This window comes from Pseudopodoces humilis, chromosome 20 (genome assembly GCF_049639895.1).
Source record: "Pseudopodoces humilis isolate 2021_Gansu_Grassland_sample_001 chromosome 20, ASM4963989v1, whole genome shotgun sequence".
NCBI classification, from domain to species: Eukaryota; Metazoa; Chordata; class Aves; order Passeriformes; family Paridae; genus Pseudopodoces; species Pseudopodoces humilis.
In genome coordinates, this window is record NC_142219.1 from 9,530,055 (window position 1) to 9,598,994 (window position 68,940).

Genomic DNA, 68,940 nt, shown 5'->3' on the forward strand with positions numbered 1-68,940 from the left:
TAAAAGCTTCCCTTTTTAACATGCCAGAGGAGCCTCGGCCAAGCCTCAATAGCCACGGCGAGGAGGAAGGTGTGTCCAGGCAGGGCGAGGGGCTGCGGGAAGCATCAGGCACGTGGGGTGGGATTATTCCTGCTGGGAATGGAGGGTGTTCCTGAGGTTGGGAAGAGCTGGAGTGAAACCCATGCCGCTGGAAGAGCCGAATGGTGCAGTGGAGAGGGGCTGGGTGTAGCTCGGGGGAGGCTGGGCTTGACAAACGCCTTGCCGGGGTCCACCTGCTCCTCCAGCCAGGCTCCCCACCGGGATTATCAGGAAAGGCCGCCGGGAGATAAGAGCGGCCGCGGGGGAAGGTGACACGGGACATCCTTGGCACCGGGGCCCAGCCACACATCGGGGCCGTCCTGCACCGCCACCCACACACCTGGGCTGTGTCCCCGCTGTCCCCAAAGCCCGGCTGCCTGTCAGGAGGGGCCGATCTGTCTTCCCTTTTCCTCCCAGCTGTTTTTAGAGCAAATGACCTTTCCATCCATCTTTTTGGAGGTGATAAAAGTCTCAGGGCATCGCTGCCCCTCTTTTCCTTCAGCTCCCTCTCCAGGGAGGAGCTACAGGGTTTGGAGGGTGCCGGGATGATGGAGAAGCGAGGCAGAGGTGGGAATCCCGTCTGTTGTTGCAGAGAGGATAACGCCCTGCTCAGGACAGAGCCCTGGGGCAGATGGAGCAGCCCCGCTCCCCTCACCCCGCCGGGACACGGATCCATCCCTCTGATGGGCTGAGGGCTCTCTCTGTGTGGGTCCCTGAGCGACCCCCCAGCTCCCCAGCAAGGATTAGCCGCGATGGGCTTTTGCCAAGTCCCGGCTGTCACTGTGTTCCCACCTTTGATCAGGAGTCGGCATTCCTGAAGTGCTCCATCTCCCACATGTTACCCTGATCAAAGGCAGCTGTTGCCTGGACCCTCCCCTGAGCCCATTTGCACACACACACACACCCAAAAATACAGAAATAAAGGAAACTCAAGGCGGTGGAAGAGGTGATGGATGAAGGAGAGACCCAGCAAGGGCAGCAGCAGGAAAATCCCTCTCCTCATGGAGGCTCCCATCCACACCCACCAGGAAGGCTGGTGGGGAGTCTGTCAAGGTCTGAGGGGAAATGCTGCTCGGGACAGCTTGGAAAATGAGTTGGACCTTATCTGTCACCTGGAGGAAACAGTGTGCTGGGTGGGTGACAGCAGCAGCCTGGGCCAGCTGCAGCAGAACACAGCCAACATCTCCCCCAGCTTTAGGTGGGGTCAAGAGAGAGCCTGGATCGAGCTTTCCTTTAATCCCACCCCAGTCTTGGCAGTGTGTGTGTGTGCTCAGTGCCAAAGCCCAGCCCAGCCCCTCTGGAGAACCATGAAAGGCTCTGCTGGGAGACCTGTGGGCCATGATGGGCAGAGTGATGCCAGGAGGGATTTGATCTCATGGATCATCTCCTTCAGCTCTGCCAGCCACCACCATCCACTGCTCCAGAGGGAGAGGAGGAAGGTCTGAGACCTGCTCTGGTGGTGGCTCCTCTCCTGGGCAGGTGTGTTCCCATCAACCGTTCTGGCAGATGATTTAATTATTAATTATTACAGATGGGGTTTAACCTCTCTTCCCCAGCTGCTGTAATGCAAAACACTTGGATTATCTGGATTTCCAAGTCCTTTGTGAATCCTCCTCCATAGCAAGTCAAGCTGGCATCAGCAGCTTGTTTGTGCCCGATGTGAGGGGGAAATCCCTCCTGCCCTTCCTCATCCTCTCCTTCATCTGCTGATCCTCAGCATTGCAGTTCAGCTGGAAGGCTTTGAAAAGACACAATCTCCACCAAAAAGCCTGCAGGCGAAAAGAGGGCAGAGAGCAGGAGCATGGACACACTTCCAGCGTGTCCCCTTAGCTGCAGGTTCAGGTGAGGGTAGGTGTGCTCGGAAGCCAAATTGTGCTGCCCACAGTGACACTGCAGCAGTCACACCCCCAGGCAAGGACAGGATCCTTGCAGCATCCTGTCCCTCTAGCAGAGGATCTGGCAGGCCAGGCTGGGCAGAATCCCAGGGATGAAGCCCTTCACAAGGGCAATTTCTCCTCCTCCTTGTCCTTTCTTGGCTCCATCCCGTTGTGCAGCACACAGTAGGGACAAGTGTTCTGGGCACTGCCTTTCCAAGCACCTGCTGTATCATTAAAAGGAGCCTTTTATCTCCTTCAGGACCATCAGGACAATTTGCTCATACAAGAAGGCTCTGGCCATCTCCCCTCCCAAAATTTAATGTCTCCAGCAGCAACACCGAGGAGGTTCAGGCAGCATTTCCCATGGTGCTGTTATTAAAATAATGTTACCCACTGAAGCAGGGTCAGCACACCAAAAGCAGGCTGTGAGTGTTGATGGGTCCCATTCATCCCTGTCCTTGCTGCTATCTGTGGGTTAATTTAGCCACCAGAAGGTCCCCAGCCAGGTGACAGCCCTCTGCAGAAACACCCTGAGGCTGAATTCCGCTTATTTCCCATATCTAAAAGAAAAGGACTCAAGGTCTGGGTGCCAAGGAAACCGAACACCTTGGTTTCTGCCATGGAGGGGGGTGTGGGTACACTCAGAACCCCTCACAGCCCCCAGAGGTGCTCACCAGCACCAGAGAGGCTGCCTGGCATCTGTCACAGCCAAGGTGACCTGGGCTCAGAGGGATCTTTTACCTTCCCTGTTCACCTCCAGGAGCGTCCGGCGGTGGCCGAGGCACTCCCGATCCGACAGGCATGAAGGGCACCCCGGGGCTGTGCTCGTCCTTCTCGGCAGGGCTGGCAGTGCCAGGGCTGTCCAGGACAGGACACCACAGCACAGCAGCTGCTCTGGCTCAGGGTCACTGCTCTGCCTGCCTGGCATGGCATGGGTGGCACCTGGAGAAGTTGGGGTGAACCTCCGTTGCCCCTTTGGACACTGCGGGTGGCACAGAGCAAGAGAAGCATCTCTCCAAACACCACAGCAGCCTTTGCATCTAACCTCTGCCTTCTCATACCCAGGGGCAGACAGGCTCTGCAGCAGCTTCTTTCTTTTCTTTCTCTCCTCAGTAGCACTTTCCCCTCCCCCCTGCCCTCACACCCCAGAGCCCTTTGTCCCTCTGCCCACACCTGCCTCCCATCCCCACAGATCGATGGCCCTGATGCTGTGGTCCCCCGCTTTCCAAAGCTGCAGGCAGCCCATAATACCAGCTTACAGCCAGGTGACCCCTGCTCTTTGGCACTGAGGGGCTTTGCAAACCCTCCAACAGCTTCCCTGGCTGCAATTCACTGGGACCTCGTCCTGCCCTTCCTCCGTGGCTGATGGAGCCGTGGGTGCTCCTCTGTGCCCAGCACGGATCTGGAGAGTGGGGGAGAAGGGACAGCTGTCACCTGGACCCTGCCACCAGTCTTTGGGCACCCCAACATGGAGTGGGGAGATAGCAGACAAATGTGGGGCTCTCTCTGGACAGCACATGGCTGGGGGGATGTGTCACCTTTGCTGGGTCTGTCACCTCCCAGTCACCCTCTGCCTCTTGCTGCTCTAAGCCAGTTCAGGAAACAAAGCCTGGGCACAGCCCCTTCCCTTTCCCTGCCCCACCCAGATGCCACCTGGCCACCTGCATCCACCCCAGCGCTGCTGTGGGGACAGGTGACACACAGTGACACCGGGATGGGGGTGTCTCATACTGCTATCATCAAAGACAGCAGTTTCCACAGGGAAAAACATCCCAAATAATTTGTTTGGACTCTTTCCCTGCCTCTATTTTAGAGCATGGGCTGGGTGACCTGCCCCCAGTGAGCCATCCACACTGGCTCTACAGTGCCTGGTTGGTCTCCTTTCTGTGCTCTGTGCCAGCAGCAGAAGGGTTAAGGATGATTTTCAGAGCAGACGTTCAAGTACTGGGAACTTTCCAAAATGCCCTTTGAGCCTTCTCAGGACAGGGCCTCAGTTTCCCTCATCTGCCCGGGGCTGGGATCTCAGGTTGGAACTGAGCCTGCCTTGGGGAAGGACCTTCCGTGGTGCAGCACAACCCCCTGCTGAAGGGGAAACTCTCTTATCTCTCTGATCCCCTTAAAATCCCCAGTTTTCCAGAAAAAGGATGTTCCCAATCCTACATCTGCAAACTTAAAATCTTGAGGAGAAGAACCCACAAAGGAAATCAAATCTGAAGTCAGCATGTGTAAATCTTGTGCTTCTGTACTGAAGCTTTGCACCTGGGGAGGGATAAAATCAGTTGTTTTCAATTAAGTGAGAGCAGCAGAGCTGAATATCTCCATGGTCTTTGCCAAACCCACGTTCCTGCACTGGCCACTGCAATCAAGAGTCAGTTGGGTACCTGGCCCGGTCTCAAGCAGTGCTCCCCCAAACTTCCCTGGAGAAGAGGCTCTTTCTGATCCCAGTCATCCTTGGGGGTCACACCTGTAGCAGCTGAGCACTGGGGCCAAGCTCCCACCTGGGCAAAGTCACCCCAGATTGCAGAAAAGGCACCGAGGAGGCAAAGTGCAGCCCCAGACACAGCTGTGGTGGGAGGTGAGGCCCTACACTGAGCGCAAGGGCCTGACACAGCCGGGCTCCATCCCTTTCCAGCAGGCAGGAACAGCCAAGGTCAGCACTGCAGCTGCTGGTATGGGCAGGAGCTGGGCACTGCTGCCAGCTGCACGCAGCAGGTGAGGGGGACACGGGGAGGGAGCCGGGGGACAAGTGACAGGAGTGACAAGGGCAAGGTCTGGATGCATTAGTGATGGCGTGAGGGTCCTGTCAGTGCCAGCCTTCATCCCAAGTGACAGCCCTGACAGCCCGGCCAAGGACGAGGCAGGAGCAGAGGGTGAGGGGGGAAGGAGCTGGGTCCCTGTGCCGTGACACCTCCCAGAGACCCCTTGAAGGGCAGGAGAAGGGACAAAGGAGCAGCTGTCCTGGGAGCCCCAGGGCTGTGGGGAGAGAGGGGCTTGTGCTGTGCACTGTCCCTCTGAGCAGGGCACCGATGGTGTTCCCAGAACATCCCGCTCTCTCCTGCTCCCCCTGCCCTGAGCCTGGCCATCTCCTCTGCTCTGCCTCCCTGGAAAATGCATTTCCCTTGCTGTTCACCCTGGGGAAGAGCAGAGCTGTGCCCCAATCCTGCCTGGACACTGGCATGTGGCTGGCTTGGGGTTGTCTCCCCTGCCAGTCCCTGCCCCGTCTCCCTGCTGCCTTCAGCCTTTGGGATGGGCTCAGCCAGCTGGAGCAGCCTCAAAGGGCCATTAGGAGATGGTGTGAGGGGGGTGGAATTGCTCCAAGTCATCCCTGGGGTAACTCCAAACTGTGGCAAGAGTGGGTGAGGGCTGGTGTTGAAGCACAGAGCTGTCCCGAGCATCTCCCTCTGGGAATAAAGGTGTAAAGTTGGATTTCTGGGCTCGTGTGAGACAAGCAGAGCAGGGCTGTGAGCAGGAGCAGATGCTTGAAGAACAGTTCTGCTCCCCCAGATATGCTCAGCCTCCAGCAATAGATCATGGAAGCATAAAATTTCCTGAGTTGTAAGGGACCTACAGGAATAATGGAATCCAACTTTGGGCCCCTCTCTGGCAGGAAGAGCCTTTTTTCCTGATATCCAAGCTAACTGTCCCCTGGCACAGCTCCGGCTGTTCCCTCGGCTCACAGCAGAGATTGGAGCTGCCCCTCATGGGGAAGCTGTAGTGGATGTTCAGGTGGGAAGGGACGTGCAGTGTTCAGTAACCCTCAAGGGATTTCTTTATTCCATGATTTTTGCTCTCTTTAATCCTTCAAAGCTCTCACAACACAACATCCTCTGGCTGTGGGGATATTTAGCCATCCCTGAGAGGGAAGCTGCTTTTATTCATCAATAGCAGAGTGGTTTGGATTTGAAGGGGCCTTAAAGCCCATCTCATTTCATCCCCTGCCATGAGCAGGGACACCTTCCACCGCCTCAGGCTGCTCCAAGCCCCGTCCGACCTGGCACCTTGAATATATTCAGGGATCCAGTTTTCCTGGGCCAAGCCCTCCGTCCCCCTTCCCTCCTCGCTCCCTCATGACTTTTAGGCGTGACATCGAGGCCCTCAGCGCCATCCCCCCGCGCAAACTCAACATCTCTGGAGGGGCTTTGGCTCAGTGGCCGCCCGGAGTCCGGAGCGGCGGGCGCGGAGCTCCCTCCTGCGGCACTGCCGAGCAGCGCGGACGGGCCGGGAAGCTGCAGCCGCGCTCTGAGGGACAACCCGGGGGTGATCACCCCCTCCTCATCCCGCTCCCCTGCCCTCCTCGCCGCTGCCTGTCCCCGGTGCCCCAGCGCTGCTCCCGCGGCCCCCAGCCCCGCAGGCCCCGTTGCTAAGGGGCCGTTGCTAAGGACCAACATCCGGGTCCCGCCCGCGCACGCGCGGTACCGCCCGCGGCCCACGTGACCGGGGAATATGGCGGCGCCCGTGGGGCGGCGTGCGCGGCGCTGAGTGTTCCCTCCTTGGCGCCTGGCGCTGCCATGTCGCGGCTTATCGTGAAGAATCTCCCCAATGGGGTGAGGCGCCTGTGCGGTGGCGGGGGTGCGGGGGGCGTGCGGGGCCTAGGATGGGTCTGAGGAGACGCTGAGAGGGGAAGCGGGATGCCGGGCAGGGAGAGGCACCGGGAGGGGAGCGTATGGTGGGGATGGGGGAGAGTGGGGAGACCCCCTGGGAGAGATGGTTTGAAGTGGTGGGAGGATGAGGTTTTGGAGGGGGAGCGGCGAATGTGCCGGGGGAAGGGGCTGTGAGGGGATCCGTGTTCCCCCAGCACTGTCGTGGTCAGTGCTGGGGGAACACGGGGACGCTTCTGGGGGGAGAATGGTGGGAGAGCTCCTGGAGGAGTCAGGAAGGTGCAGGAAGCAGCGTGAGCGGCACGGGCTGGGCAGGTGGCAGCCCCTCAGGGTGGGCAGTGGGTCTGGTTGTGGTCACTGTGCCCCCCTCGTTGTCCGGGAGCTGGGGGCAGGTGCCCTCGGTGCTGCTGTGCCCGGCAGGATCCCGCCCTGTTCCCCATCCCCATGTGCGGATTCGTGGGGAAGATGAACAGCTTTGGTGGCTGAAGTAGGGGTTTGGTTCACAACGTGGCTCCTGCAGCCTTCCAGAAGCCCCTTGAGACAGAATATTTTGGGGTGGACTTATCCTCAGAGCCTCTCTGTGGCTGATTTCCCTTCCTGCTGCCCTCCCTCCTTTCCCAGATGAAGGAGGAGCGCTTCAGGAAGCTCTTTGCTGCCTTTGGCACGCTCACCGATTGCTGCCTCAAGTACACCAAGGATGGAAGGTTCCGGAAATTCGGCTTCATTGGCTACAAGTCTGAGGATGAAGCTCAAACAGCCCTGAACCACTTCAACAAAAGTTTCATAGACACTTCCAGAGTCACAGTGAGCTCATCTCTACAAATATCTCCCTGGGATTCTTAAGGAATGGGAGCTTAGGAAGAGATTCCTCCCTGTGAGGGTGGGCAGGCCCTGGCACAGGGTGCCCAGAGAAGCTGTGGCTGCCCCTGGGTCCCTGGAGGTGTCCAAGGCCAGGCTGGACAGGGTTTGGAGCAACCTAGGATAGTGGAAGGTGTCCCTGGCCATGGCAGGGGTGGCACTTTAAGGCCCCTTGCAATCCAAGCCATCCCTGGATTCTGTGCCTGTCCACTCCTGACTTTCCCATGGTGATTGAGTGTGTAGCTCTGTGCTTTTAAAACAAACTGTAAAAAGTTGTTCCTGCACACATCCTCCATCCCATCAGGGTTACAATAACTCCTGAGTGCAGTTAGCCAGCAGTTACAGCCCAGGCTGCTGAGCACGTGTTCATTAAGGACCTGACTCATTCCAGGTGGAGTTGTGCAAGTCTTTTGGTGACCCTACAAAACCCAAAGCCTGGAGCAAGCACTCTCAGAAGGCCCCTGCCTCAGAACAGCAGACCAAGGAGCCCTTGGCAAGTGCTCCTGCAGGCACAAAGAAGGTGAGTCTTGCCTGATTCCTGGAGGCTCTGATGTGTGGCAGTGCCAGAGAAGGGTGGCCTGGGCTGTGGGGAAGGGGGCAGAGCAGCTGGGACACCGTGTGCTGGAGTCCTGGTGCTGCTGTTTCCTGCCTCAGGGTCTCTGTTCCTGTGCTGTTGGGTTACCTGGAATTGCCTGTGCTTCTAATGAACCTCTCTGGTTTTTTTCCCAAGGGTAAAAAGAAGAAAGATCCAGTGGATAACTTAAAGGAGGTGAGTTGAGGTTGGATTTCTGTCCCTGCATTCTTGCTGCTGAGTAGTTCCTTTCTGTCCTGCTTTCCATGCTGTTAATTCGGGCTGGGACAGCCCAGTTCTATTGTAAAAATTTATTTTAACAACCCCAGTGTGGGGATCCAACTTTTTAATGGTCAGCTGTTCCTGTGAGCACACATTGCATCCAGGACAGTTCTGTTGCAGCAGTTCTGGGCTTTAACCATTTGTGAGTTCTGTCACATTTAACTTACCTGATGTTTCCTCATTTTATTGTTTTGTTTTCCTCTTTGAAATACTTTCTAAACACCAATTATAAAAAAAAGAGTAGGAATGGGACACCTTGAGGAGACTTCAATCATGTTGTCAGTGTAGATTGAGCTCCCCTTAAGGGATTTTTGGTTTTACACTGCTGGAAATGAGGCGATATCTTGGGTTTCAGATTCACAATGAGTCTCTCTTCACAGCTTGTCTTTTTTTCCCCCTCTACAGCTGGAGGAAGATAAAACATTCCAGGAGTTCCTGGTGGTTCACCAGAAGAGGTCCCAGGTGGCCACTTGGGCTAATGACACTTTGGCAGAGCAGCCCAAGAAGGGAAAGTCAGCAGCAGCTGATTACCTTAACTTTGATTCAGATGAGTCTGAGGAGCTGAGTGAGGATGGGGATGAAGCCTCTGAAGACGAGGAGGAGATGAAAGGTACCCGAGGGAGCTGTCACCCTTTGCTTGTCTCAGGCACAGTGACTGTGAGTGACAGGGTTGGACTCAGTGTCACCAGGAGAGTGGGGTCTCACCTTTCTGTGCTGGGAATGTCTGGGGTTTTTCCCCAAATTTGGGGAAATGTGGCAAATGCAGTGTCTGCTTTTCAGGGGGTGGCATTTGTGCTTTCCCAGTGCCATAGGGGGGAGTAACAAGGCAAACATCTGCAGCTTTCCTTGAAGTGCTTTCCTACTTGCAGCCCCTTTCATCTGCAGGATTGCCAGGGCTGGATGTGGTTGCTGTGGGTTTAGGGACCTGTGGGTGTCTGTCAACTTGTCTGGTCGGCCTGTGATGCACATTTCTGGGAATTGAGCCTGCCAGGGTTGGTGGGAAGGGACTCCTGGCTCCTGAGAGGAAACCTGGAGTAGTGGGTTCATTCTGAAGACTCACAAGTCTGGGCTGCAGTGTGGTGTGTGTATTTTAGAATTCAGTGTCCCTGCAGCAGGGATGGGTGTGGGTTTGGAGCTTTTCTCCCTCCCTCCATGGCATTTCCTCAGGCTGTTCTGGTGGAGCGAGTGGTGCTTTCCCTGCTGCTCCTCATCTCTCCTCGGGTAACTCAAATGTAGGTGTGAGTGTGTCCTTTTCCCTGTAAAACTGAACACCTGAAACCCTTCTCTGGGGCCTGCTTGGGGTATTTAGTTAAAATTGTGACAGAATAGTTTTGCCTGGAGTACCTCAAAGCCCCTTCTAATGTGTTTTGTACGTGAACTGTTGCGTTGAAATCCAGGCTCAGTCTGGAGGTGCCAGGATGAAATTGTTCTGCTGTTCTCAAGCCTTTCCCATGGAAAAGGTAGAGGATAGGGAGGTGATAGTCATGATTGTGTCAGTTTTCAGCTTTTTCCTGGCCTGGGGGGGAGAGCAGCAGCATCTGTGTGAAAAAACCTCTCTGCTCTCTCCTCTCTGCCAGGAAGGAAAGAAGGGAAGAAGGCAGCTACCAGCAAAGACCTCTCAGATATGGATTACCTGAAATCTAAAGTGGTGAAGGATTCTTCCTCCTCATCCAGTACAGAGGAAGAAACAGAGACTGAGGAGGAAGAAGAGGAAAGTGAGACTGAGGAGGATTCAGGCATTGCAGAAACACACCCAGAGAAAAGGGAGAAGCCAAAAGCCCAACAAACAGAGCAAAAAACACCAGCAGGGAAGAAGAAAAAAGGATCCACACTAGAGGTACAGCAGAATTAGACTTCTGTCTTCTTTGAAGCAGCAGCTTTATGGATGGCAGGTGTCTGTCAGTCCCTGCAGGGATGAGCTGACAGCCTGGGAAGGCTGCAGGGCCCACTGGGTACCAGCTTTCTTGGCATTCCTGGTGTGACCCATTTACAAATCTTGTTGAATCTCCTCAGGGCTGACTAAATTCCCAAAGATGAGGCTTGCTGCTAGTGCCCTTTTCAGAGGCTTTTTTTCCAGGAAATGCTGTCCTGGAAACAGCAGAACTCTGATTTTCATGGCAGTGCACCTTCAGCTGGCACCTCCTGCCCCAGGCTGCTGCAGCAGCAGTGGGAATCTCCTGATCTTCCCTCCCACTCTTCAACCTCCTGTTTGTTGGCCAAGCCCAGCTGGTTGTGCTGTGATTTTTGTTCTTTCATTCAGCTTTTTCTCCCTTTTCTTTACCCCCCTCTGTGCAGGGCAGCTCAGGGGAAGCCAGCACTCCATTCACAGTGAAGCTTCGTGGGGCCCCCTCAAACATCACTGAGGCAAGTTTGTTTTCCCAGCTGGAGAGGGAGGCTCAGGGGTGTCTCAGAGTGTACCTCTGCGAGATGTTTGCAGAAAATCGTCACTTCTCACTCTTTTGAGGGTTGTGTGGGTGATCAGGGGAAGTTCTGTGCAGAGATCTTTGTTGAGTGGGCTGTTTCATATATAAAATTTATATATTTTATATATTTATATATAAAATATACAGGCCTGCAACTTGCTGCTTCCTGTATCTGAGAACTTACTCAAGCAATTCTAATTCTTCCCACAGCAAAAAATTCGGGAATTTTTCTTCCCTCTGAAGCCAGTGGCAATCCGGATGGGAAAAAAGGCCCAGGGTAAGAATTCAGGTAAGAGCTGTGTGTGGAAGGGGGGTGGGATCTGTGAGTTGGGGGACCTCTTGATCACCCCTCTGCTCTTGTAGTCTGCAGTTCCAAATCCCTGGCTCGTGGCCTGATTCTTTGAGACCTTTCTGTGACTTTGCAGCTCTCCTGCCCTACTTGCTGCCCACAGGATGCCGTGGGCAGAGTAATGTTGGCTGTGCTCCCTTAGGAGTAGCAGCAAGAGCCTTTTTTTATTGAGCTGCATCCAGAACTTTATATTCTAACCACCCTAAACCATGCCAAGGAAAAGCCTGTTCCTCTGGGATAGCTGCAGCAGCCCAGGGCACTGTGCTGATTTGTGTGAGCAGGTCCTTGGAGCTTTGCTCTGTGCTCTTTTCCTTTCATACTCCAACAAGGGATGCACCTTTTATTTGCTCTTGGGGGCACCTGTGAAAGCCTCCTCCAGCTGCTAAGTCAAATTTTTTTGATTTGTATATAGAGAATAAGCTTTGATAAGGCAGCCTTCCAGTCTGACATGGCCATTTCCAGGCTGGATTGGAACTTTTCATGGGAGCTGAATGCTCTGTCTATCGGAATCTATATTAAAGCAAGCCCAATTCACCCTTAATTACCCAATTAGTGGTTGTGTGTGTTCCCCACATGATGCTCAGTTGAACCTTCCCTTCCTCCAAGGTTACATCTTTGTTGACTTGAAGAGTGAAGCAGAAATGCAAAGGGCCTTGAAGCGGAAAAAAGAATTCCTGGGTAAGGGCTGTTTGTTCCTCCTCGTTCCAGCCGTGGGAGCTCAGCTGCTCGAGTGTTCCCTGCACAAGTAGCTCCTGTGATTGGAGTTTTTCCCAGGCAGATGGGGGCTTGTTCCTTGGGATAAATCAGGTGCTGTGACAGGAGTGGGGTTTTGGGACCCTCGTGTTTTGCCGTGTGCTTGAGGTGGTTCTTGTTGGTTTAAAAATAACTCTGCTCGAGTCCAGCTTTGTACAGACAGTGCTGCAAGGCTGGGCTGGAGCCCTGGGCTTGGCCTAAGCCTTGGGGTAACTTCTGAAATTCTGTTTGCAGATATTGTGTGTGGAATGGGAATGGCTGCTTGGTCTAGGCTGGGGCTCCCTGAAAGGAAAGGGGGCTGGTGTTGATACCCTGATTTTTATGAAGACTGGCTCTTACAACCCCACCTCCCCCTTATTTTTGGATCCTGCTCAGAGCCCGTGGGGCTGTAATTGTGTCTAACCCTGGGCTCTTTGTGATGCCATAAGTTTTAGATTGTGTGCTGCATTAGTTTATAACTCTGAGCTTCACGTAAAGTGTCAGCGAGTTCTCCTCACAGCTCAGTCAGACAAAACAATCCTTTTCCAGCCCAAGAACCAAGGACACTTTTGCAGCTTCAGGCCCAAACAGTATTAACAACAGCAAACTGAGAAGAGCAATCTGGGAGGATTCTTTATAACCTGAATATTCTTTATAACCTGAAGCTGTAATTGGACAATTAACCCCACAATGGAAGTGGACCAAAATTTATAAAAGTGTGAAAACTCATGACCGAGTGTCCATCTTGGGTGGAGCCTCAGCCAGGCTCTTGTACTGCCCAAGGTGCATCCTTGGAAGACCTTTTAATAAATCCCTGCTTTATTCCCTTAGCTCTGTCAAGCCTCTGTTGTAGGCAGCCTCTCAAGGCATCGCTTGCACACGGGTGTTGTTTGTTCATGGCTTTGGGAAGCTTCCAACGTCCCTCTGTGTTGTTTGGGGGTCAGGTGGACGCTGTGTGGAGGTTTCCCGGTGCAGGAACACCACAAAAGAAACTGTTCCAGCAAAACCTGACCACCAGCCCTGGCAGAGGAAGCTGAGGGATGATGAGGAGGAAGAGGACTTGTCTGAATCAGGGAGACTCTTTGTCAGGAATCTGCCGTTCACCAGCACGGAGCAGGACTTGGAGAAGATCTTCTCGAAGTATGGTGAGTGTGCCACAGGACTGGAACTTGCAGGGCAACACCTTTCCTTTGTCCAGAGGTTTTCCTGCTGGGTGGGAGTGGACAAAGCTCCATGTCCCATATCTCTTGGAACGTGGCCCAGCTCCCATCATCTTTATTTTCTGGTGTGATAATGTGAGCCTGCTTGGCAGGAGGCTTCCTGCAGGTTAGAGGTGAATCCTTGAGATCCACATGACATTCCAAACAATACCTCCAAATTAAACACATTTAAGGTTATCTTGGCATCCTGGGGCAGAGAGGGTGAGGTTGTGGGAGTCTCTATCCCTGACTGAAGCTGAAGGCAGCTGCTCAGAGCTTGCCTGGTTTGTGTCACCTGTCAGAGCCCGTGGACTGCCACACCTGGACTTGGGGTGCTTGTGCTGGGCCCTCCTTGTCCCTCTGCAGCTCCTGGCCCAGGCTGGTGGCTCAGCACACATCCAGAGCCGCTCCTCTCATCCCTGGTTGTGTCTGGGAGGTGCCAGTTCAGAGCTGTGCAGGGACATCTGTGACCAGCAAGCCTTCCCTCCTGCAGGACCCCTCTCGGAGATCCACTTCCCCATAGACAAACTCACCAAGAAACCCAAAGGATTTGCTTTCATCACCTACATGCTCCCTGAGCATGCTGTCAAGGCCCTGGCAGAGCTGGATGGGCAGGTGTTCCAGGTACAGCAGCTGGTGCTTTTCCTGTGCTTTGGTGGGAATGGTTGGGAATTTGGCTCAGAGTTTGCTTCTGGGTTTTGTTAAAAAGCTTGAGGCTCTCCTGCAGGCTCTTTTGGGTAGAGCAGCTTGCTTTGAACAGCTTTGCAGACACCAAAATCCTGGTAGAGGTGGGGAAGGAGCTCTGAGTCTGTCTCACATTGCATGGCTGCTTGGACTTGCAGCTGTGCTCCTTTGGGAAGGAGAATTCCCTCCTTCCACCAAGGCCTGACCAGAAAAGGTGCCAGGAAATTTCCTCCACGTGGACATCTGTGGATTATTCCAGAGCTGCTGAACCTCCTCTTCCTATCTTGCAGGGCAGAATGATGCATCTTTTACCCTCCACGATCAAAAAGGAAAAAATGGAAGATGGAGATACAGAAGAGTCTTCCTCCTACAAAAAGCACAAAGAGGCCAAGGACAAAGCCAACAGTGCCAGGTACAACTGGGAATTCCAGATTGCCAGGAAGTGGCAGGAATGGCTGTGGGATCTGCACAGGGGCTGTAGAGGTGCCCAGAGTTGATGAAGCATTTGCTGTGCAGCTCTGTTTCCTTTCTCTCTTACCTACCCACCTCCTCTGCTCATGTAGCTGCAGTAGCTCAGTGAGCAACAGGGGTTTGAATGGCTTTGGTATGAGTTACTTCTCTAATAAGAGTTTGTCTGATTCTGTAATTCTTCAGGGGAGTGGTTTTAGATCAGTTGGGCCTTTCTCCTCTGCTTGGCCACATGTACTTCTAAAGCTTGTAGCAGCTTTTTCTTGCTGTGGGACAAATCAGTTTGAAAGAAGTGGCTGATAACTTTTTGTCTTGAAGGGAAAAGAGTGCAACCTTGCTTGCATGGGGTTTGTGGGTTTAGGAAACCAGTTGGAAAGGTGTGTTCCTCTGAGCCAGTGCCTGAACTTCAGCTGCAGAGCTGTGACCAGTCAGGTCTGGGGAAGCAGAGCTCAGCTGCCTGCACTGCTTTCTGTTTGCTCTCCAGTCACATCTCCCTCATCCTGTCCCTTCTCTAGGGATCTTCCACCCTTCTTGCCCTCTCTCTTCACCCTGCCTGCTCATGGTGGTGCTCAGAGCTGCTTTTTCCCAGGATCATTGCCTAGAGGGGCTCCATGACTGACCCTGGCTGTGTTTTCTCTCTCCAGCTCCCACAACTGGAACGCGCTGTTTGTGGGGACGAACGCTGTGGCTGATGCCATGGCCCACAAGTACAACGCTTCCAAAAGCCAAGTGCTGGATGCTGTGAGTTGGGTTGTGGTGGATCAGCTGGGGTGGGACATCACTTTCCTGCCTGTTTCTTTCTGGGCAGGATCTTCCTGGTTTTGTACAGGAAAAGCCTCAGTGCATCCATGGGCACCACACGGGCTGAGGCCTGTGGTGCTGTAGCACCTCTGTGAGGTCTGAGCTGACTGATCCCTTGGTCCTCAGCCTTCCTTCCCACTCTGCTTTCTGAATTTTGCATTTCTACATCACTGGAAGTTGGGTGGGAATTTATACCCTAAAGCTCAGATCCTTCCCGGAAATTTCATTTTACTTTGGGGTGTGTTTGAATTCCAATTTCCAGCAGCTCCAGAGGAGCTAGAGCATTTTACCCTCAAGCTGCTTGCTACATTCCCTTTGCAAGTGCTTCTGAGAGCAGCAGGTGACTGAATTCTTGCCTGCAGGAGAGCAAAGACAGCGTGGCAGTGAGAGTGGCTCTGGGAGAAACGGAGCTGGTCCAGGAAATCCGCCGGTTCCTCATGGAAAACGGAGTCAGCCTGGATTCCTTCAGCCAGGTGAGAGGCTCAGCTGGAGGCACCAATGGGGATCCATCTCTTCTAGTCCTGGTGTTCTCAGCTCTCTTGGGAATTGGTAATTGAATCCTCAGCATCTTGCAGGATTGAACCCTCCCTGATGAGTTAGGAAATGTATCCATTTGTAAATGCAGCTGCCCTCGGGTTGGGTGAGATCCATAACGTGATGGTTTTGGGATGGTGGGCAGTTTGCTGTAGGCAGGAAAGGAGCCCTGTGGATCTGCAGCTGAAACCTCCATCCATGAGATGTGGTTGTAGTGGGATGTGGATTTTGCAGGGAGCGTTTCCTAAGTGACCGCCGGTCCTTTCGGAAAGGGAAAAGGAGTGACACGGAGAGAGGGAGAGCACAGCCTGTCAGATCCAGAGAACTGCTGGGTTTGCTCTCCTACATCCCATATTGTTTCTTTCCCTGCTGGCTGTGTCAGGCTGCTGGTGAGAGGAGCAAGACAGTGATCCTGGTGAAGAACCTCCCGGCCGGCACGAGCGCCATGGAGCTGGAGGAGCTCTTTGGCAAACACGGCAGCCTGGGCCGGGTGCTGCTGCCAGAGGGAGGCATCACAGCCATCGTGGAGTTCCTGGAGCCCACAGAGGCCAAGCAAGCCTTCACCAGGCTGGCCTACTCCAAGGTGGGGGCACTGCCTGGGGAGTGGGATCTTGGTGAGTTGGGAAGCTGCAGAAGGGCTCGCTCTGAGTGTGGGGGGCACGGGGAGTTATCCCAGAGGCACCAACCTTCCAGCCTTTGGATTTAGGGAGGTGCCTGGTACAGCAGAGCGGGGCTCAGCCTGCAGAGGATGCTGGAGATGGGGCTGTGACACAGCTGGAGGGTTTCTTTTCCCTTTCACAATCCAGGAGTGACCCATGGCAGGCTGTGGTCCTGTAAGGCTGGATCCTTTCGTAAGAGTTTTGGCTGTAGTCTTGTAAGCCCAGATCCTTTTGTGACAGAGTTTAGAGTTTAGCCACTTGAAAAGGTCACCCAGCTTTTCCACTGCTGTTTTCCATCACAGAATGAGGTGAAAATGAAGCTGAGAGCAGAGTTCTTCATTTAGGCCTTGTCCTTCACTCCTCATTTCTCTCCTGTCTTCTCTTCACAGTTTCATTCGGTGCCCCTGTATCTGGAGTGGGCTCCAATGGGGGTTTTCCTCAGCCCAGCCCCTCAGAAAAAAAAAGCTGGGGTTCCAGGAAAGGAGGATGAAGCAGGGCTGGTACCAGGTAAGAACTTTGGCTGACTTGCTGGGGGTCTCTGTGATGCTCTGCTGTTGTGTCAAGCCCCAGGATATGTTTTGTCCAGGTGACTTCAGACTGTGAAGGCTGATCTCCCCATCCCAGGGGCTCATCCACAGTTTGAATGGGCAACTCCCCCAAAATTTGGCTTTGTTGCATCTTACAAAGTTGGATTTATTCTTCTTGTTTCAGGTGAAGCTATAAAAGACTCAGAGGAAGCAGTGGCACAGGAGGAAGAGGAGGAGGAAGAAGAGGAGGGAGAAGAAAATATTCCTGGGTGTACCTTGTTCATCAAAAACCTGAACTTTGCCACCACAGAAGACACACTGAAGGAGGTGAGCAGTCAGGACACAGTGTTTAAAGGATTTCAGCAGCAGCCAGTGTGACCTAGTGAGAGATGAGAGAGCACTGGGTTCTACTGGGACCGGGAGCATCACTCCAGGTGTCAGTTAAGACAAATGCATCTGGAACTGTTTTGATGGGGTTTAATTCCACCCAGAGACAGGTGGAGGCAGTAGGAAATCTTTTAACATTCCTGATTTCTCATGTTTTCTGTAATGCTCTTCCTTGGGACAGGCACTGCTGCAGCTCTGCCACTGCTTTGTGTGTAACAGGCAGTGAATAAATAAATGATGATTTCTGAATGTGCTCGTCCCCTCAGCTTCTGCTGACATTGTGCTGCTTCACCTCAACAGAGCACCTGGGAGTGTGGCATTCCTGGAGTTATGTGGGGTGTTAATACCAAAATAAGGAAAAAAAGCTGAATTTCCCATCTCTGGCACTTCCTGTAGCTGTGTAAAGGCCTCATTCCATGGCCCAAGAATCCTGGATCGGTGAGACTGCCTAGAGACTCTGGTCCAGCTGAGGACAGATAAATGTCCAGTGGAGGGCTGGGATTTCTGGCCTTACAAGGGAGACAAATAAATAGTGTGCTACCTTCTAGCCCCCCATTTTTGGGAAGAGCTGTGTTCTAGGGACATCACAGGTACCACCCACCCTTAAGGCCTCTCCCTGGCTGAGGGCATCTTGTAATCCAGAGTGTTCCTGCAGAGCCATCTCAGATCTCTCACCCCTACTGAGGGGTGGTGGAGGATTCCTGGGAAGGTGTGTCTCCATATCTTTAGAACTGTTTGTGTACATTTGTACAGAGCTAATTTGGTGAGGAAAGGCTCAGCTGCACTGCCTGGCAGGTGTGTGCTGGGGGAGATGGGCCACGCTGGCAGCTGAGATGTGAGCCAGTGTCAAAGGAAACTGAATCACGTGTCCCAATTCCTTGCAGACGTTTTCCAAAGTGGGAGCCCTGAAGAGCTGCACAATATCCAAGAAGAAAGACAAAGCAGGTACTCTAGATGTTGTTGTTCAATTCCTTCCCTCAGCTGCTTGCTGAGGGCTCAGGTGTGGCGTTGTTTCAGCATTCATCTGGCTGAGCATTTGTGTTCCTGCTGGCAAATGAAGCCTCAGCGCTTCCAGAAGCATTCCCGTCGAAATGGCTGCAAGCAGCAACCAAACCTTGCCCCAGGGTTGGGCCTAGAAGGTTAAGCTTCATGGTGGGATTTGTGGAGGTGTGACCTTGTCTTGAGATGGGAGAAGCCAAACTCCTTCAGGATCACAGAAGAGAGTGGGATGCTGACAGGAGCCGGTGCCCTGTGATGATTAAACCCGGCATTATCCTGGAAATGGCCAGATCCTCAAGGATGTCTGGCTGAGAGCTGTGCTGTGAGTGGGCTTGGTTTGCCTTCTCCCTGCCAGCCCTGAGCCCCCCAGGCTGCAGGGAGGAGTGGCTGTGCCTGCTTTTGGCTGCTCTTGCTTCCTGAGGAGTTGGATTAAGGCAAGCCCTGGCTGGAGGAGCTGTGGCTTCTCTGGGAGCTGCACAGCTTTGTGGCATTTCCCCTTGACAGAGCTTCCCTGTCAATGGGATGTTTGAAAACTCAGATTCACTGGGAGATGAAGAAATAAAGTGAATTCTTCAGTTCTGCTGGTGGGTCTGGCTGTAGGTCTGAGCAGGCAGCACAAAGTGTGGGCTGATCTTGTAGCACCTGATCCCTTCTGGCACCGGGGGTCATCTCTACACTCTGCCACTACTGAGGTGCTGAAGATGAAAATGGGGTGGTGTTTTCTCCCCTCATTATTAATTGTCCCTTCATTGTGGCTCCTGAAATAGGCAGCGTGTTCCTCAGGGGTGTGGTGTGACTGCAGGTGCTGCAAACCTTTGCTGTGCAGGGAGGGGAGGAGATGTCTCTCCTTTGTTGTGGAGGTGGCAGCTGACCACCCCAGCTTATGGAATGTCTGTTTCCACAGCAGGATTGCTTCCCCTGACTGTGACCAGCACTTGCTTTGCAGTGTTTTCTTTAAGGAAACTGCAGTGAGATGATAAAAAGCAAAACATGGATTCTGTGTGCAGCATCTGTTATCCCCTCTTCACATCAGCACCAAAACCAGCTGGTCCAGAGCAGTGCCTTGCTCAGAAAACTCAGCCCAGGTGCTCATGAGGAGCATCCAAAGTCCAGCCATGGATAGGCTGGCCCTTCTCATGGGATATTAAGCTTTTGCCCCCCCCAGCTTTGGCAATCAGTGCTTGCTCCTGGTTTGGTTTTATCATTTATATCTCATCACTGCTTTCTTAACAAGTCCCCTTTCTCTCCCAGGCACTTTGCTTTCCATGGGCTTTGGATTTGTGGAGTACAAGAAGCCAGAGAGTGCCCAGAAAGCCCTGCGCCAGCTCCAGGTGAGCCTGAGCCTGCCAGGCTGGAATTCTTTCCAGAGGCTTGGATGAACCTGGCAGTTCAAAACCTAGCTGAGGGTGTCAGTGCTGTGGGTTGCACTGGACAGGAGGAGCAGCCTCTAAAATGGGCCAGGTTTTTGTGGGAAGAGGGTTTGTAAAAGGACAGAACCATGGAAAAGTTGTGTTTCTTAGTGCTGGTCCAACCTGGAAGTCCCAGAAAATGTACAAGGATTGAACTTTCTTGAGTTTTCCTGTCAGGTGCCCCTTGCAGGGGGCAGAGACCCAGATATCCCCTCACAGAACAATCACTGATTAATGTTAATTTAGTGCTGTTTTAACTTCTATTTCTTTTATATATTTATTTCTATTAATGATTCCCTTTTTTCCTGCTGTTTCTCTGTTTGAACTCCCAGGGCTGCACTGTGGACGGCCACAAGCTGGAAGTGAAGCTCTCAGAGAGAGCTGTCAGGTAAGGCTCACCTCTCACCTCAGTTACAATCCAGCTGCAGTAATCCTTGGGAGCTTCTTCCCTTCTTCCCCAGCATCTGCATCCTGAGGGATGTGACCAGGACTGCTCCAGCTGTTGAACACATCAGCCTTTGCTTTACTCAGAGTCAGTTTTGCTTGAAAGGAACAAATAAAATTAAAAAAAAAAGAGGAATGAGCTGAAGTGGAGTGAAGCCCAAAACTGAGCCCAAAGTGAGAACCAGGCAGAATTTTCCTCCCTGCTCAAGGAAGAATCCTCTGCTTTGGTGAGAGGTCAGGCAGCACTGCGAGTTCCCAGGGGTTTAACAAGTTCTTGGAGAGAAATCTTCTCTGGGTAATGAAGTCTTTTTACCTGTTCACCTGAGAGAACAGGAGCTTAAGAATAATATTCAAATCAAGACAAAACCAGGTTTCCTGCTTGATAAAAAAGTTTGTATTTACCTCCTTTTCCCTGGGCAACCAAGCATGGAGGAGATGGTTACTTGTGAGTGAATTTACTTGGAATCAGCCTTGGTTTTTAGGGATTCCTTCCTAGTTTTCGCTCAGCACAGAATATTCTAACTGCAAAGTTGCAAGTTAATCCAGATATTTGAATATTGGCACCTAAACACTGTCTTTAGACACTCTGGAAACCCTACTGCAAGCAATATCTGTTAAATGTCAAAATTTGTTTGAAAATCTGGTTCCTGGGGACCACAAGCAGTCTGACAGCTCCCTGTGTCTTCACTTTGTATTTGAGTTCTTTCATAAACCATTTTTATCCAGTTTGATTTTGAAAATCCCTTCAGCAGGTATCCAGGCCACAATGGGAAGTGCTTTGCTTTATGGAATAAGCTGCTGTCTTTTGTGTTAGGCAAATTCTGACCTTGTCCAAATGCAATACAATTCCAGAGGTAAAAAAAAAAATGAATACTCTGTTACAAAATTTCATTTGCTGTTTTATAACCCAGGAAGAAAAATAATCAAAATTAGCCTACATTAAGCTAATTTTTAAAAATATATTCATTAATGCATTCTCCTGACTATTAAAGGGCAAGATTTGGTGACAAAACAGGAGTTAATGGCAAATCTGAGTTGAGGACTTAAATTTGTAGCAAGATGGACTATTTAATTTTCACATGTAGGATTTAAAGGTGTTTGGAATTTGATCTTTCTTGGTGTCTTGTCACTGTGAAAACCAAGGATGCCAGTGTAAGCTGGTGCCTCAATTTTCCACATTTCAAATCCTGAGGGAGCCACAGTTCCAAGGGACTTTGCTGCCCTGTGGTCTTTACCTGCCTTTCCTGTTGGCTTCCAGGCCTGCTGTGAAATCAGCCCGAAAGAAACAGATTGCCAAGAAGCAGAAAACCTCCAAGATCCTGGTCCGAAACATCCCCTTCCAGGCCACTGTCAGGGAAATCAGGGAGCTCTTCAGGTAGGAAAATGCTTTGTTGTGTCTGTGGGTTACTCTGAGGGGAGCTGCTGGGATTTTCATACATGGTCTTTCTCAGATTGTAAATATTGTGATTTTTTTGTTGTTGTTTTTGTGGAAGAAAACGGTGATTTTGGGATCACCTCTGTGGTCTGTGTCCCCTCAGCCTTTTGTGCTGTGGTTTAAGCCTTGCTCCATCCTGAAAAATAAGTGAGACTTTGTGAGAGGAAAACCATCTTTACTGCTCCCAGGACAAGAATGCTTTGCTCGCTGCCCCAGGCCGTGCTCCCTGCTCTGCTGTTGGTTTGCAGGGGGGATTTTTCTGCCAGCTCCCATCCACAGGGTGCTGTGTTGGAGCTGGCCTCTGTGAGCCTGTCCTAGCAGAAGCTGGGTGCTTTTGTCACAGCTGGGGCCTTTCTTTCCAAAGGGGAGCTTTGAGGTATTGCTTGACCCTTTAAAACCTCCTCAGACCATGAAGTGAAAAGCCCGTGGCAGTGATTTGTTTGTGTTCACGGAATTCCAACCCCTTTATTTGTGTGAAGGTGTGGTTCCTGTGTGGCTGTGAGGAAAGCTCTGTGTTGCAGCACTCACTTGGGATGAATCCCAGGGATTTCACTGAAGGCAAAGCCTGGCTTGTCTTTTGGCCAGAGGTGTGATGATGGTCACAACAACGAGATGCCTCTAGAAGAGCAAAAGGATTTTTTTGTGGTGTGCAGCTTGGATGCTTTTACTTCAGTTCTACCCTGAGGGATTGAGGCAGAAGCCCCCAGGGGCTGCCAGTGCCCATGCTGAGTTTCCTCAGCAGTGGAGCTCTGCTAATTTAAATCCCAACACTCTGAGCTACAGACGTGACCCTCGCAAAGCTCCAGCCAGCAAAGCCGGGACGGAGGTGAAGTTCAAGGCGCTGGGAGGGTTTGTACATCACAGGCACGGAGCCTGTGGGGGGTTTTTGGTGTGGGCTTTTTCCCTCCTGTCTTGTCTAGCACCTCAGAGCTGCGGAGAGGAGGGGCTGGGGAACATCTGATGAATATTGCAGGGAACATGCAGCTCCCAGCTGGTGACAGCGCTCTCAGAGCATCCCTTTCCTTCACCTGGGGTATTCAGAGCTGGGGCTTTATCCTCAGAACAAAAACCAGCATTCCTTTCACTCCTGCCATCTCCCCTCTGGAGCAGCCAAAACCAGGCACAACAGAGCACTGCCCAGCACCTCACCCTCCTGGACTGCTTTGTTTGTGCCTCTAAATCAGCTGCCTTTGCTCTGGAGCATCAGGCTTGCTCTGCGTTTAGATCCTGCCTGAGTTTGTCTTTTGTTAGGGATTTCTTGGGAATGGCAAGCAGTCCTTGGCAGTGGAAGGGCTGGCAGGGCTGCAGGGGGCACTCTTAGCCTGCCCAGGACAGCCAGCCTGGGGACAGCAAGGGACAGCCAGCCTGGGGACAGCAAGGGACAGCCAGCCTGGGGACAGCGAGGGACAGCCAGCCTGGGGACCACCAGGCCACTCAGCCAGGCATCACCACACAGGGTGACAGCCCCAGGTTTTACAGGATGAACACCTTCCCTATTGTTTTACCTGCTCCAGAGCCACCTTCCAGCTGTGCAGCAGAAGAAAAAAAAATTTTTTTAATTCATATTTCTTTATTTTTAAATTAATATTTCTTAATTTTTAAATTTGTTTATTTTTAAATTTTAAAATAATTATTTTAAAAATAATAATTATTAATGTTTTTAATAAATATTATTTTTAATATAAATATTCTTTTTTAAATATTCATATATATGTGTGTTTATTTTATGTGAACACACATGTTACATGCATCCATGCAGAATCTATGTATATGTATGTATTACCCCAGCAAAATACATAGATTATGCCAATATTGTTGAAAAAAAAAACTCTATGACACATTATGTGTGTGTAGATATATTTATTTTTCCCCCCAAACAAATATTTCCATGTTTTGAGCTTTGTCAAGGAGCTCAGTCCCCCTTCTCAAATGGCCCCCCAGAAGGTGTTGATGACCCTGGAACAGCAAAACAAGGGAGCTGGGTGCCCTGAGCAGTGGATTTTTCAAGGTGTGCTGTACCTGCTCAGCACTGGCAGTTCAGGGATCCCTGCCCTGGCTGGTTTTCCACTTTTGGATCTTGTTGTTTATGGATCCATCACTGAAATATCCCTACAGCAGCTTGGAGGAACTTCTTCCTTTTGGAATTTGGGGATCCCAGGTTGTTTCTTGGATTGGAGAAAGGTGGTGCTTAATTAAGGTGTTTGAGGGGAGTCAGGAATGTTCTGATCAACAGCTCAGGTCCTCTGCCTGCAACATAATCCTCTTTTAGCAATTCCCCAAGCCTCAGGTGCTGCCCTGCTCCCACCCCAGCCCCAGTGGCTTTGCTGGGGTGTGACACTGGTTCAGAGCATGTCCTGCCACGTTCTCCTGGAGGTTCTGGCCTCTCTTGCACCCTCAAGGGATTTATTTATCTTTTATTTTTTTTAAAAAGATAGGTGTTATCTCCTTCAGAGGGAGAAATGCTGTTCAATTACAGGGGCTGCTTTTGGGCAAGGTGTGAAGATTAAGCTTTTGTGGGTGTGTTTTTTTCACCCATTTTTGTTCTTGATTAGCTCCCACTCTTCTCCTTACTACCTGGAAAAACAACAAAAGGTAAATGGTGCTTAGTTCTTTGTAAAGAGACACAGTTAGGGGAGGAGAGACAAAGGGATTGCTATCCCATGAGCACTGCTAATTTTTGCTACCAAATTGTGGGGCTTTTATGGCAAGACTTTATTTGATTTTTTTTTGTTTTTTTCAAAAGGAACTCTAGTCGTGGCAAGCTGAATTGGAATCTGTGAAAGGCCACACTTTCACAGATTGGAGCCCTGGCAATTTCTGAAAATTGGGCTCCTTTAAGAATCTATCACATGAGATCCATGCAGCCTTCACTGAGAGTTCCAATTAACTCTTTGTTTCAGAGCATCCCCTTCCATCCTCCTTCCCTCTGCCTTGCACCAACTCCATGAAGATTGAAAATCAGGTTGTTTTGCAAGTGGTTTATAATGTTCTGATGAGATGGGGGTTTAATTTTCCTCAAAAAGGGAATGATAAAATTTAGAAAAATGCTTCCTAAAAGATTCCTGCCCAATCCAAGGCAGCCTGGGGGATGGACACAGTCCAGAGTTTGGCAGAGCTGCTGCTCATCCCACCAAAGGATGCAGTGCTTGGAGTTGTGTTTTTGGGGGATGAAGTTTCTTCTTTCCTTTGCACAATATATCTGAGAACTTACCATTTTGGTTTTATCTTTGATTTCTCTGCAATTTGCAGCAATTGTTAGTTCCAGCCCTCCCCTACCAATTAGCTGTGGCAGACAAAATTCAGAGGGAGGTCAGACTTGGTGTGGAAGGTGTTTAATCGTCCCTCTGGCCATCCCTGGCCTTGCACCTGTAGGACCTGCAGTCAAACACCTTGCACAAAGCTGTTAAATCACAAAATCATTATCAGCTGGGAGACTGGACTTTAGTTTGACTAAAGAAGCAGCGAGCAGAAAAGCAATTGAAAGGTAGTGCAGAGCAAAGAACAGGTTATCAGGTGTATTTATCTCCATATTCTGATTTTCCTACAGAGAAAGTAACACTGCTTCTTGCAAAGACCTTTGGGGGTGGGTGTCTCTTTTCATTTTAATTCCTTTGCTGACTGTTTTCTCCGTCTTGACAAAAACATGGCATTTATTGCACCTGGCAAAGCAAGTGGCTGGGCCTGATTAGGAGGAAAAAGAACTATTCCTTCTGATGGAGGGGAAAAGTGAAGTGGGACAAGACTTGGGGAGTCAGCCCCTTCTGGGAGAAGAAAAAAAAAAATCTCTGCAGGGAGATGCAGTGGATAAACTGGCAGAGTTGTTTTTTTTTCTTTTTTTTACGCAGTCTTTATGAAGTTAATTTTATAAGATGATGCCTTTCACTTCTTCTGACCTATTATAATAAAGTGTAGTTACCAGAATGGGCTTTTCATTTCCCATTATAAAGGACACGGTGGGATAATGAATCCGTCTGCCAGACATGCTTGCTGTTCACACCTTTCTCCCAGTAATGGAGTCTACACGACTGGAGACAATTTTTCCTTCCCCTGTTGAAGATGTGGAAAATCTGTGCTGGTGAAAGACACAGGAGGAGAAAAAAAAATTGAGGAAAAACGTGAGTTTGTTAAGCAAGTGCTGGGCAGAGGTAATTAGAGCATTCCATGCAAACAGAATGTCCAGTGCTGCCAGGATTGCTGGGTTTCACTTTTAAAACCTTCAATATTGTGCTAGAAATGGCTCAGAACCAATTGCTGCTGCTGCTGAGCTGCTTGACTTTTGTCTCCATGCTGTCCCCCTGCAGTCAGATGGCCCAAGGGCTTGGGGACAGCTGCAGGAGTCACTGGGAGCATCTCCCTGGGGTTTGAGGGACTGCTGGGGGCAGCACAGGGGGCTGCAGGTGCTGGATGACATCTGGAGAAGCCAGGAGGAGACATGTGAGCCAGGACAGAGCTGCTGCTGTGCTGGGGTGGCAGGAGGAACAGGCAGAGCAGGGCAATCATTGAACTCCCCTGGAGCACTGACACTTCTGCTTGGCCCAGGGTGCTCCACTTGCAGGAAGGGAGTGCCCAAAAATGAGTGCTGGAGAAAGCAGAAAGCAGCTGGGCACCGTGCAGCCAGCCCCCAGGGCTTGGATCCCACCTTCCTGGGCTGCCCTGAGCGCTGGAAGGACCGTGCAGTGTGCACCTGGCCTGGAGGAACACGCTCGGGTGGGAAGCTGTCACGAGCAGAGCAGGGAGCAGAAGGTGTTTCGGTGCTCAGGTGTGCAGTGGCAGCTGGAAGGTGCCTCTGAGTTTGGTGTGGTGGTGAGGGAGATCACCACATCGTGTTCCCCAGGAAACAGCTGGGGCCAGGAGCTCTCCAAAGCCCTCCCCAGGCTCCTGCTCCAGGCCACCACGTGCCAGGGGTTATCATGTGCTGCTCAGCATCCCAGCACTGTGTGTGGGTGTGCTGTGGTGTTTCCAGCACTGGGCTGCATTCCCAAGCCTTGTCCTTTGGGATAACAACATTTTAAGGCTGTCTTCTCCATGCTGGGAGCTCTGGGCCAGGGCTGCTCCCGAGGCACCGGGTGATGGCACAGAGGATGTGGTGCCTGCCTTAACACTGGATTCTAGCTCCTCACTGGAATGCAGGGGCTGTGCTGGGCTGCTGAGTGTCTGAGGAGGAGCTTGGCTGGCCCTGGGAGCTGCAGGATGCTCCTCAGGACTGAGGTTTTCCCACCCTGGCATGAAGCTGTCCCTGTCACCCTTTGGCTGTGGGCTCCCACCCCTGCTGTTTGAAGGTTCTTGCAAGAATTGCACCTTTGGATGTGTTGAGTTTGTTTTTTGGAAGAAAGAGAGCTGCCTGGTTGATGGCTCCCTCTGTCCTGGCTGAAGAGCTCAGCTGTTTGCTTTCAGTGCCTTTGGGCTGCAAAGGCAGCACAAGGCAGATGTGGAGCTGCTGGAGCGAGGCCAGAGCTGATGGAAGGGCTGGGAGACACAGGAGAGAAGGTTCCAGGGACACCTTAGAGCCCCTTCCAGGGCCTAAAAGTGCTCCAGGAGAGCTAGAGAGGGACTGGGGACAAGGCACAGGACACAGGGAATGGCTTCCCACTGCCAGAGGGCAGGGAGAGATGGGATATTGGGATGGAATTGCCCCCATGAGGGTGAGGAGCCCCTGGCACAGGCGGTCCCCATGAACCACCCTGTGCCCTCTGCTCTCCCACACCTTTGGATTGTGTGCCCTGCATCTCCTGCACTGCTGATCCCAGGTGCATCCCTGCAGCCTCTTACCAATCCTGATGTTTCCATGGCCAAACTGCAGCGCCTGGGGATGTTGCACAGGGTGCAGGAGCTTTTTGGGAAGCGAAAAAATGTGCACCAGCCTCATCAGCTGCAGGTGGGGATACAGGGGCCTGCTGGGCTGCTTTATTTCTCTTACTATTTCAAACAGCATAAATTAAACTCCTTTTAATTCCCCCCCCCTTTTTGAAGTCCTCTCCTCGTGGACTGGAATCCCAAACACAGCAGAATTGGGTTGATCTTCAGAGCCCAGAAATGGAACTGGCCACTTTAATTTGGCCACTCTCCAAAGCCAGCCATGGGCTGGGGGAGAGGGAAATGGGTTTGCAGTGCTGTTTTTCAGTTTGAATCATAAAGGTGTTTAACATAGATAAGGAAGTGTTTAACTCTGTGTTATCTTAGCAAAGTTGCTTTAAAAGGTGGCTCTTCCCAAGAGCAGAAGGAAGATTTTTTTTTTTTTTCAGCACATCCTTTTCCTGATATTCATTACATACTTGATTTTTACATTTCTTTTTCTCCTCTTTTCTGCTCTCCACATACTCCAGCTCCCTTTTCTGCCCACCCAAAAGCTGGATTTGTCCTGTGCAAAGGAAGGGAATTTCAGGGCTGCTTCCTCCCGACTCCTGCCACAGCACCTCTCTCCAGGGCACCCAGCTGAGCTTCCTGAGGGAACTTTAATTAGTTTTCTACACAAATTCCTCTGCTCAGCAGTGTGGAGGGGCTTGGGGAGGTGGAGTGAGGTGGGGAAAGGGGTTGCTTTTGGAATGTCTTGTTCAAATGCCTCTCTGGGATTCTGCTTTGGGGTTTTTGCCATTTTTTCAGTGCAAAAGAATTTCACATGTGGGCAGGTGGTTCTCCAGAGGGAGCAAAACCAAAGCCTGCATGTGCTGTGGCCTGGAAATAACCCACTCAGGGTTCTTAGTGTTATAGGGTCTCTCTTTATCTGAATTAAGAAGAGTATGTGTGTGTCTAAGAAAGGAAAAACATAGGTTTGGGGTTTTTTTGCCTTATTTTGTGGCCAGTTCTTGTTCATTGCCAGAGCTGGCCCTCTGGGGGCTGGCAGCTGGGGCATTGCACAATCTCTACTGTTGAAATTACCCTGGACTGACTTTTGAGCTTGTGTCTCAGCCTTTCATCAAGGTACAGTAAAGATGATTATTTCCTTGCTCTTACAGTTCCTCTGTCTGTTGGATTCCTTAACTCCAGTTCTTTCCTGGTGCTGTTGATCCATCCACCCCCCCCCACCTTTCACTTGTGTGGGTATTTTTCAGTCTCACTTCACGAAAAGGTCCTGAACAAGCCTCTAATGAATCACAGCTTTCTCCTCACGATGACTTCGTGTCCTTTATTTGCATCTCTGTTTGCATCATTATTTTTTTAACCTCATGCCTGCTGCAGCCTTTCTCCCTCTCTCAATCCAGGAGATTTTCAGCCTTGGGATGTGATTGCAATTAAAGCACTTCCATTGCACAGTCTCTCACCCCCCCTGAGGCAGTCCCTGTGCCCAGGGCCTTTGAACTGTGCTGGCTTCTGCAGCTGCTGGCACCAGCAGCATTTCTGTCAGCACGCCGCTCTTCCTGAAGAAATCAAGTTAAGGCTGATCAGGACAACCATCTGTCTTCTCACCTCTCTTTCCTCTTCTCCCCCAGCAGTATCCTGAGCACTTCCAGGCATCTGGTAGAGGACAGGAGATCTTAAATTTACTGCAGTTAAGTACAGGAGGGAGCTCCTGAGCCTTGTCCTCTCAGGAAGGTGCTGCTGTGGGACTGACTTACCAGGCACCCGGGGATTCACACCAGCTGCCTGTGAAGATGGGATGTTTTTCCTGCCCACATTCCCTTTTATTAGATACCAGGGAAGCTGGAAAACCACTTTTTGTTGTGCTGCCCATCAATGCTCTGAGCACATCAGGCTGTCCCCTCACGGGTGGGCTCTGGGCCTTGCCCAGGGGTGTTTGGAGGGCAGGTTTGGACCTCCTTCAGCCCCTCATCTTTTCCATTTTTTTGACATCTCTTTGTGAAACCTCACGTGGAAAAGCAGCACTGTTGACTTCTCCAAGCCCAGGAGTGCCAGTCTCAGCATCTCAACAGGCTGGGGCCACTCACAAGCAGCACCACTGAGATTTGTGCCGAAATTCACCCTGTAAATCCCATTTCAGGTGGGCTGCACGGCCCTTCTCTGCTTCTCTTTAACCCAGCTCTTGCTCTTCCCACTCTTTGATCTCGTGCCAGCAGCTGAGGGGTTAAAAGAGTCTGGGGGGCGAGGGGGTGGGGACGAGGTGTTTCAGCTGCTCATTACTCACTGCCAACTTCCCCCAAAATCATATTAATTTCACGCTGTCACGCAGGACTGCGCTGTCTCTGCCGTCAGCAGCCAGGAGGGTGACGGGGCTGGGGGGAGCGTGGGTGCCCCTGCTCCCCAGCACAGCAGCCATTGGGGGAGCTCACTGGTGGCCTCTTTCCTCGCCCAGGGACCCACCCAGGTGGGCTGGGGCTGCTCACCTTGGGGGGGTCTGGGCGCTGCCTCCCGATGATCATTTTCCACCCCGCTGCTTGTGCAAAAGCCCCATGAAATTGGGTCTGCTGCAGCAGGGAGGTCTGGAGGAGGAGGAGGAGGAGGGAGGGAGGGAGGGGAGCTGCCAGCCCTGCCCTACCTGTGCTCAGCAAGGATGCTGCTTAAAAGTTGTTTTTTAACCACTTGCCTCCCTTTTTTAATGCCAGCGAGCACAGCCCAGCTCTGCCTGTAAAGATCCAGCTGCCTTTGCCTCCTGTCTGATTTCTCCCCCTTTTCTGCTGTTTGCTCACTGCATCTGCCAGAGCTGTCACCTCTGCAGGGACTTACTGCCATCAGCTGGGACTCTGACAGCTCCCACACAAGCTCAGCTTTCCTGAGCCCATCCTGGCTGAAGCTCCCTCTCCACGGCAGACGTTCTGCTCTTTGCCATTTCGATTGTTCCTACCCCTAAAACCCATCTCGCCTTTTTTCCTGGTGCCTGCGTTGTTTTTGTGGGTTGTGGCTGGAAGGATGATCCCTTCCCCTTTTCTCTCATCGTGGCCCCACTTCTTGGAGCTCTTGGCAGTGGGGTTGGACTAGATGATCTCCAAACCTTTTGGTCCCTGGGTTCTGTCTTCTCCATCCAGCACTTGCTGAGGCGGGTGGAGAGCGATGAGCTTTCCATGGAATGGAGTGGAAACGCCATCGCTGAATCCCACGGTGGCTCAGACAGTGCTTGCTTCCCTGTCCTGTCTTTTGGGACTTTTCCAGGTGACCTGTAAAGACAAATCCCATGGCAAAACAGCCTCTGAGCTTTGCTGTGGTCATGGCAGGAGGACAGCCACCATCATAGCTTGGGCAGCAGCCACATCTCCAGTTTTGGGCACAGGATGGGCAAATTGGACTGTGAGCAGTGAAAATACAGCTCTGCTCTTCCAGCATGAGCAGAAAATGGGATGTTCTGCTGTCTCTGGAGCGTGGTGGCTCCCAGCTGGCCTCACCAAGGAGCTCTTCTGTGCCTGCTGTTAATGCTTTGCCTCCTTCTGAGCCCTGGCAGGTGTCACATGTGGCCAGGCTGGGCTCTTGGGGACAAGCCTGGGCTCAGGAGAGCTCGGCAGCCTCGTTGTGTTTGAGTCACCAGCACAGCTCCCGCATTCCCGCTGCGCTTGCGTGCATTTGATCTTCCCTCTGTGTTTCTCTGTTCTCCTGATGAAAATAATTAATCAGGTTATTTTTCTAAGTCATCCTGCAGCTTTACAGGGACAAGACTTAAATAAGGATTCTCTTTAAAGCAGAGCTGTGTTAAAATAGCTGTGTGCCTATAAATATCTCACTGCTTCTATTTTTATTCTCCAGCTCAGTGCAGGAGGTTCTACAGGTGAATATGAGATATATTTTTATTTTTTGGATTGTTGATGCAGCTGGTAGCTTAACAGCAAGGCTTCCTTCTCCAAGGGATGCTCTGGGTACACCTTTGGCTTCCTTCTGTTTCCTAGTTGCTACTTGTACAAACTTCCTCTTGTCTTTGAAAGGAGCTGACTCATAAGAATCCTCCAGGAGCAGAGAGATCTGCACCAGACCCTCCTGTGAACACTATTTTTAGCATAACTTATTTTTTTGACCAGAGCTGCACTCTGATCAGGATTTTCAAATGAGCCCAGGAGAGCTAAATCCCCAAATCTCAGCGCTGTTGGAGCTGCGGGTTCCTGTGAAATCCTGACCCTCTGGTGATTAGGGCAGTGACTTGGTGCCTCCTAAGCCCTGGTCCTGCAAGGTGCTGCGTGCTGGGAGAATTGTGGCTTAGGACTGTGAGCTCTGGGAAAGGCTTTGCAGGCATGGGAGGCTCTTGTTGGAGGCTGTGCAAGGATTGAGATTTCAGGAGGGGTCGTGGCTGCTGCATTTGTGTATCTCAGGGACAGCTGCCAGGGGAGCATGGTTCGGTCCTGCTGTGCTCCTGGGAGGTGATGTGGGGGAAGATGTCCTGGTGGAGCTGGTCCTTTCTCCTCCAGACTTGAATGACTTTTGTCTCCCCCAGAAAAAAAATAAAAATAATGAAGTGATTACTATTAGGAGTAATTAGTGTTACTAGTAGGAATAAGAAGGAAGATTTTGGATGGGTGAAATGAGGGGATTTGGTTGTGGCTGACCCATGACAGCAGAGGGGACAAGAGCCCTGCTGTGACCAGAACCAGCTCAGAGCTCTGTAAGATTGCCAAAGAGAGAAGCAACAACAAAACCTGAATAATATTAATAATGAATAATATTAAAGTGGGATTTTCTACCTCTATCCTGCTTTGGGGTGACCTCTTCCATCACACATCCACCAGTTATCTTTAAATCTTCTGAGTCACCAGCTCAAACTCTTTTGGGGTGGCTTTGAACTTCCAAACTGATTTCAGTGTTCAAGTTCAGGAGTGCTGCTTAAACCCAGGGCTTCCTGAAGCTTGTGGTGTTCCCTGTGCCAGCTCTGCACCTTCCCCTCTCCCTCAGGAACTGGAAATTGTAGGCATTGAGGTGTAAAATTTCAGGAGGAAATCTGTTCCTGCTTTCATCCAGCAGTGAATCATCGTTGTCTTTAAAGCACGGAAATAAAGGTGAATAGGCAGGTGTCTTCTCCAGGAGGTGTCAGCGAGTCCTGGCTGCTTTTCCTTGGTGTCACCAAGTCCAAAATAGATTTATGGCAAGAAGTGCATTAAAAAAATACTTCCTACTCCAATGGTGCAGGCTCTTCCATCAGCAAGGGCCAGGAAACGAAGCAGGGCATGTGCAAATCCCCGTGGGCAGGCACAGGCGGGAAGGGACATCCTGGGATCTTGCTTTGCAGTGGGACCAGAAGAAAGACGGGAACAAATCAGGAGCTGACCACATCCATCCCTCCACCCTAAAGGTGTGTGAGGCTGCTGGGTGGGGCTCTGCACATCCCATCTCCTGCTGCAGGGGCTCCAGGGCTCTCATTCCTTTCTTCCACACTAGGATTCCCGGGTGGGAGCCGGCTCTGGAGGGCGGGATGGCTGTGGCACTCGCACCACAGTGAACATGGAAAATCAGCACGGATTGCGAGGAGCAGGGGGCTGAGGGGCTGCAAAGGGACACTGCAGGGACACCCCACTGCTCCCAGCAGCACAGCAAATCCAGGGAAGGGAAAGGCCCCTTTTCCTATCAGCCTTTAAAACCCATCTCTCCCGATGTTAAAACCTCCCAAAGTCGGATTAAACACGGCAAAATTAAGAAACCAAACCTGGTTGCAGCACCTGCTTAGAAATGACTTAAGTGGAGGGATATTAAAATTTTAAGACTTGCTGCTGTGCTGCTGATGGAGGATTTAAAAAAAATAATAATTACTGTTGTGGGTTTTGTTTTTTTTTCCTTTCTGCTTGGTTTTCAGGATTGGTTTCTGTTTAGCGTGCAGCCTAATTGCGTAATTACACGATAGACTGGAGTAGAATTTAGTGTGTGTAATACCAGTTATAAAGAAGAGCCCTAATTATGTAGATCTTCTCAGGTAAATAATACATCAGGGGCATGGAGTGGCCTAATTACTGTTCTGAAAACCTGCCTAATGACTAATTTACTTGGAATTTCAGAGCGCTTTTGATAAGGTCCCTCATAAGCAACTGTTAAGGAAAATAAATCGAGAAGGGATAAAATGTTTTGCTGTGTTTTTAAACGAGCCAGTTAAGCCACGGGAAGCAGGCACTGCCTCCTGAGCCAGCATCTCGAGGAGAGGGAAGATCCCCTGGCTGCCTCCTGCTCTGGGTCCAAAGCTGTTGTGTTCCTCATCCTGCTTTGCCACGAGCTCCGAGGGAAGCTGCTGCCACTGTCCACTAAAAATGGGATTTGTGGGTAAATTCCCAGCTCCTTGGAAGAAGCACATCCATGTCCACATAGTCCCTGGCACTTGCAGTAGTTGTGGTGTTGGGCAGCTAAATAATTTTGGAAGCTCTGTACCAAAATTCGATAAGCTTGGAGTTTCCCACGGGCACAGAGGGTGTGAGGGCAATCCAGAAGCTTTCCCAGGACTGTTTTGTAGTGGATCTCCCGGACTGCCTCCATGAGGAGGGAAGTGCAGAGCTGGGACCAGCAGCAGTGTTATCCCAGGGAGCGTGTGAGATGCTGCACTGAGGGGATCCTGCCTTTGCACCTGCCCCAGGAGGCTCTGGCAGCGAGGCCAGGCCTTCCCAGGACACAGGGCTGGGGAAGGGATCCATGGCTTGGAGCGGGCAGCAGCACAAGGAAAAAGAGGAATCACATAAAGCAAAACCCAGCAGCAGATCGAGGGGCATCCAAACAAAGACAATGCTGCTGCTGGGCAAAAGAGGAGAGGAAGCTGGAAAAGGCTGTCCCGTGTCCTGCTGGCTTTTCACATGGATTTTGAGGTGCTTTGATTATCCAGCAGGACTGGCCAGCGCAGGGAATGAAGGATCAGCTGTGCACTGGGCACCTGTCTGCTGGTGTCACTTCATCTGTGGGCCAGGGGGACACGGAGCCCTGCTCTGCTGCCAAATCCCTCCACCCACAGCTCCACCAGAGCAGGAGGAAGCCACGGTTTGACTCGGCTCTGGATCCACAGCTTTCCCTCCCACCTTGTCTGTCTGTGCCTTCATTTGCTGATTTTCAGAGGTGAAGGAGACATTATTGATGCTGCTGCTGATAATGGTAATAGGGGAGATGGGTGCCAGATTAATTCCTGAACTCTCTAACAGGATTTAAGCTAACAAGAGAGGAAGGCTTTTTTCTTCCCTCCTTCCCTTTCCCTTCCTCCTTTTCAGATATTTCCTGTGCTGGGGATAACAACACCAAAGAGTGTTAAATTGGCTCTGAATGTCCACCCCTGGCTGTCCACATTCTTGTAACGATTTCATTAGCTTGAATTATCCACGTTATTTTCTTGTAATGGGATTAGCCGTCCTGGAGTCAGCTGAAGTCCTGGAGCGGGAGGCGGGAGGGCCCTTCTGCTGCGTATTCCATTAACTCCCTCATGCAGGGGGTGGAACTGGCCATGGCTCAGCCCAGGGGCAAAACCATTTGCCAGGGTCCTGCCTTCCTCAAGGAGGAAGAAAGGAAAAAAAAAGGATCATTACTGTATTTTATTTTTTTTTTTCTTCCCCCTTTTAATCAGCAAACGGGTGCGGAGGCAGAGCCTGGCAGGGCCATCGCTTTCTGAGGGGGGAAGGTCCTGTTTGGGGGCGAGCAGGGAAAAAGAATAAAAGGGATTGAGTGAATTCTGTGTGGCTGCAGCCTGCTCCTGGGGCTGAGGCTGTGCAGGGAGGGGAGGGGAGGACTTGTGTCCCTTTTGGACTCGTCATCCCTGCCCAGAGCCATTTGGGATGAGCGGTCACGCTGCCTGGCTCATCCGCCTGAGCTCCGGCCCGGGGCTGCCAGCAGTCACGAGGGGGGATTTGGGCAGGGCTTGGGATAGGAAGGCAGCAAGAGGAGAGCAGGAGGAGATGGTGGCAGTAGATGGCAACCCAGGAGAAGGTCGGCAGCCTTGGTAAAAGTTGTCATAATCAGTTTTTCAACGTGGTTTTGCTGTTTCGTTTTTCTTGAAGGACTGTAAACCAGAGAGGGGATTTAGGACTGCTCTGTGTACATCCGCAGAATGCTCAGGGTGATTTTTGTGGTTGTTTTCCAAGATGTTCTGTGGTTTTGGCAGTGGGAAGATTGGTGGTGTCAGTTGTACTTTCCCCCTCAGAACGTGGCAACCCAAAATCAGCTCACGGCTTGGGGCGCACCAAGATCAACATCTGTGCATTTGGGACTTGAAAATACCTGACAGGGATGGACAGGCCTGGCCTGTCCCAAGGATTTTGCAGTTTAAATGCTGCTCTTTGAGACAGGGAAGCGCTTGAAATGGAGAAAACACTTCCCAGCTGGAGAGATGTTTGTAACTTCTTAGGAAGAAATTCTTTGGAAGAAATTGTTCCTTGTGAGGGTGGGCAGGCCCTGGCACAGGGTGTCCAGAGAAGCTGTGGCTGCCCCTGGATCCCTGGAAGTGTCCAAGGCCAGGCTGGATGGGGCTTAGAGGGGGTGGAACTGGATGGGCTTTAAGGTTTCTTCCAACCAAACCACTGTGATTCCTCGATTCCTCTGCTCTGGAGGTACCTGTCCCGTGAACGAGCAGCCTTCACAGCTGCCTGAAGCTGTGGGGTTTTCTGGAGACCAGGGAGGAAGGAAGGGGAGGGAGGAGGTTTTCTGGAGCCCACCTGTATGCCCATTCTCTGTCCCACTGCCTCTGGGCTTGGTGAAGGATGTGCAGGCTCCTTCTGGTGACCAGGCAAAGCCAAGCGAGCCGTGGGTTGTCTGCCGAGCTGGAATGTGCAGTTTAATAGCAATATAATGTCCTATAATTAGCAGGCAAAGGACTTGCCTCCCAGCTGGCCTGTGCCAGAAGGATATAATTACAATCCCAAGGAGTGATGTTCCTCTGACCTGCAGCCAGCTTGCAGTGAGGAGGAGAAATCTCCTTTTCCTCCCTGTGTTCAGCCAGGGAAGCGGGATGGCAGCTGGAAGAGCTGCCAAAGCAGCAGGAGAGCAGCTGATAGCCAGCACTGCCATGGAGAAATGCTGCATCTCTTGTGGGTGGGAGGGAGGGGATGTCCCTGCTGGCATCTCTGGGATGCACCCTGTGCTCCTGCTGAGCTTGGAACGAGTGGCTTGTCAAAGGAGAGCTCGTGGCTGTCTCTATTCTGCAGCCCTGTGGATTGTGGCTCAGCCAGGGCCAGCACAGGCTTTTTGCTGGTTTCCCAGCAAATCTGGATGGGCACAAAACAAAGGTTCTCATTTAGGAAATGGGACTTGCAGTGTTTGTGGAGGCTGTCATCCCATCCCAGCCAACGGCAGGAAAACGTGCCAAGCCGGGGAGAGCGAGGCGTGAGGACAGATCTGCCAGCCTGGCTGGCAGGGACAGGGGAACCCAGGCAGAGCCACATCCTCCACACCTCTGCCTCCCCTCCTGGTCCTGATTCCACTTGGGATTTCAGGGAATAGCTGGTGGACACTATTTTTCATGGATCTGTGGGAAGGAAGCTGGGAGGAGTTGGAGCAGCCGTGTGCATGGCAGGTCGCCAGGGGCTCTGCCATCCTGCTGCCTCTGCAGCAAAACTCTGCTTTTGGTCGCCCCAAACCTTCCTGTGTTAATTGTGAGCAGCTCCATGGGGGCTTCACAAGACATTTGGGATTGCTGCACACCTTGGTCACGCTGAAATCCCACCCCACTGTGGTGCCACCAGGAGCTGTGGGGGTGTCCTACCAGAAATCCAGCTCCAGGCCAGGCACAGGGGTCTGGTGGGCTCATCAGGACTGAGGCTCAAGTTAAGCCAGGCTGACTGCAAAAAAGTCAATGTCTCAAGCCTGGAAGGGTTTTGCTCCCACAGCCACGAGGTCCTTCAGCCCTGGTTCAGGGTCTCAGGAGCACTTGGAGAACGCATGGATGGGTGGGTGAGTATAAACCCAGGAACTACTCTGGTTTCACACTCACTGATAGTGGAAACTTTCCTGTAAACCATCCTGCTTGAGGCTAGGAGCCTGGCCTGCTGCTGTGCTCTGTGCTGGCAGCAAGATTGCTGATCTCTGCCCACTTTGAGAGGAGGGAGGCACCAGCACCCAGAGGAAACCCCACCCTGGGCTGCCTGTGGGGGTTTTCGCTCCGTCTGTGCCCATCAGAGCTCTGTGCTAGAAGGGGAAGGAGCTGGCAGCGCCACCAGGTCTGACTTGCTGTGACACCCCTGCCCTCCCCAGCCATCCCAGCCCCTGGGAGCACATTTTCAAACAGCTCCACGAGATATTATGGAAAAACTGCTTTCTTCCCTCCCTTGCCATTCTGCACCGGTGTCATTTGGGTGATGTGCTCCATGCTTTTCCTCCTCCCATTCCCACTCCTGTTTCTTTGCCCATGGCACAATCCATTCCTGGCCATCCTGGGGCCTGGATGCAGCTGGAGTGGGAGCAAACATGTCACACCTGGCTTCCCTCTGGCTTCCCCGGGTACCTGCCACTGCGGGGGGTAATTGGGTTTCCTTCTGCCTCTGCCTCTCTCTCCCCCCAAATCCCAGAGAAATAATTGGAAAAGAGAGGTGTGAGTCTGTGCCTGGCACCGGAGAGGAGAACATTAAAGGCCGGAGCTCTGCGCTTCATTCGCAGCTCTCGGGCTGGTAATTGCTGTGTTGTGGTTTCTAATTAGCGCCGCAGTGGGGGGGACTCTGTTCCCCTGCACAGCCCCACCGGGGTCAGCCCTGTCCCCTCGGCTTCCCTCACCCCTCCACCCCGCCTGGTCCCTGGATCCATCCCTCTGGAAGCCCCTGCTGGCTCCCACTGCCCAGGAAAAGCTCGTGGCCAGCCGTGCTCTGGATGTGGATCAGGTCTCCGCTCCCTCCACACCTCTGCGCGTGCGGGTGGCTTGGGCTGCTCTGAGCTGGGGAGGAAGGAAGAGCCAGCTTCTCCCAGCTCTGCCCAGGCTGATGAGGGATGCCCAGGCTGACTCCAGAGCCATCCTGCTCCTGTGGGTACCTCCTGGGCCACCCGGGGCACTGGGTCTTGGTGTCAAAAGGACACATCGGTGTTTGGGTGCACAGACTGAGCGTTGTCTGAGACCTCCCTTTGAGCAAATACTCTGCTTCTGTTCCTTCAGCAAATACTCTGCAGCCCCCAGGCAATGTCCTTGATATTTTTCGTGGAGAAAGAGAGAGACTGGAGCATGCCCATGGCTCCTACCTCCCATTTTTCCTAGCTCGATGGGCATCTCCATGGCTCAGGAGATCTCTCCTCGCCTCTCCCTTCACCCAACAGCAGCGTTTGAGGTGCTCCAGGGATCTTGGGAGTCCCTGTCACCCCCACCCCTTTGCAGGGGCACCTCTGGAAACTGCAGGATCCGAGCATTCCCAGCAGCTGAGGCTGCTCCCTCTCCTGCGCTGGGGTTTGTTTGTTTGTTTGCGTAGCTCCAGCTCGGAGGGGGCAGGAGGGAGAGCGGGAGGGAAAGCACCGAGCGGGAGACGTGCGGATTCATTTTGAAGCTTCATAATGGTGCATTTACACACCACGTTGCCTAAGGAAATTGGGTGGATGAATGCCTGGTCATGCTGCCAGTGCAGCAGGTTAACTCCCAGGATTTAGCTTATATCATTTCACGAGAGCGTTTATGGCCTTTACTGTGTTTATTCCCAGGTGCTCTTTGGCACTGCTGTATCCCAGGCTCCTTTTGTGTATGCACGCCTGTGTGGAGATTTTCAAATAAAATAACACATCTCTTCAGACCTGGGCCACATTAAATATTTATTGCCTGCAGTTTGTGCATATGTGTTTGATAAATGGGTGTGAGGGGAGGGGAGGAAAAGGGGAAGAGGGAGCTTGGCAGCAGGGAAAGCGTCAGCTTTGTCCTGGAATTTCTCCAGGGGATGGCACTGGAGAGGGGTGTCCAGCACATGCTGCATTTGGGGCTGTTTTTAGGGTTTTTGGACAAACTGGTCAAAGTGCTCAAGCCACAGGTTCATTCTCTGGGATGGGAACACCCTTATCTCCCATTCTTGGCTTTCCATTGACACTGCAAAACTTGTCTGAAATGCTGTTGGATACAGAGGTTGTTGTGGTCTGCTGGATTTGCCTGTTTCCCATTCTACATCCAGGAAGCTTAGATAAAACCAGTTTATTCCAGCACAGAAGCTGCAGGGTGGGAGAGGCTGAAGGGTTAGAGCGAGGAAATCCAATCGTAAAAAATGCCTGGGATCCCTGGAGTCGAAGGGATGACACCTCTGGGGATGGAGGAGCTATTCTGGAAACAGAATAATTCCCTGTGGGGCCATGCTCTGTTTCCTGCCTGGATCCTGTGCACTCTAGCCCCTCTTTAAAGATGCAAATGAATCTGTTTTTGTGGGATCTGGAGCAGCCCTGGTAACCTGGAGATGCTTTGCCCACCCTGAGCAGGGTGGCTGCATCTCCTGAGGGAAGGAGGAGCAAAGCAGTTACGTTAAAGCAGGTTTTTGTATTGTTGAGTTTTATAACCAGAACAATCCTTGAAATCCAAGCTGAGTTTTTAGCTGGTTGTATTTGCTTTGGAAATGGGGCTTGCAGGGAAGCAGAGTGGCTGCAGGACACGTGGAGCAAGACTCATCTGATGCGAGTGACCCACTCAGTGTGGGTCTGCAGCTGGCACTGTCAAGGTTTGTGGGAAAGGGGTGACTCTTCCCTTTATCTCACGCTGTCCCTGCTTTTCCTTGCATTCCCAGCACCTTTGGAGAGCTCAAGACTGTCCGGCTGCCCAAGAAAATGGCAGGAACGGGATCCCACCGGGGCTTTGGCTTTGTGGATTTCGTCACCAAGCAGGATGCCAAGGTGAGCTGTGCTCCTCCCTGCCCTTCTGCCACTGCCCCAGGTGGGGAGGGGAGCCTGGAGGCTCTGTCCCACTGAGGCTTTGCCCAGGCTTGGGGCAGGCTGGCAGCATTCCCCAGGAAAGCTGCACTCAGGCTAAAACCCCACTGTGGGCAGCAACAAAACCCACAACCCAAACCCTAATGGGGATAATTCGGGTGCAGCTGGTGAAACAACTCAAAATTCTTGTAATACAGAAGGACAGGAGCTTATTTTTCAGATTTGTCATGCAGCAAGGTGAGACAGGATGGTTTTGACCCAACATTAACACATCAGGAAACCTCTGCACATGTCCCACCTCCACCACCGCCTTGATTTTAGGGGAGTTTTGGATATTGTGGCTGTTTCCTAATTTGTAACCCGTGCAAGGCGTGTGTTCACCAGTTCTTCTGTGTGTTTTGAGAGCCCCCTGTGAGCAGCCTTACCCTGCTGCTTTCCCAGTGACTGTGCCAGAGGATCAGTAGCTATAAATTGGCCTCATTCATTTCTTTTTTGAAAGCTTTCCTGTATCTTTAAGTTCCATGCTTTTAGCAGAAACAAGGGGATTGCAGCCTGTCTGATGGTATCCTGCTCTTACCCTTTGCCAGAGGTTCTGGAGCAGGGTGGATTTCATCCTGCTGCTGATTCCTGGTGATTTGTGCAGGGTCTGGAAGGAAGTGGCTGTAATCACAGCCCACAGATGTTATTGCTGGAGGGAAGGGACCACATGAGCCCCCAAAACTCCAGATTTTCCAGACTGTGAGCGGAGATGAAGGAGAGAGGAGGGGGGAGCCAGCCAGAGCCTGTGTTTATGTTTTTAGACAGCATTCATTGATCCAGGATCACAAGGGACTATTAGATCATCCCTTCCAGCCTGACCTCCTGTACAACACAGTACATGGAGTTTCTTTGTTAGTCCTGTATTGATCCTAACTCAAACTTCCCTCTGCTCAGCCTCCCTCCTCCCCTTGGGGATCAGCTGGGGGTGCAGGGATCCCCCCAGGAGCCCGGGTCCTCTCCCTGCACCTTGAGCTGTGCCTGTGGCTCTGCTCAAAGCAGCTTTGCTTTCACCTCTGCTTCACTCCAGAATCATCCAGGCTTTGTTCCTGGGGGTTGAATTGATCTTTTCCCAAGGAAACCTTCGGCTTTGGATGGAAAGGTACGTAGTAAAGAACCCGACTGGTTCTTTACTGCTGCTGGGTTTGGGGGGCAGCTTTTCTGCTGCTCTCTGGGGGAGACAGGCACAGGCTCAGTGTTTGCCTCCCATCCCTTTTCATCCCCTCAGGGACTGATTCCAGCTGCACTGGACAAACGGGAATCTCAGTGATCTCAGCCCTTCTGTGGTGAAGGGAGGGAGCCAGGCAGGGCTCTGGCCCAGGGCACTGCTGCCAGAGCTCATGGAGGGGAGCATGCAGGGAGAGAGCTGCCCTGTGCAAGAGCTCTCAGCAGGGTTTTCTTCTTTCCCAGCAAAGCAGCTCTTCCTTCTTCATATTTTTTTTCCACCCTCGTCTCTTTGAGGGATTTAATTGTCTCACAAGTGGCACATCAAGTACACTCCACTGGCCGTCTGGAAAAGGATGCACGGTGTATTGATGAATAGGATCCTGAATATTGTAAACACGCTCATAATTGGCTTAGAGTTTATTGCTGAGTGAAATGAGAGAGGAGGGGAGTGGGCCTGGAGACCTCTGAGCTGAATAGCTCTGACTGTCAGTGATGCTTTTGCTCAGAGTGGTAATCTGGAAATTGCTTATAAGCATCTTATAAAACATGATGGGTTTGTAATAGAATAGTTAGGCTGCCTTTGTTGGGCATTTAAAGCCTGTGACCTCCCGTGTTTGTCTTTTTCTCTGAACAGCCACGGCTGCTGTGGGAGCGCACATGGAGATTTTCCACAGCCAGCACGGAGATGGGGGGCTCCTCCTCCCAACTCCCCGATGCTGTGCCTGCAGATCTGCCCCACCAGGCTTGGCTTGATCTCCTCAGCCTCCCCTGGAACTCTGATGCACAAGCAGTACCAAATTAACTCCGGTTAAGGAAGCACTAACCGTTTCCTGACATTCCCTGTGCAGAATTGTTGCGGAATTGTTTTTATTTTTGAACTATTAACTGGGAAGCCGAGTTCCCACTTTTCTCCCCTGTTGATATAAAAATACATCTGGTCTCCAAATAGAAATTGCCCATTTGGGAGAGACGGCCAATGCTTTCAAAATGCACGCACACGGAAGGAGAAATCCTTGTGTGCAGCTGGCATCGCAGAGAGCATCCTCAGCTGGGACCGGCTCTTGCGAGGGAGGGATATTTATCAATCTCCTAATGTTGTTGACCCTTTGTCCCTCTAATGATTCCAGCCTGGAGGCTCTTTGGCTTGAGTATTTAATAGGGCAAGGGGGAATGTGGAGGCAGAGCAGCACTGTCCTCCAAATGAGTGCAGCAGGCAGGGCTGGCGCTGTCACACCCGGGGGTGACAGACGCTGCGGTCCGGTCTCTGCTCCCGGCCCTGCCAGCACAGCAGGCTCTGCTCCAGAGCTCTGGCTGCCTCATCCCAGCAGCCTGGCCTTCCTGGGCCTTTACCAGCCCACCTCTTCACTTGGAAATTCTCTTCCTGAATCCCACAGACCTTTTTAAGCTGCTGTTCCAGCCTCTCCCTTTCCTCTACCCGCTTTTTCCCACCATGCTAGGCCGTAACGTTAAGCTTGAACCAAACTTTGCAAAAAGTGCTCAGAAATGGCATTTTTAACATGCTCACATCCCATCCTCGAGGAGGAAAAGCCCGTAGTGTTTTCATACAACCCCCAAAGCATCTGGAAAGCAAATGAGGCCCGGGAGAAGGTTTGCCAAGGATCTTCAGCCTTTGGGGTGGCCTGGCAGAGGGTGTGTTACCAAATGCAGCAGCTTTATCAGAATCAGGTTTGGGCATTTCAAAAGGAGCTTTTTGTGGCAAAGGCTCTCCTTAAAGGTGTAGGAAGATATTCAGCCCTGGAAATTAGAGGGCTTTTGTGGTGAGTCTCTCTCTTGGATGAGTAGACACCACACCTCCCTTTATCCCTCATTTGGATACAACTCCACAAACCTCTGGCCCTTCTTTGTTCCTCCAAAGAGGTGTCCTGGGAAGGCAGATCCTCACATAGAGGAGCTGCACCCCAAAAATAGCTCCTGCTTTCTGTGAAAGCCAGCCTGCTTCTCCTCATTTCATACTCATCACCTAATTAAAATACGTTTTTTCCCTACCTGTCTTTTCATTTGAAATAGCAGCAGTGGCAGATTTCCTCCTCTCCCTGGAAGACTTCCAGCAGTGTGGATGTATGGTGATGGCATTTCTCCCCTTCATCCCTTTGTCTTTTAAACCATCAGTGCTTTCTCTTTTTATTTCCCCCCCCCCCAAAAAAGTCTTAATTCCTCTCAGAGCAATGAACAGCTATGTTTTGTCTTATAGCTCGTTTCCAAAGAAGCGACATCCATGTTTTGTCACCTGAAATGTGCAGCTTCTCCTCTGCATCCCCAGCTCCTGGAGCCCGTCTGGAAGACAGGGAGCAGAGATTCCACTACAGGCTGGGGCTTTCCTTCATTGTGGCTGCAAAACCAACTCATTTTGAGGATGTGTTTGGCCAGGAAGGGCCAACGTCATCAGGCTGCTGGCAGTTGTCTCTCACCCAGCGGCTTTCTTGCACATAACACAACTTGATGGCAGCATCTGCCTTCCCTGTTGCTCCATGACCTTTGTCAGGGCTGCCACCAAAACTAGAGGGTGGCAATCCCGTGAGGAGGAGGAGGTGGCAGAGAAGTGGCTCAGAGGACCAGACCCCACCAAGTGCCACCTTCATCATGGTCTGCCCTCCTCCGTGACCTGTGGAGCACGGATGGGCTGTGTGCTGTCACCCAACCTTCCTCTTCCTTGTGCTGAGGGAAGGAGAGATCCAAAAATAGGAATTAACAAAGGAAATGCAGTGTTTAGAGCCATGGGTTGTGTGCCAGGCTTTGGAAAAGGCTCCTCGTGCCAACATAAACAGCCCTCACAACTCCCTCCCCCCAAGTGTTTGTTTAAGCCAACACATTGCTCTGCTAATTGGGAGATAGGCCTTGAAAACACAGCAGCAGCAAATAAAAACAGCTGGAGCTTGCAGCTCTTCCAGGAGGAATGTGCCCCTGGAAAAGGGGGCACTCTGCCCTGCCGGGATCACCCTGGGGAGCTGGGGGGTGCTGGGATAATGGGAATTTCACCCACATCATGGGGCAGGTGGAGCTGGTGCTCCTCGTCACTGTTTTTTACCACATGAGGGTTACATGAGCGAAAGGACTTTGGAAAGAGAGGAAAACTCAGGTTACTGGCTGCTGGTTACTGCAAATGGAGGGTTTTTTATGAGTTTGATAACCCAGCAGCTCAAGGAGGATCCTGAGGAGCAGCTGTGGGCAGCAGAGCAGGACAAGCCCCTGTGCCCAGAGATGTGGCATTTGGGGACAGCTGCAGCACTTCAAAGCTGCTTTTAGCAGGAGGCTCAGAGGAGAGATGTGGGCTTCTACAGGACAGCCTGGGAGCTGGTTTGAGGACCTCCAGATGGGAGCACAGGTCTCTGTTGGACAGCAGGATGTGTCTGACCCTAGAGTTTCCATTTTTGTTCCAGGGATATGAGTTTGCAGAGCTCAAAACCTGAGCTAATCCCAGCCTTAGCTGGGGATTTTAAAAAAGCATTTGGGGCATTTCTCTCCCCCTGTGCCCAGCCTTTACTGTGGAGCACTTTGTGGGCCCCTGGGGATAAAAATACAAATATTTTTTTGTGTTTGTGTGTGTGTTTGTGCCAGTGTGTTTGTGCATATGTGCTGTGGGCCCAGTCCTGCTCAATCTTCAATTTCCTTGAAATTCTGTGGGAAATAGAGACAAAATCAAACTTCCCTGGGCTGAGTCAGTGTTTTCTGGGTGTTTCTGCTGGTTGCCTAAGGACAGAGGAAGCCATCTGAGCTCTGGGCTGGCTGGCATGTTTGCATTCAACTTCACCAAGAGATTACAGCTGTATGGGTGCTACTGAACAGGATCTAACACCAGGAAACCTCTGGATTTCTGCATTAGAGCAAACCACCACAGGCAGAAAGAGCAGAGGACTTCTGTGCTGGCTTCTGCTCTGCCACATTTGCTGCCAGCATGGCCAAGTCACCAAATGGCTGGCAGGAGAAAGGCAGTTTTCCAACTTGCTTCCAGAGCAGAAAGGAACTTCTGTGTCCCAGCAGAGAACAGGGTGCCAGGGAGTCACGAGGTCCGACCCAACTCTCCAGAGGCTGCAGCATTCCCAGCTCCCCCTCCTGTGCTGGATTCCAGCCTGCCCCACCACAGCCAGCAGCAGTGGTGATGGGAATTTGCTCTGCTGCAAGTACAGAGGAGATAAATGACTGAGTCAGAGCCTCTGATGGAGATGGATCCTGCCCCATCAGAGCAAAGCACTCTGAGTACCATGATCTCTGGTGGTCGCTCCGCTCCAGGCCAGAGGGAGGGACAATTTTCCCTTCCCTCCTGTGAGCTTGTTCTTATTTTCTCCTTTAATTTCTTTTTCTCTCTTTTAATTCTGCAGAAAGCCTTCAACGCCCTGTGCCACAGCACTCACCTGTACGGCCGCAGGCTGGTGCTGGAGTGGGCAGACACGGAGGAGACGCTGGAGGCCCTGCGCCGCAAAACCGCCCAGCACTTCCACGGTAACCCCTCCTGCCTGGCACTGCCCTGGCACACACTGCAGGCTGCCAGGCAGATCCTGGAGCCTGAGCATGCAGGGGGAGGCAGGAGGCATCCAGGCCAGGGCTTTGTCTGACAGCTCTGCCTGTGAGCTGTTAACTCCGCGTGTGCCGGCCGTGCCCAGGCGCCACGGTGCCATCTGAGGCCTTTGCTGCCTCCCCTGGTGCTCCCTGCCCGGCTCTGTGCAGGTAGCACGTGGGTTTAAAAGGAAAAGCCTTGTCGTGATGGGCTGGGATGCAGAAGGGGCTGCTTGGCTCAGGAGCTGGGAGTGACAGCTCCGCAGATGACAGCACTGCGGGCTCCTATTGACAGCCATCGACAGGCACAAATGCATTGCTTGGCAAATATTTATGTAGGAAGGGCTCCCCTGGGCTGCAGGGCTAAGCTGGAGATCAATGCTCCTCCTCCTCCTGCATCCCCTCCCAGCTTCCCCTCTCCATCACCACATGCCCGTGGCCGGGGGGTTTGGCAGCAGTTGCACGTCCCTGGTGAGGGAGAGCAGCACGTCTCGGTTACTCAGTGATCCTGGCTGATCCAGTGCTCCACTTGTTCCTGAAATAGTGCAGGGCTGGTTATTCCAGGCTGGGGAAGCTGCAGTTTGGTGGTGGCAGGGCTGAGGGTGGATGTGCCCACCCAGAACCCAGCACTGGAGTGGGGACACGTCATGCTTGCTCACAGTAATGTGAAGCTCCACTTGGGTGGAGAAAACAGCAGGTGAGATCTTTCAAGCACCCAGTTTTATCTTCAGGATCTCCTTCCCCCCTTTCCACTCTGCTCAGTGTAGGGGGAAATAAACAGTCTTGGCTTTAGGGTCCTTGCAGACTTTCTCTGCAGGTGTGGCTGTGAGGTCTGCCACCCGCCCCAGGCTCCTCTTATTCCAATTTTTTGCCTGCCTTTGCTCCAGCCTCCTCATCTGGGCTCTTCCTCACCGAGCTGGGGCCCTGAGGAGGGCAGCAGGGAGAGCACTTTCACATCCTGGCAGGAATGCAGCTTTGGAGCTGAAGTGGCTCCACAGTCTCAGCTGAGAAACAGGAGCAAGGATTTAGGGATGGGAAGTAGGATGGAAGCACAATCCCTCTGTGCTCCAGCCTGTCTTGAGGGGAGAGCAGGAACATGCAATGACTCCAGGCCTGGCAGAACTGCCAGTGGCTAATGCTGTGGCAGAGCAGGATGTGCCCGAGGGGATCTGTGCCAGGAAAGCCAGGCTGGGGCACACCCGTGGGCACCAGGATCTGGCTGGTGCCTGGGAGCAGGTCACAGCCTCTCTGTGCCTCTCTGGAGGGTCATGAGTGGGGTTTTATTCCCTTGGGAAGTGCCTGCTCCTGATTTCAAGGCACTGTGGGGTGCCCAGTGGCTCTGAGCTGAGGCAGCAGCTGCACTCTGTCCCTTCTGTGGGTGTGCAGAGGGTGATAGCAATAAAGAGGGGGAAAAAGACTGCCACCACTCTGCCTGCAGCCCCCTGGAAGGGAAATGCTCCTTCAGCTTTCCTCCCTGGTGTGGCTAGAGGCTGCTTTTCCCACATGGAGCAGGGATGGAGAGGATGCAGAGCACACACACAGTGCCCAACAGCCAGGCTGAGACCATGCATCTCTTTTCACTGGTGGTGCAGACCTGAAACCAGGCTTTCTCCTGATCCCCAAGTCTCCTCCTCTCCCCACAAGGCACAGAAGCAGCTCAGACATCCCTGTGCTGTGGGTGAATTGTGAGGGTCTCCCCACAGCTTTGCAGGCTGCAGTGGCCAGGTCCCCATCCCAAGCTGGGAATGGGAGAGAAAAGATAATTTCGGGTCTTCAAGCCTCAGGAAACAATCAAGACTGAGGTCTGTGGTGTCCCCAGCTCTAATGTCAGCCCCATCATCTTTGTCTCAGTATTTCAGAGTCCTGACCTGGGCTGTGACAGATGTGTCCTACCACTGACTGCTCTCTGCTACAATTACACACCTTATTTCTAGAGACCATTTAGAGAGATTGGGCTTCCAGTTCCAGGTCTCTGCTGTTATTTGTGAAGGAGAGGTCTGGTCTCCCAAATCTTTTCTCCATGCAGGCGTTTGTCATGGCAATCAAGCCACTTCTGAGCCGTCTTTTCAATAGGTCTAATAGATGCAATAAAATGGAATAGGCTTCCTTCCCATTTTGTGTAGTTTTCAGGTCATTCTTTATGGCTTGTTCTGAGGCTTTGTAATGTTCCAGGAGAAAGTGAGGAGCCCAGGAGTGGTCACTGGCTGACCATGGGTGGTTTCAGTAATTGTGTCAGGAGTGAAGCCACAGTCTAGCCCTGAGGCCTGGGACCTCAGCCCTGCACTCCATGCTGGCTCCCAGCACAGTCTGGGAGGGGTTGAAGGCTTTCTGCTCCTTTCTGAGAGGGTCTCTTAAAAAAAAAATAAAGACACTTTGAGTTTTGTTTGCACCCCACTTTTAATGTGGGGGACCCACAGCTGCAGGGCGGCTGGAGAGCCCAAGGGCTTGGCCTGGCACGGGCGAGGCTTTGACGCTGCTGTGGATAAACTTAGTGGCTCTTAATGTGGGAAGGAGAAGCCAGGGAAAGCCTGGCCAGCAGCTGTCCCTGGATTCTCTAGTGCAGCCCATAACCTGGAGCAGGCTTGTGACAAATGCCACAGCAGGGCAGGGACAGGTGACAAACCCTGCCAGCGGCAGCATCTCGGCCCCGGCTTGGGCAGGGATATCCTCCCTTTGGAAAGCAAGGATCACCGACGCTTTGGAAAGCAGCAGGGTGGCTGTTCTGGCCCTGGCACCAAGGGCCAGCTGAATTTGCCAGCCCTGGGGCAAGGGGCAGCCGTGGATCCGTGCAGGTCCTGCATCCCCAGATGACGGAACCGCAGCTCCCCCCCTTTCCCCCCGCAGCTCCATCCTGGCGGAACGATGAGCTGGGGGAAGGCTGGCGAGCGCTGCCCATCCCCTCGGCATGCTCTGCTCTCTCCCGGGAGCCCAGGGCCGTGCAGGGAAGGCGCTGGCTCCCAATCCCACTAAATTACAATTACTGGTGTGCGTGCGCTCCGCAGAGCCCGCGCTCAGCCGGCTCCGGCGCGGCCGCCGCTCTCCTGCCAGGCCTAACTTGGGAAGCCAGCTGTGCCGGGCCGCTTTTCCTGCTCTTTCCCATCGATCAAAGAATTAAATTGACAGATGGGGAATTTCGCCACGCCGGGAGGGGAAGGAATGGCTTGGGGGGGGGGGGGGGTGAATGGGGGAGGCGTGTGAGGAGGGGGCTCAGTTGTGAGGGGCTGTGGGTGGGTGTAAAGCAGCCGAGCCCCGCTGTGGCTCATCCCTGCTTATTTACAGTTGTTGCTGGAAGCAGGGGTTTGCCAGGGAAGGCATGCTCCTGATCCTGATCCTGATCCTGATCCTGATCCTGATCCTGATCCTGATTCTGATGGTGGGGTGGGAAAGTCTTCCTGCCACCATCACCTTTCCCAGATCGCTCCTGCTTTGGCCGCAGACCCCCAGGTTCCCCTTGCCCTCACCTCCCAACCGCTGGGCTCCCTTTTTTCTCCTTTGTCCTTTCCTCTTTCTTTTTATTTAATTTTTTTTTTTTTATTTTTTTTTCTGAGAGCATCTGTAACTAATGCAAACACATGCCGGAGCCGGAGAGTAAAACCCTGCAGGATTAGCGTGGCATCCGCAACCCTGCCACGTTCTAATCCCGTGGTAATCCCCCTCCCGGCCCACCCCCGCCGGCTTTGCCCATTGTTTAAAGGAAGCAAATGGGATCGTTAGCAGGCAAACCTTAACCAGCTTGGAGCAGCAGAACGGAAGGAAGTCGAACCAATTCGCTTCCCCACCCTCCTGGGTTCTTATTTTCCCCTTGTTTGATGAGAGGGGGGTGCTGCCGGTGCTCCCCGTGGCCGAGCTGGTGAATCTGGGGGATGCAGTGGGGGGAATTTCCCTGCCAGACCCCTGCCTGTGCCATGGCAGGTGCTGCTCTGCTGAGGGATGCTCCCTGTGCTCCCAGCATCCCAAATGCAGCTTTTCCTCTGCTCTGCAGCCTCAGCATTGTGCGATCTCCGTGTGGGGCCTGCCAGGGTCTGGCTCGAAGGGGTGGCACCTACAGGACACGCTTCCTACAGTGGATTTGGGAGGAGAAAATTTTGGCATTTTGATGCCATTCCAAAGCAGGAGAGCTGAGTAAAGGAGAGGGAGAACTGCTGAGCTGGCACCTTTCCTCCAGGATGGGCTGTCCCTCGTGCCTTTGGGTGATTGAACTGGGAAGAGCTGCTGCAGGGCCTTGGGGTGGCACCTTGTGGCCCCTTTTGGCTCCCCTGAGCTGCTGGGGCGGCTGCTGGGAGGGTCCGGCAGCACCCTCATCCCCCTCCCATCCCCACAGCCCCCAGGGAGAAGGGAGGCAGGTTCTGGCTCTCTGACAAAGAATTAATTGAAAAATAAAATCATTAGATGGGAACTCCAGAAATGCAAAATTGTTGGGAGTTGGGGGGAGGCGAGGGGGGGGGGGGATGTGAGCTTTTGTCAGGTTAATTTCTTCTGTATTGATGTTTTGTGACATTTACTTGTTGTTTATCTCCCGCAGCAGCTGTAATACTAAAAGAAAATGCACAGCTTGTTCCATTTATTTATTTTACACCTTTTCTTTAGTCCTATGGTATGTTTGTTTGTTTGAGAAACCCAGCGAGGCTTTTGATGTCTGAAAGCAGGATTTAAACAGCTGTTCTCCATGTGCTGCGAGCGAGCTGGGGAGCCAGGCGGGGAGAGGGGGCTGTGCCACGGCTCCTGCCGGGAGGGCACCGCTTGCCCAGCATAAAGGAGGATGTCAGCCTCAGATCAGGGACCAAATGGCTTTGTCACCTCAGTGCCGGGCGCTGCTGGGGTGTTCCCTCAGGTGCTGGCAGCCCCCAGGGCTCCCCCCTCTCGTGCATCCACTGGGAAGGATGTGTGCGTGGTGCTGTGTCCCAGGGATGGCAGTCCCGGGACACGGCTGTGCTGTGGGGCAGGAGGGGCAAAGCAGGGCCGTGGTCCCACTGAGGTGAGGGATGTGCTGGGGTGAGCTCAGCGAGGATCTTGGTGGGGCTGTGTCCTGCCAAGAGCCCTGGTTAGGCTTGCAGCCACTTTTCCACAGGGAATTCCACGGTGAATTGGGGTCGGCATCACCATCACCTGTTTGGATGCTGTTTGCTCCCAGCCTGTGAACTAAAGCGTGGGTGGGAGGTGTTGGAATCCCAGCTCCTGCCAGGGCCTGGCTGGGCAGGAGAAGTAGATGATATTTGATGATCTGGAAGGGTATCCTGCTACCTCCAGCCCCCTCAGCACCTCCCAAGGTGAGTCCAGGTTGTAATTTTTGCTTTTCTTCTTCCCCTCTTCGCTTCTACCCGGGCCTGGACAGATTCCCCAAAGAAGAAAAAACGATCGGAGATTTTGAATGAGATCATGGAGCACCTGGAAGACGGGGACAGTAACAAAGATGAGGACATCTAACAGCTGCCTGGGGTCTGGTGAGGTGGGTACTGGGGCAGTGGGGCTGGGGTGGGCACAGCTGGCCCTATAGGTCACAATGTCCTGGCTTGCTGCAGGGTCAGTAGCACCGGGGGCAGGAGAAAATGGAATTCCAAAGGCTCAGCAGCCTCCAAGCAGGGATCCCACCCTTTGCTTCTCCCCCCTGTGACCCCACAGGCTCCTGGCTGTGGTCCCAGGGGTTACAGCCCAGATTTGGGCTCGGTTTGGGCCCCGTGTGGAAGTGAATACATGCCCTGGGTGTGTTCTGTGTGCTCCCCTGGTAGTTGGCATCCCCCCCAGGGAAAAGCAGCAGAATTGCTGCTGTAGCAGGAATCGCTGTCAGGGTGTGAATTGTCCCTCCCTGTGGCTGGGGGAGAACAGATGGGCTGCTAAAAAATCAAAGTCTGTGTTTGTACACCAACCTGCAGCTGCCACCGTGCCCCAGATAGTTTGGCATAAGCCTTTTCCCTGCCAGCACCAAAAACTCCATGGCTTCTCTCCCTCCAAAAGCACCGCACCCCAAGGTCCATGAGTCCTGGCTGCCATCACTCCTCCTTGCTGTGTCTTGGGGTAGCATCTCAAGGCTGGAAAACGTGGGATGGCAGGAGGGAGCTGGGATGAAATGGCTCCCTGAGGTCAAGCCCTCCATCCTGTCAGCCCCTCTCATCTCCTCGAGACCCCCGCGCTCACCCCGTGGGGTTTGGGAGGTGAGATGGGCTCGTGGTGTCCTTTGTGTGTGTCTGTGGGCACAGTGGCAGCCCTGGTGTCTGACAGGAGCCCTGTTGACAGCATCTGAGCTGGGTTAAAGCAGCACTGCCTGCTCCAAGCAGGGCCCTGCAGGATGCAGGTGACATCTGCTCTGGGGATGGCTCCAGGTGTGTGCTGTGAGCGCCTTGCCCAGCAGGCAGCCCGAGGCTGGAGCAGCACGGGGCACAGGGTGCTGCTCACAGCCCAGCCCTGTGCTTACAGACGTGTCCTAGCACAGCTTTTCTGCAAGATGCCCAAGAGCAGGGCTCAGCACTGAGGCTGCAGTCCCAGGCTGAGCTCCTGCTCAGGGGCCAGGGCTGTGACACCCCTTGCAGCTCGAGCCCTGCTGCTGCCACTGAGAGGCTTCCCAAACCCAGCAGGAGCCACTCCTGCAGAACCTGGGAGTGCTGACTCAGGGTACAAACCAAAATTCAGGGGTTCCTGAATGGTGTAAAACCCTCATCCTGTACAGCAGCACCAGCTGTGCACCAGGTAGGGAAACTGAGGCACAAGTGTGGAAACAGCGCTGTCAGAGGGGGTGGCAGTGTCACCTGAAGTGGTGACAAGCTTTATTCCCCTTTCTTTGCTGATGAGTGACATTCCTGTCCCTGTTCCCCACTGCCTTCACCACCTGCCCCACCACTGGCACAGCTCTGCACCAGGGGGTCACTGCAGGGAATCTTCAGCCTTAGCTAAATGAAATCCCAATTCATGTTTGCCCATCCTGGCTGTGCAGGACCAGCCCATGTCCTGCACAGAGGACAGAGAAGCCGGGCAGGGCCCCCTCCAGGCATCACCCAGCCCAAGCTCTGCAGCCTTGCAGGTTGGGCTTGGATTTTCCTGTGGGGTTTTATTTTTCCTGGTTTTATTTTATTTTTTTTTCCCTCTTTCCCTTCATTGTCTTTTGTGGCAGGGCAGGTTCCTTGCTGAGTGTCTCTGAGGTCTGCAGCGGCGACGAAAAGGATTAGCACAAGCAGAGCATGTAGGCTTTAGAGAACAGAGCAGAGTTTGGTTTCAACATCTAATTCAATTTGTTCTGCCGAGATTGAAATATGAAATGGTTGCCAGTCAAATGTTCAAAGGGGGAGGAGGGAGGAAAGAAGAGAGGGAGCCTTCTCAAATTTAAATTTTAATGAAAATTAATTTAACCCTTTGATATGTTTTAAAACATGTTATTTCCCAGGCTGGGAACAGGCTGGAAAACATTCATGAGGGGTTTTTCTTTTCCCTGTACCTTCAAACATAATGAAGATTTTCTTTTTCCCTTAATGATACTTATCTTGTGGAGCAGTTTGACATTGGTTAATTTTTCAGGCAATTTGGTATCAAGGAAATCTGTTTGATGTGAGCAGGGGGGGGGCTGTGTATGTGTACACAGATAAATATGTGCCTGGACATTAATTATGGAAGTGCTGATCACAGCTCTGGAGAACAGTTGGAGTTAATTCCTGCTCCACTTCTTTGTTACGTATTGAGAATCCCACACGTTGCACCCCTAAAATTACAGCAGGAATTTTCTAAAAACGAGCATACACCTGAATTAAAATGATCACTTAAGCAGGTCTGCAGAAATTCAGCACTCCCCACTGGCTGTTTTCTTTTTTCCCCCCTGATCTGAGGCAATCCTAATGATAAAATAATGCAAACTCTCTTACCTGTCCATGGAGCTAAAGCAGGAACAGCCTCCCCCTGGTCCTTAACCTCGGCAGTGCTGCTGCAATGCTCTTGTTTGCTTTGGAATAGTTTCTTTTCTATTATTCAGGAAGGTTTTGTCTGTACCAAATGATTGCACACTGATGGCTGTAACAGGGCTGGGATGAGCCGTAGCCCTGTCCCCCTCCTTTTGCCGGCTCTTGACACCCCAGGGGCGGTGTCACCGTGTGTGCCTGTCACCCCTCAGCTGCTCCCTGGGCAGAGCTGGGCACAGGGAGGCTGTGATGCTCGTCTGAGTGTCCTTTTTGGGGTGAGAGTGCTGGTGGCAGAGCAGATGAGCAGCTCCCAGCCAGAGTCACCATCAGCCCTGGCTCTGCAGGTGGGGGCTGGGGTCCAGCCAGCCCAGCTGGGCTCCGGAGGCCCCTACTCTCCCCAGCACAGAGCTCAGACGAGTGCTTTACACCCAGTTCTGGCTGCTGGGACACGGTGCAGGGTCCCTGGGGGGTTGAAGCCCACTGCCTTGGCCAGTGGGTTTCTGTCAGGTTGTGACAGCTTCATCCAGGGCGAGACCTTGGCGAGCTGGACAAGAGCAGGAGCTGCTGCAGCTGCTCCCCAGGCACGCTCCAGATCCCCCTCCCCAGGGCCAGCTCTGCAATTGGATTAGGATATTATTCAAATGCAGCTTTTTTACTGAATGAGAGGGTTAAGGGTTTTAATGTAGAAGCAGCTCTCCCTCATTGCTGCCTGTTGCCAGAGGCCTGTGTGGGCTTTTATCTCCTTACGGGGACAGCCGGCAAAGCAAGGCGAGGCACAGAGCGTGTCCAGGGAGCCTGGGTGTGCTGGGCACTGCCAGCCCCTCTGCTGTGCCACCGTGCCCTGTGAGTGCCCAAAGTGACCCATTCCCTTTGGAAAACTCCTGAACACCATCTGTGTTTTCTTCCCTGTCCCAGAGCTGGCAAGGACGGGCAGGCGGCATCTGTGAGCTCCCGGTGGTTTTCTTCATCACCACTGCACTGCTCCTGCCTACAATTCAGGAATTCCAGCTCCTCTCATCCCTTCAGTCCCATCTGGCCTGATCTTCCTCCCAGGTGCTCCCATGGAATGAGGTCTGGGAGGCACTGGGAGGCACTTAAGGGCCAAGCAAGCACCGTGTGCTGTTCCTTTGCCAGGGATGCGGGAAGATTTTGGGTCCCCTGTTGGTTTCCTTGCTGCTTCCCAGCCCAGCTGCTGACTCCAGGAGCTCTGGAATCTTCAGAGGGAGGTTCAGGTTGGACTTGGGAAGAATTTGCAAATCCACATTGAGAGAGTTCACTTGGATACTCTCTGGGAGATTTGGGGAGCTTCTCCTTAATCACAGAATCCCAGGAGAAGCTGACTCGGAAGGGACCAATATCCCAGCAGATCTGGACTGTACCCTGTGTCACAGCACGGGCAGTGTTTGGCAGCACATTCCAGCTTCCACCACCACATTCCAGCATCCACCAGCACCTTCCTCAGCAGGAAATACAGCAGCAGGAGGAGGAGGCAGCGTGCAGCTTCCCTGACAGAGGCACTCTGCCTCCTGTTTTCCCTAAATATATGCATTGGAGAGGAAGAGAAATCGCATGGCCGGGCTTGAGATCTCAGCCTTCGCCAGCCATGAATAATAATCAGGCTCTGTAATTCACAGTAAATAGGGATCCAGATTGGCTAATCAGGGAGGCTTTCACCCCAAACTGGAGCTGGGAAGGGAGGCAAAGCACGAGGGGGTGTGCATGACAAACGGGAAGTGATGCCAGCACAGGAGCAGGGAGCTGGGAAGCATCCTGGAGAAGGGAGTGTCTCCTCTCCCCTGGGAGCTGCAGGGGCACAGTCCCCACATTCCACAGGCCATAATTAGTGCCATTTAATTAGGTTTGTCCCTCTGTTCCTGCCCCAGGACCATGGTGGGCTGCTGGGGATGAGTGTGGACCAGGGGGTACAGAGCCAGCGTCACCATGTCCCCACACATGCCATCATCCCCAGCTCAGGGTTTAGCAAAGCTGCTGGGACAGAGAGCGAGGGATGTGGTGCATGTCAGGAGAGGTGATCTGGGGGAAAAAATGTTTTCTTTGTGTTCCCTCAACGAAATTTTTTTGTTTTCTGGGTAATTTTCTCCTGCAAGAGCAGGCAGGGCAGTGGTAGGAGCTGTGTTCAGGTGCAGTGGGGTGGGGTTAGGGGTCTTCACCTGCCAGCAGCAGGCCCTGACAGGGAGGGGACATCCCAGGGACAGCCCCTGTGAGCAGGGAACGGCTCCCAAGTGCCCAGCACTGGACAGAGCAGTGACAGGCAGAGTTTCTCCCTGCTGCTTCCCAACAAATATTCTTCCAGCAGCATCTGCAGGCACTGTTAGATCAAGGGAAGATAAAACTATGGGAAAAGCCCTCAGCCCAGACCCCCTGCAGACCTCAGCCCATGATTTGGGCTATTTAAATACATGGAGTAGGAGCTGGAAGTGCAGCTGATGAGGAGCTGGAGGAAGGCTGCCCCTGCAAGGTGTTTTGCAGCTGCTAAATGACTGCTGAAATTGAGGAGGGACCTCTAGCCGTGTTCCCAGTGCCCCCAGCTCCCCTGGATAGGGCAGCACAGTGGCTGGAGAGCATCAGCCTCCTTTTCCAGCTCTCCCAGTCCTGCAGCAAGGAATGGCTCTGCCTTCAACTGAACCACAGCAGCTCTGTCCAGAGGCAATTTCCCTCCTGCCCTGTCCTTCCCTTTCCCCATCTCTCCCTGCCCCACACCGCTGGATTAAGAACACTCAAGAAATTCAGCACTCTGGGAGATGGAGCAAACAAACCTCCTTTAGCTTCCTTTCCTCTGTGACTTGGATTCTTTAAGTGGAAGGGGGTTTGGGATGTGCAGTGCTTTCCTTTGGGGTGTGGTGGGTGTTGTTTGATGGCCAGAACTTCCCCATCCTTTCCCTACAGCTTCAGTCATCCCTCCCAGCCCAAAACTGGAGCTGGGGTTCAGCAGGGCTAACAAGGACAGCTTTGAAAGCCATGAAAGACAGAGAGAAAAGCAGGCTCCTGCCTCTCCCCACATCTGGTGACCCCAAATCCTTCTGGAGATAGGTGTAGCCCCTGTTAGCAGCCATCCCCCTGGTGCCTGTGGGGCTGAGAAATCCAGGGCTTTTCTATTTCAGACTCAGAAATCAGACCACAAAAGGCAAAAATCTCTCCAGGAGAGATCTGGCTATGCAGCCATCCTGTCAGAGCCATCCTCTGCCCCCAAAGCCTGGCAGCAAAGCCCAGGCTTAACCTCAGCCTCAGCAAAGCTGAGCCCACACTGGAGCTGGGACAGGGATCCCTCCTGGTGTTTTGGGCAAGGCATTCATTTTTGCATTTTGTGGTTTGGTTTTAAGCTGATGACGTAGAAAACTTTGAAATTTCTTTTCTCCCCCAGGCTCTGGATGGGTGTGTGGGATCAGCTGCTGCCATGGGCTCAGCCCAAGGCAGGACCCGCTCCAGCCCAGGGCTGGGAGTGTCCAGCTGGATCTGAATTAACCTGGGTTTGCTTTGGCGGCCCCAAAGTCTCCGTGACACCCAGTGGAGAGGCAGGAACAGGCAGGTTACAGGCAGGAGCTGCTTTAATTCCATTTTCAGCCCAACTCAGCCCAGTGGTCAGCCCCAGGAAAGGGTTGGGCTGGCCCAGGAGCAGTTCCAAGCTCGGGGCAGAAGGACTGGTGCAGGGCTGCAGAGGCATCAGCCCGGGGGGGGTCACAGCCCATTCTGCCCCCCAGCAAGATAAACAGGACAGGGACATCACTCTGCAGAGCAGAGCAGGAGCTCCTCCCGCCAGAGATAAGTGCTGAAAAACGAAACCTGGCGAGTTTCTTAATTTCAAAAATGAGAAGCCAAGTCAGCCCAGTGTGGTTTCAGCTGGGGGTCTGCAGGCCTGGGTGGCAGCAGGAGGGGGCCACAGCAGGCAGGAGCCTTGGACTTCGTTAGGATTCAGCCCTTGGATCTCTCCTTTCCCTCTGATGGCTGAGTGTGATTGACACTTACAAATTACCCAGCCAAAAGTGTCGAGTCTTTGACCCCTGAGTAACATCTTTGGCAAGCCTGAGATTTGCCAGCATTTTGTCATCTAATTACTACAAATCCCTTGAAAATTCACTGGCTGGTGAATTTTTAATGCGGGACAATTTCAATGTGATGCATCGCCCAGATGGGCACGCGCGGGCTCCTTCCCTCTCCCCCCGCCGCTTCTCTGCCCTTTCTGCTCCTGCTTCCCTCCTTTCTTTGCTCCCCTTCCTCCCCCCCATCCCATTCCTTATCTCCTGCTGCCTCTGTGCATCTGTATCCATGGAAGTGCCCTGGGATCTCAGCCCTTCCTGGGCTCTCCAGCCCAGCTCGTGTCCCCTCGCTGTCTTGCTGAGGGAGCTGCTACATGGAATTGATTTTTTTTTCCCCACTTTCTCAGGTCTCTGGCTGATGGATGGAGCAGGAGAAGCCTCCATGAGGAGCCGGCCCACTTGTTGCCAGCAGAGTCCCCTGTGAACCCAGGGGCTGATTTATGCTGTGTCCAGGTCTTGGAATTCCCAGCCTTTGAAACAGACTTTAAATTCAGAGAGGAAGGAAAACCCTTGTCTGCTGGCAGCTCCTGAGCATCACTTCTTAAATCCAGGCAAGGAGTGATTCCCTTCATCTCAGCCCAGCCTGAGGGAAGAGGAACCTGGAGCAATGGACCTGGGGACTCTGACAGAACCTGCCCTTAATGTCTGAATTCAATAATTCCTGGACATTAAAAACCACATTGTGTACATTAAAAGCCATATTTTGTTTCCCAAACTGAGCCACGTCTGGGTTTTGTTTGGCTTTGTCTCTTCTCCACAGCCAGGTAGATTTTTGGGGCCGATGGGGAGATAAGAGCATTTTCGGAGGGAGGCCTGGGGTTTGGTGCACTGGGCTTTGTGCCTGTGTCATTTCTGTCCCTGCTCCCAGGCACTCGCCTCCCATCTCTCCCTTCCCAGCTTTCAAAGGGAAAGAGGCTTTGCTTTTCAACCAGGGTACTGCTTTACATATGTAGGCAGCTGATAAAGTATTTTCACTTCGCCCCTTTCCCCTCTGGGAATCGCTGTCTTACGGCAAAACTGTTTTGTCTGACAAGGGCTGCAACAGATTACACGTGTTGGCTGCAAACACGAGGCCTTTTTTTACCCCCCTCCCCCCTTTTTTTTCCCTTTAGAAAAAAAAAAATCTCTATCTCTGCAGTGCCAGGAGGAGCTCTTGCCTTCAGCCTCGAGCCCCCAGGAGCAGCCCCAAGTCAGGATCTGCTGGTGGCATCACACCCCTGGGTGGTGCCTCTGGCCAGATTGCTTCTCTCACCGAGCTTAATTGGAGCCTGAGTCCATGAAAATGCCACTGATTCCATCAGGGCTGAGCAGGGTTTGGGGGGGGGAGATTTTAGGAGCCCTCAGAACCCAAAAATGCTGCACCCAGAGCATCCCTGGAGGTCAGGGGGACTCAGAATGATGGCCTCGTGCTGCTGAGGGCCAAGCTCCCGGTGTCACACTGACAGCCACAGCAGGGAACCACACCTGATGGACTCAGCAGCTCAGGGACATCCAGGACACCCCTTCCCAGCCCATGGGCCAAGCTGGATGCAAGCTGGGATAGGTTTACAATTTGCTTTTCAAATCGTCTGTTCAGGCATTGAAAACCTTAAAACCTCTGGTGGCACCAGCGGGAGATGAGCAGAGCTGAGACACCCCTGGCCAGGTTTGTCCCCTGGCTCTGTCTCCTGAGCTGCCCCTTCCAAAAAACATCCCTTGTGCCCCCAGCAGCTGGAGCACCCAGAGGGAGGGGCTGGGAGAAGGTGGGGTTAAGCACCAGGGATGAGGGGAACACCAGGATTCAGGGATGTTTCGCTGCACACCAGGGCTGAGCCGTGCCCACATTTCTGAGGGAGAAAAATGAGGACGCTGCAGTGCCCTGGAATGGGCACCCCAAACTGGGGGTGCACAGGGGCGTCTGGAGGAGCCCTGAGAGGGGGGCAGCTCATCACCACCTCATGCAGGCTGCTTTAAAGGGGAAACACAAAATGTTTACTGAGGAGTTTAAAGGATTAGGAGCTGGAGTCAGCCCAGGGGGCCTGGGAGCATCCAGCAGTGCCTGCAGCTCTCCCTGTGCCCTGCTGATGGACGGCTGCCTGCCCCAGAGAGCACCCAGCACACTTCAGACACCTCCTGAGCTGTGTCACCACCCAGGATACCTCCAGGGAGAAGCCTCAAGCACTGGATCCACCCAGCCTGAGGGGATTTCACTGACATTTCTGTGGGACAGCAGCACAGTCTGGCTCTGGGCACCTTGAGCTGGGCATTTCCACACCCAAGGACAGCCAGAAGTGATGTGAATCCTGTCCTGCTCTTTCCCACATTTTACCTTTCCCGCCCCCCCCCATTTTCACATCTTCACTCATGAAATCCCATGGAAGCAATAGGTCTGGGCCCAGGGAGCACTTTGCTCGCCCCGAGTTGTTTGTGGAGATAATTAACTGTGTGTTCTCAGCTGAAACCTGCCATGGCAGCGCCGAGTGAAGGCAGCCCGGGGCCTGTGCCATCCCTGGGGGATGGACTGGGAGAACTTTCCACAGGTGGAAAGCACAGGAGGAACCAGCTGAGAGCGACCCTCCCTGGGCTGCCTCTTCTCTCAGTCTGCACTTGTCCCTCAGCCCAGGCCATTCAGTTCTGGCCACGTCCTTTGTGCCCTTTTCCAGCTTCTCCGTGCCCCACCAGAACCAGGGATGGGCACTGCATCCCCCCTGCCCATGTGGGTGCAGCTCTGCTCTATCCCGTGGTCCTTTTCCCATCTTTTCCCAATGATTCCTGACCCTCGGGCTCCCATGGCTTCAGCCCACTGCTGTTTCTGGGGAGCACGGTGGGTGCCTCAGCCCGGGGCATTGCTGGTCTGTGGGGCCACCCCCACCCCAGCACCTCCCCAGGGTGTCCCCAGGGCTGGAAACATCCCAGTGCCCCTGGCACCCCGTGAACCCCCGCTCCCGTCGTGCCTGGGTGAGGAAGGAGTAATTAGTGCCGCTTGCTCCAGCAGGCAATGCCCAAATGTCAGGGAATAGCAAAGTTATTAAACCTGGTTTTACTCTGTGTTTGCTCCCAGAGTCTGTGTGTGTGTGTGTGTGTGTGTGAGAGAGAGAGAGAGGAAGTTTTGGGGGGGTTAAATCCAGCCCCAAAGCATTGGGAAAAATCCCCCTGGATGTGCCGCCTGCCTGCCTCAGTTTCCCTTCCATCACCTCTGTGAGGTATCCACCACATCCTCCGTGGGGAAAATCACAGGGTTATGTGATGGGGGGCCAGGTCCTGCCCCAGGGGGTGTGAGGGACCCCCAGTACCCCAGGTTTCACCAGCTGGGGAGGGCCAGGGTGGCTCAGCAGCCAGGAAAAACCTTCTGCTCCCATTTAGAGCTTCAAACCAGATCAGCTGCAGTGAGCTGCCCTCGCTTGGGTGCCCACCCGAGCCCTGCCACAGCCCAGAGCTGAGTGCCCGAGGCTGTGGGGAGGCTTTTGGGGCACAGGCAGGCTGAGGGTCCTGCAGCAGGACCGTGCTGCAGCCTGCTTCCCATCCCTGCACCAGGCAGGAGAGGGAGAGAGCGGGAGGGAAAGGACGTGTCAAATCAATCATATTTAAACAAAAGCCTCTTCGGCCCAAGGGCCCTTTTAAAAGCTGCTTATTTAATTAAAAGTCCCATTTTCCATATTTATGGCCCTTATTCAGTTAAATATTAACCGCCTGGGCCAGGGCTGGTTTATTCTTTGGGAAGAGGCAGAGTTGGGAGGTTCATTAGGGGTTTATCAGGCAGATGGATGGATGGAGGGATGGAGGGATGTGGGACAGCTCGTGTGGGCTCCTGACAGTGCCTGGGGACTGTGGGGATGACACCACCACTGCCCTGTCACCTTCCAGCAGGACTCAGGGTTAAAAATAGGGGAACTGGGGCTGTTGGGATGGTCTGGGGGATGAGCAGGGACAGCTCCTGCAGGAAACCACCTGAAAGACACCACCAGGCACAGCTTGTGCACCCAGCTCCCCTAAACTGGGGCAGAATAATCATAAAAACACCTGAGTTTTTCCCTGGGGTCACTGGTTCCTGGCCAAACCCTTGCCAGGACTGTTTCCCCCAGGATATTATTCCCAGCAGCGTGTGAGAAGCACGGCTGTGCCAGACCCAGCTCTGCTGGGCTCGACATCTCAGCGCTGGGCAGGACCTCACTGAAGGCTCATCTCGGTGTCACTGCTCCAGGCTGGCCTTTGGGACCTGGGGACAGGGACTTCTGGGGGGTCATGGAGGGGGCCAGAGCAGCTGAGCTGGCTGCAGTGAGAGGTGCTGACTCCAGAGGATGTGGGAATGAGGAGAAGCTGGGGTTCATGTTTGTCTCGGAAGGCCTCAAGACCAGGCGGTTCCACCCCCCTCCATGGGAAGGGACACCTCCCCTGGAAGGGAAACCCACGGAGCAGAGGAGCACCCAGAAGGTGTCCATGGGATCACCCTCAGCTGCCTGGGCACCACGGGGCAGAGGGGAGGCCCTGGCAGGAGGGGCTGGACCCTGCAGGACGCCCTGCTCTGGGTGCTGGGAGATGCCCTGGGAAAGCGGCAGGACAGTGCAGCTCATCCGGAGAGACCAAAACCTTCCTCTGAGCTCTGTCCACCCTTCTCCCCTTAATTTTTTTGGGAGCCAGCAAGTATCACGGTGCAGCTGCATCACCTCCATCCCAGCACAAAGCCAGAGCTCCTTTCCCTTCCATCCCCAGCAGCGGGACAGGAGCGGGCAGCAGAGCCGCGGGGAGCCCTTGGGAGGCTGGGGAAGGGAACGGAGCCGGTGATGTCCTCCGGGGAGCGGGGCAGGGAGGAGAGGGGGGCTGGCTGCCGGGGAGGGGGTGGTGGCAGGAGAGGGAGAGACACCGGGTTATCAGAGAAGTGTGAAGACAATAATGCAATCTGACATTTCTGAAATGAGACCCCCCGGTTGCCCTGGCAACGGCTCACGTGGGACCAGCTCCCGGGAGACGGCTCCGAGATGTGCTATAAATGATGTTTGATTAGAATTTAAATCATTTAGGCGGAGAGAAGATAGGCCTTTTGTCAGCGCAGGGACCCGCGGGGGTCACCCACCCAGCAGCTGCCGGAGCAGGGACCGGCCCGAGGGGTCACCCCGGGATGGAGCCCGGGCTGCTGACCCTTCCAGCCAGGACAGCACGGAGCTCCTGGCCACGGCAAACACGGCACGGGGGGAGGACAGAGCCTCTGAGCTCTGGGACAGGACCTGGCATCTGGACCTGGCTTCTCGGCAGCATCACCTGAGCTTTGGTTTCTCCCCAGCTGGGGCAAAGGCACCAAAGCCCTGCCACGGCTTCCTCCGGCTGGGAGCCTTGGCTTTTTCCGTGCTCTAATTGAGATAATGACACTTCAGAATTCATTCTGACTCCCTGAAAGTTTCCTGCAGGTGCAGGGAATGCAGCACGGTGTCACCCCCAAGGGGAGTGCCCTTCCCCAGGCTGCCTCGGGGGATGTGTCCAGGTGTTCCCCACCACCTCCAGACCACAGCCTGGCAAATCCTCCAGCATCCAGAGCTGCTCGGGGGCAGGAATTCCACTGGACAACCATCCCCTGAGCATTCCTTGCTCTTTCCACACAGTGAAGCCCTTGTTTTGCTGTACAAAGCCTTCCTTGGGATGAAATATATTCCCCTGGCTCCTGGGGCTCGGAGGACTTCCCGCACGGAGCAGCGGAGCCGGGGTCAGCAGCCGTGGTTTGTGTTCCTGCCGTGCCCAGAGAGCAGCTCCTGGGCTTCTGAGGGCTCCAGGTGACGAGTGCAGGGCAGCCTCATCCCGGGGCAAGGTCTCTGCCTGGCTGCTGATGAGGACACCGCCCCAGGCAGCACAGTTGTCATCACCCAGCTCAGTCAGAAGAAGACTTAAAGGCACCTGGACCTTCCTCTGAGGTCTCATGGGTGCTGGCACCATCAGAGCCAGGAGGCCACCCCGTTTTGGGAAGCTTTTTTATTTGTTTTAAACTCAACCAGCCTGGGCCCTGGGCTGAGGCTGAGTGAGGAGCAGAAGTGCCTGATTCCCCAGCTGGTGGGAGAACTGTGTTAGAAGCAAACCAGCAACTGGGCATGGGCTCTTTTCCTGGAAAATCTTAAAATTCCTTGCTCTTTAATGCCATGATTTAGATCCAATGAATCTTTAGAGCTTGCTTTTCAACTCCCCAAAAATGCCATCTGATCATGAAATTAGAGCTAAACTAATAAGTCTCAACAAATATTAATCTAATGAATTTGGTTTCTTTCTGTTTGTGGACCAGCAAAGAGAGGAATTGCAATGTTCTCATATTTATTAATTATGTGAATGTATTCCACAAACCTTTTCTGGCTGCTTTGGGTGGGAGCCTTGGTCAGGAATATTCTGACTTTTGTGGTTGTGACCACATTCACCTGCGGATTTGGGGGATGAATTCAACCAAGGGGAGCCTGGATCTTAAAACCATTAAATGCTTTGTGTTGGGAGGGACCTTGAAGCTCATCCCATCCCAACCCCCGTGCTGGGGATGGGACCCAACACCTTCCACCAGAGCAGGCTGCTCCAAGCCCATCCAACCCGGCCTTGTCTCACAAGCTGAGCTTTGCTGCAGAATTCCCCACTTCTGATGGTCTTTTTCTTCCAGCAGACTCTCTGGGTGTCTGTAGAATGAACTGGGTGGGAGGAGAAGCCTTGGGTGATGCAGGTTCTGGATGCACAGGGCAGGGCTTGGGGGCTGGAGGAGGCTCCTGGACACCTCTGGGAGGTTTTGGTGGGAATTTCCATGAATGTAACATCACAGAAGAGCCTGTGTGGTATCTCCAGCCAGGTCTGGGCTGTTGCACTAGGATTTATTGACAGATGTTGTATTTGGAGTGGTGGTGAGCTCTTCCTTCAGGGAGCAGCTCAGCTCTGATCAGGGCAGGGCAGTGCTCCCCAAAGCACCCCAGCACTGCCAGCCCAAAATCACTGCTGCTGTGCTGTGTGTGGCTGCAGAGCCAGCCCAGGGGTGCAGAGGGTCAGAACCTGCTCAGCTGGAGCCCTCCTTTCATAGCTCTGCCTCTGGAAATGGGTTTTGGAGCAGGAGACTCCCTGGGCAAGGTCCCTGCCTGCTCCCAGGGCCGGGGCAGGGCTGTTCTCACCGTGCTGGAGCAGCACTGGAATTACAGGTGCTCTGCTCAGCTCTGGAGCTTCAGGAGGGAGCCTGGGCAGAGGAGCCAGAGGGTTGGCACTGGGGATTTGGGGGCTGGATTTTCCATCCTTTGGGGTTTGGGCACCCCCAGTTTGGGGAGAGGGGCTGAGAGAGCATTGCAGGGGGGGTGAGGGCAGGAGGGGCCGTGCAGGGCCGACTCTGGCGGTGACACCTCGTTAATTGGCACGAGCTGGAAGTGCAAAGCCACAGCAGGAACGGACTTGTCATCGCCCAGGAAGCTGTCCTGCAGCTCAGCATGCACACAACACCCACTTCTGGGTGGGGACAGCAGGGAAAAGTAAGGGGGTTTGTTCCAGACCAGAAGGGAATTAAATACAGCCTCACCTGATCCACCTCCAAGCTTTGTGCCACTTCACAGAAATGCAAAAACTGCTTGTTGTTGTTCTTGTTGCTGTTCTCTAGAACTTTGCTTTTGGGGCTCACCCTGCACACACCAACCCTGGGGACATTCCCTGAGTGCCACCTGCTCCAGGTTGTGCCCTCCTGGTTGCTGGTCCCTGGCAGACCATTAAGGAGCTGAAGTGGCCCAAGGTAATAAAGACTGATCCAGAACGGACATAAAACTAAATATATGGCGGTGAATGATTAAAGACAAATTATTTTTGGCAAATATTAATGTTCCAGCAGGAGTAGCACAGCAGCCACTTCAGCACTCCTGGGAACAGCTCTTTATTTCCTTCCAGCTTTTCAGTTTGATGTTTGAAATACCCACCCAGGACTGGAACATCCTGCTGGGGCTGGGGACAAGGACAGGGAGAGGCAGCCCTTGTCACCTCCCCAGCACCTGCAGCTCCCTTTTCCCTGCCTAGAAGTGCAGGGAAAATCTGCATTTGTGCCTCAGCTGAGGTCTGCAGCACCTGGCTGGGCGTGGAGAGGCTTTTCCCACTGGGAAAATCCCTGTGCAGGGAGCTGGGAAGGCCAGTGCCTCTGCTTCCATCACAAACCTCCTGGCAGTGGAAAGGGGAGCTTCTGGGTGTGGCGGCCTTGGGAAAAGCTGGTCCTTGGGAAGGGTTGTGGCTGGTTGAGGGATGGAGCTGTAACACTGGTTTGCACTGGAGAAACCTGGGGAGGAACTGGTAATAAAGGCCTGGAGTGACAGGACAGGGGGGAATGGCCTTAACTTGACAGAGGATAGGGTTAGGTTGGATAATGAGAAGAAATTCCCCGCTGTGAGGGTGGGCAGGCCCTGGCACAGGGTGCCCAGAGAGGCTGTGGCTGCCCCTGGATCCCTGGAAGTGCCCAAGACCAGGTTGGACAGGGCTTGGAGCAGCCTGGGACAGTGGAAGGTGTCCTGCCCATGGCAGGGCTGGAATGGGATGAGCTTGAAAATCCCTTCCCACCCAAAGCATGTCACGATTTCTGAGCCCTGAATCTGCAAACATCCCTGGCAGAGATGAGAGGTCGGTGAGATGGCCGGTGGCAGCCCAAGGAGGGGGTGACACGGCCGGGACCCTCAGGGGAGCAGCTCCTCTCACTGACTGCAGCTCTTCCAGGTTCCCAAAGCAAGCCTGTGCCTAACGCTTCCCACACCCCAGCCGCTGGAGGAGCCACCTCCTGAACTCGCCTGATTTTCACCTTTTTCCTCTTTATTTTTTCTTTATCTCTAGACGTTTGCTGCTTCCCCTGGTGCTAATGCAGGATCTTCCATCAGCAGAACGCCTCCGGGGCAGAGGCAAATGGCATCGATAGCTCGTGTCAGGAGGAGGAGGGACAGCGGGACACCCCGAGCAGATGGGGCCGCTGCTCCTCCTCCTCCTCCACCACCACCTCCTCCTCCTCCTCCTCCTCCTCCTCCTCCTCCTCCTCCTCCTCCCCCTCCTCCTCCTCCTCCTCCTCCCCCTCCTCCTCCTCCTCCTCCTCCTCCTCCTCCTCCTCCTCCTCCTCCTCCTCCTCCTCCTCCTCCTCCTCCTCCTCCTCCTCCTCCTCCTCCTCATCCTCCTCCTCCTCCTCCTCCTCCTCTTCCTCTTCGTCCTCCTCCTCCTCCTCCTCCTGCTCCTCCTCCTCCTCTTCCTCCACCTCATCCTCCTCCTCCTCCTCCTCCTCCTCCTCCTGCTCCTCACCCCTGGCCAGCAGCGGCTCCAGCCACTCGGTGCCTCTCGCTTCACCCACCCTCTGACCCCCTCGGCGCTGCAATTCCTCTTATTTTCCCCTTTTTTCTTGGGAAATCTCCTCGTCCCAGCCCTGTTTGCTGCCCAGCTGTGCGCGCCTTTTGCTCCGGCCCTTTGGCTCATGAATATTCCTGCGGGGAGCGCAGGTTCGGGCTGGAACAGGCTCCCGGCCGGTCCCCGTGTCCTGCTGCTTGGCGTGGGGATGCAGCGGGCTGGGGTGGAAGGTGGGAAGGGAGAAGAAAGAGGGTGCCTGGCAAAGCAAATCCATTTCTGCATTTGCCTCGCAGCTCGGGAGCAGAAATCCCTTCATTTCCCCGTGGGAAATGGGGGGATGGATCCGTGTCGGGTGCTGCTGAGGCAGCTGTGGGGAGAGGAGGGGGATTTGGGGTGGGTCGGGGGATCCCACAGTGCCATGAGGAGGGGGCACCAAGGCCCGAATCCATCCCGCGGGGTCCGCAGGGAATCCCTGCTCCTGCTGCCAGGGGATGGGCACCTGGAGGGGCGGCACGGGCTGCGGGTTCTGCCTGCTCGGGGTGACAGGAGGCATCCAAAAAACCCCTCTGGAGGCAAGGAGCGCTTGGGTAGCCACGCTTCCCTGCTGGGCCGTGCTTCCCAGCCCTCCTCCAGGTGAGGAACGTCCCTCAGCATCCCCGGGCCGAGCTGGGGATGCAGCAGTGCCCCAGAAAATAAACAACCAGAGCTTAGTGAAGCTGTTCTACCAAATTTACGCCCTTTCCCGGCGCACGGAGGGGGTGGCAGGAGCCGCGGCCGCTCCCCTTGATCGCCGCATCCATCACGGGGTACAAATGGCAGCGCTCCAGGAGCTATCGAGCGGGGCCGGGGCCGCCTGTGTCGGCTCCCCTCGTCCATCCTCGGCCGGGGACAGCGCTGGCAGGCTCGGGGATGCTTTGGGAGCGGGGAGAAGCGGCAGGATCCATCCCGCAGCTCTCCCACACCGGGAGCGGGGTGTCCCAGCGGGGCAGGGGCTGCATCCCAAGCAGCCTTTCAGAGGGAGTTTTACGGGGATTGCTGCCAACTTTGTGGAGCTCGGCAAGGCAGCGTTGCTCCAGCTCCTCGGTTCTCTTGGAAGCCACGGTGCTTCCTTCCGTCTCCCGGCTCTTGTTTTGTCTCTGTTCCCATCTCCTCGTGCACGCACCATTCGAGTGCCTCTTACCTATTTATTTCCTCTAATGGCATCAGGCTACAAGTGGCTGAACAGTTAAAATGAACACTATCACCATAGGTTTCTATTTTTTTTTTCTTTTTTCCTTTCTCTCTCCCCTTGCATCCACTGAAAATGGGGATTTTTGCTCTCCTCTAGCTGCATTCCCAAGGGATTGGGCCTGTCCCTTTCCCTCTGTCCCCTTCTGAGAGAATGTCAACCCAACTCCAGGAATGCAGAGATGCCTGGAAATGCAGAGCTCTTAGAAGGCGCTGCTCCGGTGCTTTTGGGCTGCAGGCTGGTGCCTGGAGGGAGCAGATCCTCGGATGTCCTCACCAAACGGAGCTGGAGGAGCAGTGGTGCCCACCCCTCCTGCAGAGAGAAGAGTTCCCAGGATTTTGAGCCAGAGGCAGGGGGTTGTGTGGACCCCACCTAGTGCTTGGTGCTCCCGGTGTTTTCCTGGCTTTCCTCTAATCCCTGTCTCCCATCCTGCTGGGATGGAGGTGCTGTGCTGCTGTGAGCCGTGGGATCCAGGCTGGCATCCCTTCTGGGAGCACCGAGTGGCCATGGGAAGCAGCTCCTGGATGGGCTGTGGGGGTGTTTGGGGGGACAAAGGATGGGGAATTCAGCCTGGAAACTGGAGTGTGATGGGTGCTGCCACAGGCTGCTGTGACCCTGAGCTCTCCCTGCACCGTATAAATCCATATCCACGTATTCCGGCTGCTTTAGTGATTAATGCAGCTCACCCCGAGTTTATTACTCAGAAGTTCAGACCAACTTCACACCCCAAAAAACGTTGGTTTATCCCCCCTGAACTATTATTCTCTGCTGCTGGCAACCAGCAACTGCAACATCCCAAACCTTGTGAGGAGGGTGGGGGATCCTCCTCCTCAAGCCAGGCTGAAAGAGGG

General features: G+C 53.3%; 1 protein-coding gene across 3 annotated transcripts; it reads left to right on the forward strand.

The window, feature by feature from the left end:
- The first annotated feature begins 4,508 nt into the window (after positions 1 to 4,508).
- On the forward strand, positions 4,509 to 58,306 carry RBM19 (RNA binding motif protein 19). Of its 3 annotated transcripts, none has more exons than XM_088065209.1 (25): positions 4,509 to 4,667; positions 7,175 to 7,357; positions 7,803 to 7,931; positions 8,142 to 8,180; positions 8,670 to 8,874; positions 9,842 to 10,101; positions 10,560 to 10,628; positions 10,898 to 10,976; positions 11,643 to 11,714; positions 12,713 to 12,913; positions 13,461 to 13,591; positions 13,942 to 14,063; positions 14,764 to 14,860; positions 15,283 to 15,393; positions 15,837 to 16,037; positions 16,503 to 16,620; positions 16,825 to 16,967; positions 17,912 to 17,972; positions 19,278 to 19,357; positions 19,768 to 19,823; positions 21,138 to 21,254; positions 39,803 to 39,908; positions 45,485 to 45,605; positions 50,992 to 51,105; positions 57,939 to 58,306. In XM_088065209.1, the coding sequence occupies exons 2-24, from the start codon at positions 7,175 to 7,177 to the stop codon at positions 51,081 to 51,083; spliced, it is 2,793 nt and encodes a 930-aa protein (XP_087921335.1). In that variant the 5' UTR covers positions 4,509 to 4,667; the 3' UTR covers positions 51,084 to 51,105; positions 57,939 to 58,306. The 3 variants fall into 3 exon arrangements, with proteins under 3 accessions (XP_087921335.1, XP_014109184.2, XP_087921336.1); XM_014253709.2 differs by lacking the exon at positions 4,509 to 4,667 and adding an exon at positions 6,396 to 6,499; XM_088065210.1 differs by lacking the exons at positions 4,509 to 4,667; positions 39,803 to 39,908; positions 45,485 to 45,605; positions 50,992 to 51,105; positions 57,939 to 58,306 and adding exons at positions 6,396 to 6,499; positions 25,262 to 27,640.
- The last annotated feature ends 10,634 nt before the right edge of the window (positions 58,307 to 68,940 follow it).

Excerpts from the sequence above, each read along its gene's own strand:
- RBM19 (XM_014253709.2), top strand. The coding sequence starts at position 6,464 with ATGTCGCGGCTTATCGTGAAGAATCTCCCCAATGGG. Across the intron at positions 15,394-15,836 it reads GCCTGGATTCCTTCAGCCAG|GCTGCTGGTGAGAGGAGCAA; the intron begins GTGAGAGGCTCA and ends TGGCTGTGTCAG. Across the intron at positions 39,909-45,484 it reads TCACCAAGCAGGATGCCAAG|AAAGCCTTCAACGCCCTGTG; the intron begins GTGAGCTGTGCT and ends TTAATTCTGCAG.